Here is a 72,089-nt window from a genome sequence, read left to right as displayed (position 1 = left end):
ATTGTAAATGTAAAAAATGCTTGTAGCATTCGAAAATATTAAATTTATTCATAAATAATAAATTTTTAAATGGTAGAAGAACTATGTGATTTTCACTAAAATTTTGTAATAGAAATTTTCAATCAAGTAGACAACAAAAAACTTAGGCCTATGTGGTATAGTTAAATGTTTTTGCATACATATTTAGTTTAATTTATTTGTTTAGTATGTTACTTGTAAATTTTTTCAAGGAAATCAAACAATTATAATATATAAAGAATTAAAAATTAGAAATGATCTATTACAAATAAAAAATGATATATTTAAATGTACGACCCCGTTTACAAATAAAGAATTAAAAAGTAAAGAATTAAATGATATATTACAAATAAAGAATTAAAAAATGATCTATCACAATATGTAAGTATTACATAGTCTTCATCGACCAAGTCGCACCGGACATGTTCACCCGTCATAACCTATCTGCTGGCACTCACTGCAACGAGCGGTCAAACGCCTATCTGATATATCCATCTCATTCGGAATATGAGACATAGATGTACAACCCCGTTTTACTTCTCGCAGACGAAGTACATTAGGCATTAAGATCCACTGCGGATCATCCCAATAATCTTAATGCGGTATTGGGTTGAATTTAGTGTCCCAAACCCTCATGTGTACAGGAAACCTATATACTAGATCAACGTACTCGAATGGATTGTCACCATATTCAAACATTACAGCGAGCATATAGGAACATGGATAGTGTCTTATCTCATATTTCCCACAAGTGCACGTGGGTTGATTCATCCGCACAATTTGTGTATTGCGACCTTGTCCATGGCGAAAAGATGTTTGCACCTCAAATACGCAGCAGGGCCTATCAGACAATATTGATACAAACTAATCAAGTTCACATTTTTAGGTGTACTTAACTTCACAACATAATAAGAACAATTTAGTTTACATTACAAACTAACCTGTCATACGATATTAACTTGAAAGTATTTCCCCTTGCAATGCCATCCTCAATAGTTTCTTGCATCTCTCTAAGGTAATGGAACTCATTTCTTACATTTATTTCAACTTGGGCTCCCATCTCGTCAAAATATTTTATGAGCCGCCGAAATGTAAATTCAACCATAGCTGAGATAGGTAAGTTCATTGCACCTTTCAAGACGCTATTGAAGCACTCTGCATCATTGTTGGTCAATACCCCCCACCGATATCCACCGTCATACGCAAAGGCCCACTCTATAGGATTCATCTTGTGAACCCAATCGATGGCATCTTGGTTAATAGCTTGTATCTATTCTAAGTAACCATTACACTTTCGTCGTTGATGAGCACTCTCTACTTTCCATAGAAGTTGTTTCAGCTCCTTATTTTTGAACCTAGTGTTAAAGTTACTACAAACATGTCGAAGGCAATGCCGATGATATCCAATAAATTGGAGCGAGGGATTCAGCCAATGCCGCCTCACAACGGCTAAAATACTCTCAGCTCAATCAGATATCAAAGTCACTCCCTGTCGGTCCATGACAATATGTTCCTTGATATTTGAAATGAAGAACGACCAAGACTCCAAACTCTCCCTGTCGATAACAGCGAATGTAAGCGGTAATACTTTGCCATTGGCAGTGACAATCGTTGCTACAAGCAACACACCAGTGTATTTCCCGTATAAGAATGTACCATTTATGGTTATAAGAGGCCTACAATAGCTGAATCCATCGATGATGGGTTTGAAAGACCAAAAAACAAAGTAGAAGACGGGCATAATGGTTGTACCTCCGGTATATCTATACTTCCATTGCACGATGGTGCCAGGATTAGATGTTTGTAATGCATGCATGAATTTAGGCAACAGCCTATATGATTCATCCCAATCCCCGAATACCATTTTAATTGCCTTTGCCCTTGCATGCCACGCCTTCTTGTATGATATACTATAGTTCATGGTCTTTTTGATATCTTCGATGACATTCTTAATTAGCATATCAGGTTCATTCTGCATACGACAATACCTATGGGACAGATTATTTTGGTGTGAACACTATAAACAAACAAATATGTATATATATGTATACATTTATTTTGTATACTCACTGCAACTTGTCCCAAAAGATGAGAAGCAATATAACTGGAGCTAATATTAGTGTGGTCCCTGTTCATTCGTGGGTATAAACAATGGTGAGGACCCCTATACTGCTTTATTTCAAAAAGACCATGTTTCCTACTAAGAGATGCACGCAACCACCATCTGCAATCGTGCTTGCAAGCACACACCCAAACGTCTTGCTTGGAGGATACGACTCTCGATTATTTGTTGCATGGTACAATTTCACAGCATGTACGAGTTGCTTCTTATCAACGAAAACCATCCCTTTGTCCAACTCTAGATTTTCAGCGTTCCAGATTCGGTTACGGGGAACGACATTGTAGTTACTAATGTCAAAATCACCACCCATGTGAATGTTTTCATAGAAAGGGATTTCAGGTCTAGGGTGGAATGGGGGCATTGTCAAGGTCAACGGGAGCGTCAGCATCATTTTCTTCATCATCATCATCTGATCCGCCCAATAAATTTTCTTCATCACACATTTCATTCTCATCATTGTCTAGGGTGACATTAGGACTGTACATGTCACTGTCAGCAAACTGCACATAATTCACCGTTTCAGCCATATTACCAGTAACTTCAACTGGAGTGGTATGATGGTTGTAAGTGGGCACATCTTCTGTGTTATTGTGAAATTCAGTCTCATATCCACCACGTGAACTTGATTCTACACCATGGCCCTCAAATGTCTGTTGTGTGTAGCTAACTGCATAACATTCATCTGATTCATACATAGGAGACTGAAACGCTGTCGTGTTAATCCCATATGTCAGCAATGTAGTGAATGGGCGAGAATCCATCTGTGTCATATTTGGGACATTGTGTACAACCTCTTTATCAATGTACACTTCCAAACAATTTGGTGGTTGGAAACTTCCACCGATACTTAATACGGTGTTCAACGCCTCATCGTCATTGATCGGTAATATTTTGTATTTGTTGGTTGCTTGCCACTGGCGATAAGGATATCTACATTTGAAGATCAATCAGACAGTTTCCCCGTAACTTGCCACCTTGGACATAAACATCTCTTCCAAATTGCTAAGCGTGGTGCCAAGTTGCACCCCATATATCCCTTTCAGCTCAGCATCATATGACACACCTTCATCGGGATCCCGAATTATGTTTCCCCCCCAGTAGAAGATAATTGGAACAGTTGCCATATACTTGCTTCAATGAAACAATAAACATTAAAATATCAACAATATACATATATCGAATTTTACTTCTAAAATAATTGTATGAATTTTAAATCATTCAATTACAATTACTTGTGAGGCAATAACTTTATTTAAGTAATCAGTAATTGTAATCCAACAATTATTATTCATTTTTTAATTAAAATATGAGTTAAAATAAACCTTATGTTTTGGATTTTTTAGCTTTTTAAGAAAAAAGCTTACAACACATAAAGAATGTTGGTTTGTTCGGACATAACTGTCTATGGAACTCCTGTGATCTGCTTTTTCCATTATTTATTACGATTAACATCATGCTCTTGTGCACGGTAAATGTAAATTTTTCTTTTTCCATGTTTCTTCTTCTTTGTTTTGATAATATTTCAGTGTTGATTTGATTTTTGTAAACTAACCTGCTTTTATTTTTGTGTTCGTTATTTGAATTTGTTTAGGCGGACACTTGGTGAAAGGAAGTTGTGGGAGTCAAAAGACAATTTATATTTTCCTATAAGTGACATTTATATCATAAGTGACATTTTCCTATAAAAATCAGCTCTCTCATTTTTGTCAATTTATATTTTCCAAAGTAGAAGGAACTGTAGAGGTGAAACATTACTTTAATTTATATTTTGTCACATTTTTATTTGTGTCTCAATTTGTTTATTAGTTATTTTCTCATTTTTTTCTCACTTATTTTTATTCGTATAAAACAACAGCTGGGATTTCATCTCTACGTGGAGTTTTTATTTACTTCCTATGTGGAGACTCTTATCTTTTCTGCGTGAAGGTTCTTTGTTGTCATTGCTCTCTTGTCTTAATTCATAAAAAACATTAAAATAACTCTACTTCTTGTCTTAATTCTTTGTTGTCATTGGTCTTTTTTTATTCTCATTCTTTTTGAGGTTGGATATGCTTTGTTCATATGATCCTTTTTGAAATTCATACACATGTATAGATGTCCTATACAAAAATGTTTATTGAATTAGTGGCCAAAAAGAAATTTTGAATCACATAGCAGCAATAACTTCAGATTTTGAATAAGTCTAAAAATACAAAAATGGTTATAGAACTGTACACAAAATGTATATAGATAGATAAAATTTTTCAAAATAGTAACAAACTCTATAAACTTTTATGCGTATATATGTATTTGTATTCAATTTTATGATCAATTTTGTTTGTTTATAACAGAACTACAAGATTTTTAGCTAGTGACCCATTTTGATTTACAAGATCTGTAAAGGGACAATTCCAAAGATTACAGTCATGGCAGAGTTTAGAGGAAGATCAGATATATGCATGCGTGCATGCCTATTATTCAGTATCTAGAGACGGTGTGTTTGGTTTGTGTTTGTAGAGTAGTTTTTGAGATAAAAAGTACGAAAACTTATTTGGTTTGCCTTCTTTCAGAAATGGTTGTGGAAAATTGTTTTGGAGAGAGAGTTATACAAAAAGTGATTGATTTAATGTATATAAGAGAGAGAGTTATTTTGGAAAGTAGGTAACCAAACAAAATTTTGAGATTTTTTTTGAAAAATTTTGTTTGATTTGATTACTCTTGAAAATTTGTTTGTAGAGAAATTTTCCCAAATTTTTTTATGAAAAACAAACCAAACAAGCCTATTATTTCTATGATTTGAATCCATAACACTCGAATTATAATAGATTTATTTTATTTTATATTATTATCAGCATAATAAAACAACCTTACCATTGCGGCAAGGGCCTCCCTCCCTTAATATGATCAATTTTTAAAAGGCATTAAATCAAAATAATTAAATAAATAAATAATAATAATGACTCTACACAACCGTTAATTTAGGCAATGATTTAATTGTACGCATGTATGTGGGACCAATTTTAAAAACACTTATTTTTTTTTCTTTTCATAAATCTTGATCTATTTTTTAGTATTTTGATAAAGTAGACAGATATATCACACATTTAAAAAACACTTCATTCTATCAAGTATTTTTTTTATTTAGTGAGATTCGACAAAATTGGACAAGCCATCTTAAATCATAGTGTAAGTTTTGTATGAAATTATTATTTTTTTTCATTGAGTTGAAATAACTCGATTGATTTGGACAATATAAAATAGAGGTTTCAAACATTGTTCTTAATTTTTTAAAACTGGTGATCCAATTCTTCAGATTTATGGACAATTAAAGATAAGTTAATTTGATTTGCTCAAACTTGTGTCATTAGGGACCTTAATGACAAAGTTATCTCCTATGTAAAATAGTAACCCTCGTCCACTTTTTAGAGGTCATAGAGGCTTTGTTATGAAATTCAAACAAAAAGCTCATTTTGGCTTGTTCTGAAAAGTAAGAAAAAAATTTAATTTGTTTACTCTTTTTTTTTTTCTTAAACATACAAAAAAAAATAGAGAGATAATTTATAATGGCCAAAAAATAGAGAGAAAATTAATGTTGGTGGTTAAATCTATGTAGTAAATTTTGGATAGTTATCCATGTGAATCTATTGGGCCATCCGTAGCAATTATTTAGTATTATGAAACACAGGCTTACCCATCAAAATGCCATTTTTTTTTCCTTCTTACCTAGGAAATTTCTATAGACTATTAATTAGAATGTTTTAAGACTCTTTTGATGCATATATTATAACTAGTGTATGCCCGTGCCTGAAGGCACGGTGCAATTAATAATGACTTTTAATTATATAAATCAAAATAAAATTATTAAAACATAATGTTAAGATTTTCCTTTTCAATAGTGGTGGACAGTCACAAAGCAGAAGTGGCGATGAGTCCCTTTGGTCAATACCCATTTCAAAAACTTTTCAAATTTTCTTAAGTTTTGTGAGGAAATTTTAATTTCTACTATAATGCTATTATATGTATTACAAATTCAGCTCATTAAATTTTTTAAAATTTTTATTAAAAAATTATAAAATTAAATGTTAGTATTGTGTGATGAAATGTCTTTAAATTATTCTAATATCAAAGTTAATATTTTTTTTATAAAAATTATTAATTTTATTGAATGTATATTAAAAATAATACATGATATAGCGGTTTGGTTTGATTTTTTAAATTATTTTTTGATTTTTTTGAAAAAATATAAATAAATTTGACAAAAATAAATTGTTTGGTCTGATTTTCCAAACGGTTGTGGAAGAATGTGGCACCTCCCAAAATTCAGTTTTTTTTGTTGGTTAGCTTGGAGGGGCAGAGTGCAATCCGGTCTAACATACAATTTACAAGTGCTTATGTGCTTATATGCAGACACCTGCAATAAGCTATGTCCTAAAGTATGGATTTAGGTAGTTAACAACTAAGTAAAAACCTTTAGCGAAACCCAAATGAAAATAAATCCTAAGAATTTTTTATAATATTTTGGGTGCCTGACCCCAAAAACAGTGAAATAAACCAAACGAAACTAAACCAAACAAAGCTTTATGTCCCAATCAAGTGGGCTACGATATGTGAATCCTTTTTCATTATTTCGTACTATTAAAAGCTATATGCTCGGTTAAATTAAATAAATTCGTTTAATTTTTTTACTATCACATTCCAAGTCAATTTACGTCTTCCCCTAACATTTCCTTTTAGGGTGATCCTATCACATTCTTCTCTACCATTTCATCTGCTAGTCTTCATTGTACATACCAAACCATCTTAGTTTGTTCTCTCTCAACATATTTTTAATTGGTGCTACTCCTACCATTTAATGTATATTCATTTTTATTTCTCTCTGTCCAAAACTTACCAAACACCTACCTAAGCATCCTCATCTTAACTACACTCATTTCATGAGCTTGTTGTTTCTTAATTGTCCAATATTATGTGAACTGCAAAGTATCATTGGTCTTACAATTGTTTTATAAATTTTTCTTTTCAATTTTGTTAGCATCATTGATCACATAATATGCCAAAGGCACTCCACTTGAACCTACTTTGATTCTATTACAGGTGGGAATTTCTAACACAACATGAATCGTACACGAAGTTAGGGGTTAAGGTTGAACATTTTCAACACAAACACAAATATGACACTATATAACAACATGATAAATAAATAGGGTTATGTCAAACTTGCATAATATGAAATTGACACAGATAACCCATTTAATAGATAATTAGTTACAAATTTTAATGTTATTTTCATTAAAGGGTGCCAGAAATGTTTAAATCTCTTATGTAACCTACACAATTAAATAAAGAAAATACGTAAAATAGTATTTTGAGGTTAATATAGTCATTTTGTCTTTTATTTGAGAGAACATGATCTTTTCATTTATTATTTTGAAGTCAATAAAAATATTTTTTTTTTGAATAAAATAGAGTCAAAATTAAATATTTTTTTTTGAATAATTTCATTTAGTAGAGATTAGTTTCATGAAATTTAACTTAGGAAAAAACGTTAATCTTTCCATACACTTAGTATTTTTAATTACAACGATTTTTTTAGCATGATACGTTAATATGGCACGAATCAGACATGAATCCAAATAACATGACACAATAACACAAAATAATAATAATAATAATATCGTGTTAGTGTTAAGAGAATTTTGACATGAATTTGAGATGACATGACACAACACAAACACGATGCCCACCCTTAGATTCTATGGATCACTTCTCTATTATTTTTACTTCCATTGTTACTAAAGTCACATATTCAATTTAGCTACTAATTTTAAACCCTTTTGACTCAAATGATTATCTCCAAATTTTTAGTGTTAATTCCTCACTTAGTTTCATCCACTAGAACAATATCATTTGCGAACAACGTACACCATGGGACATCATCCTGATTGTGTTTACTTAATTCATCCATGACTATGGAAAATAGGTAAGGACTCAAAGCTTACCTTTGGTATTGGTCCTACAATGATTGAAAATTCACTAGCTTCTCCAACAGGTGAACTAATTGTAGTCACAACCTCATTATACATATTTTTATCACATCAATATACTCCTAGGTTACATTTTTTTTCCCTCTAACACCCACTATATTATATCTCTAAGCAACGTACCGTAAGGTTTTTTTCTAAATCTATAAAAACTATATGAAAACCCCTCTTCTCTTTTCACTTTTTCATTAATCTACTTAGTAAATATATGGTTTCCACAATTGATTGGCCTAGCATAAATCCAAACTAATTAACTAACAATTACCCTCTATCACAATCATTTTATGAGCCATCAACACATCTATAATTGTTGCAATTTTAGATTTTTCCTTTATTTTTATATATAGGTACAAATATATTTTTTCTCCACTCACCATACATTTTCTTAATCATTAGAATCTTATCAAATAATTTTGTTAACCAAGAGCTAAGCATTTTCAATGTCAACAATAAGAATACAATCCAATCCCAATGCTTTACCTAATTTCATCCTCTTCAAATAAATTCCACTTCAAACTCCTTTATTACATGACAAAACTTATACTCTCTAGTTCCATCAATGCTACCATATTTCTCTCCTAAAGTTTCTAAATGTTTTTCATTTAACATTTTCTCAAAATAACATTTTCACCTTTACATAATATCCTCATCCTTCACTAATACCCTCGAATCCTCACTTTTTATACACTTGACTTTTTCAAAATCTTTTGTTTTTCTTCCTCTCAATTCAACAAGGTTTGTAAATATTTTTTCTCTTTTAATAGAGATGATCTAATACTTGGACGATGTTGAAGCAATGTCTTTCCTAGCCTGTCTAAGAGCTCGGCCCAAGTCTGTGAACATTTTGGACAAAGTTCGTGTGGAACTCAACCCGGTCTAAAGAAGTCGGTGTAATTATGTTAAATTTGTAAGATATTATCTTAAGAGATGTGAATGTAATTTATCCGATATGTTTTGATTTACGAATAGAAATATATAATTTATAAAATATATCTAAAACAACAATTATAATATGTATAAGAAATGTATCAAACTCTAAGATTGATTACTTAATTAGTCATTTTATACCTTTTGTTTTATTTAGTCATTGAAATGAGATAGAATGACATAAAAATGGTTATTTTTTAGTCTCCCATCTAGAATCATTATTCCCTTATAATAATAAATGATTATTCCATTTATAATAAATTTTTGTCTTAATAAATCATTAAGACAAATAATAATTTTTAATAATATTAAAAATATATTTCAATTATCAATTCTCATAAACTAGAAGCATCAGCAGTTATATGAATTTCATGATATGAATTTCAATTCTCAATTCTCAATTATATGAATTTCAATTCTCATAATTTTATTCATAATTAAAAAAAATTCCTTTTATTAACAAGAAAAAAATAAAATTTCCAATTCAACAAATATAGGTTGGTTTATTCACAATTCAAAATTCCAAACCCTAATATCAAAAAATATAGACAAGATTCACAATTCACAATGCAAAAAATATAGACACGATTCAAAATTCAAAACCCTAATTTCTGAAACCCTAACCCTAATTTCTGATTTCACAATTCAAAACCCTAACCCTAATTTATGATTTCACATTCAATTGAAAACCCTAGAAAATTTTCACAATTCAAAACCACAACATTTTACCAATTCAAAACCACACATTCACATTTTCACAAACACAATAAACACATAAAATTCAAATGAGACAGAGAGAGACAGATGCCATACCAACGAGAGAGAGCTACCCACGGACGAAGAGAGAGGGTGAGAGCAGAGAGAGAGTCTGAGAGCAAAGGGAGAGCGAGAGCAAGAGTTTGAGAGTAGAGCAGAGGGGAGAGGGAGAAGGAGAGCGAGAGTCGAAAAAAATGTAAGTGTAAAAAACGTGATCGCAAATGAGGGGACTTGGGGGTTTTTATATAAGTTGTAAAAGCGTGGTTGCGAATCACACTTTCATTGAACCACGGATTTTACATTCAACAGTGAAAACATGATTTAAGAAAACAAATATATACAGTGAAAGCGTGGTTTGGAACTACGTTTTCTTCAGAAAACAAAAATTTAATTATAAGCACAATAAAAGCGTGGTTTGAAACCACGTTTTCTGAAGAAAACAAATTTTGCTTAAAAACGTACTTTCTAACCACGTTTTATGTATAAATGAATTTTTGTTAAAAGCGTGGTTTGTAACCACGCTTTCTTAATTAAAAGCGTGGTTTGTAATCACGCTTTTACTATTTTACAAATTTTTCGCGGGAAAGGCCTGGAAACAGTGAAAGCGTGGCTTGTAATAGCGCTTTAGCATAGTTTGGGAATTTCATCCAAACTAGGTCTAGTTTGAAAAATAAATTGCTATTTTGACTTAAATTTGGAAAAACATTCTCCTATTTGGCCTAAGAAGTTTTTTTTTTCCTCAAAAATCTGCTAATAATGTGTACCGTCATGACATAAAAACCTACTTGCAAGTGTAATGTACTATTTAGGACATTTATGAACAGTGCCATGGATAAGACTTGGATATTAAAAACTCTTGCTCAGTGTAAAAAAAACATAAATAAATACAATTCAATTACATAGACTTTTTATATCATATTTCAATATAAACTAATATAAATAAATTAAAACTAATAAACAAAGTCAAAATATTCCAATCTTTTATTATTTTGATAAAATTTTTACTATCATTACTAGTACTAAATGATCATTTCATAAACACACAATACATTTAAAAAGTCATTCTTAAAAAAAATTATTATCAAAAAATGTACAAATAGATAATTTGATTACACTTAAAAAGTATAAAATTTGTTTTAAAAAAATATATATAAATTCAGTACATTTTCATACATTTTTATATTTATTAATTTTTGTATTTCTTTAAAATAGTTTACTTTATATATATATATATATATATATAGATAAGGTGTATCCAAAAATAAAAATTCATTAAAAATAACAGAATCCCACCAACAAAGAAAAAAAAACTCAAAAAATACTTTTAAAAACTAAAGCCTAGTTTGTTGATAGGCTATTTTAGTCAAAAAATAATAATAATAATTAAAATTCACTACAAATTGCCACATCAATCTCTCTACTTTTCTGTGTTTTTGTAAAAATTTAAAAAAACTCTAAAAAAAATCAATTACCAAACGAGTCTTAAAAACAAAGCGAGTGGATGTCTTTTATCTCAGAATTCATTCGGTTTTAGTGATTTGAAGAGAAAATAAATTAAATGTAAAAAATTAAATTTTAATCACTTGTTTGGATGACCAAATAGGAGATAAATGATTACCAAATAGGAGATAAATGGAAAGAAATAGAGAAAAACACGTTTATTTGATAATTTCTTATTTTCAATCTCTTCAAAAGTAGAGAGATTGGAAGAAAAATAAAACCAACCAAATATTATTTTATTATAATATCAAAATTATCATTTTAAATATAGAATAGGCAAAAAAAAAAAAAAAAAAACTAACCCTTATAAAAGATTAATTTAGTAATATAATTTTATATCATTTCATTTCTTTTATATAATTTAACCAAATAAGATAAAATAAATAAATAAATTTAATATCATTATTTTATATTCTCTCTTATCCATCCAACGTGGAAATTCTATTATACACACCACCTTCTACCATATGCACTTTTAAGTTATGCCATTTTTCTCTTTAGTTATGATCAATTTTCTTTTTTAATTATGATATTATTTTAGTTATAACTCACGAGATCTTTGATTATGTTTCGAATGTTGTTTGGTTATATATATATTTTTTTATAATTATGACGATATTTAGTTATATCCCATGTGTTGTTTGATTGTGATTTTTTTATTTATTTATAATTATAACTTAGAAAATAGAAAATTATGTCATTTTCTTCTTTAATTATAAAATATATACGATACATATCAATTTAATTAAAGGATGCATACCATAATGTTTTCCATCCAAACAATTCCTTTTCCCTACTTTTTCATTTTGAGAAGTGTTTGAGTTTGTAAGGTATATATCATATGTACTTGTGTAAATTATCACAAATATACGTAAGTTACATCACATAATTGAGTAAGTTCTTATAAATATACGTAAATTTTTTAAATTTTTATGAGTTAATTTATGTATATTTGTGAAAATTTAATTAATTTTGTAAGATAATTTAAATATATTTGTGAGAATTTAAATAATTATAAATAATAGGTAGTTACACACTTAAAAATTATCCTTTCACTTATCATTTACCCAATCATTTTTTTTTTCCTCTTTCTTTCTAAGTTGCCAAACATTAATCCAAAAGTGTGATGCTGTGGGTGGTGGGAGCGAAAAGCAGCAGACTGATGGAGGAGATTGGTGGTGTGTCCCCGTCCTTGTGTGACTGGCCTCGGAAGGCGACAAGATTGGGGTCATTAATGGTGTGGGTGGTGGGGGCGAAAAGCAGCAGACTGATGCTTTGTCGGTCATTAATGTTGGATTTAAAGGACTGATTACTAGTCCCACATGAGAGAGAAAAGTTAGAGGATAGAGAAGAAAAAATTGATGAGAGATGTCAAAATTTTCGAGTAGGTTGGAGGACACTGTTTGGGTCCGTAGAGTCCGGATTTTATTTTGATGATATGAATTGTTCATTTTGATAAGCGCCTTGTCTATTTCATTCAAAAAAAATTAGATCAATCTAATAGTTATTACTTATTTAATTTATTGTGTCTGGCACTAAAAAAATATATAATTTATTTTTTAAAAATATAATTATTGTATATTTTTGTAATAAAAAATTAAATAAGTTACAATTATCAGATCAATTTAATTTTTTTTTGTAGATAAAATACATAAAGTACTCAATAAATTGAATGATTATCAAAATAGAATCTATTGTGGGCCTCACTTGCCCAAACCTTCATTTGCTTCAAAGATTTTTATGAGAGAGAGGCAAAGGTGGAGACTACTAGCTAAAAGGAGTTTTTGGGCACAATTGTATAATAGAGTCAATCATTACGTCGAGAATTGAGATTGGATGAGTATAGATTTATCGTTAAAGATGTTATAGTTTGAAGTATGGGATTGGATGTATGATTTGGTATAAGAGTTAATCACCATGTCAAATTTTCAATAAAGAACACCTCTCTATTCCAAATCTTTACCTCTAATCCATATGAAAAGCTATTAATTTTACTTTGCTGTCAAATATAAGTTTTTTTTTAGGGAATCAAGTGTCTAATTTAGGTACAGGTTTAGACAAAAATCTCACTCCCTACCCTTGTTATATCTGGTGGTCATGGGTATACTAGAAAAAAGAAAAGAGTCCATATAAGCTGCAACACTGTTGCAGTGTTGTTTCTTTTTATTTTATTTTTGAAAAATAATTCATCCCCTACTTTAGTCCCCAATTTCATCCCAATGATATGGATTAGGAGCTAAATATGAGAGTGAGAGAGAGAGAGAGAGTAGTGTGAGAATGTTTTACATGGATTTTAGCCACGCTATTGAAAGTGGAATTTGGAAGTCCCTACTGAATGTGGCCAAGTCATTCGAGATGAAATTGAAACATCTCTATTATATGTGAAATTGGAGGGTCTCAATTGAATAATGTAGCTGGACTGTTTATTTTTTATATTAGTAATGTTGTTGCATTTTTGTAAGGCAATTGTGATAGAAAGTCTTATACATACATGACTCTCACAATCCCTACTCTCATCTCAACCACTCACAATGTGGGACTTATACATACATGAGTGGATCCCACACACACATCAAAAATCAAAATCAAATTAGAGGTCACGAAACCCCAAAAAAGGGGATCCATACATTTCTCTTTTGCAAGGTCTTGCCCCCAATTTTAAGTTGGAAGTGCATATCCCGTTACCAAAAAGTTAGAGCAGCATGGCCCATGGGGTCCTAAGAGGATGCTTTCAGTACAATATTATGGTAGCAAGGAAAGAGCTTCTAGACAAATGCATGTGAAACCAATAAGTCACCTTCACTATTGTGTATGATTTTCTTCTCCTGTCGGTCACACACAATGTTTTAAAAATCGGATCGGCAAGTGAACCGGAAAAAAGATCGAGTGGACGAGTCATTGGTTCAACTGTTGGGTTGAACGGAAATCGAACCTTAACGTCGTAAATATATTAAAATTATATTTAAATAAAAATATAAGTTATAAAATTATATATTAAATAATTAAATAATCTTAAATATTTCTCCTAATACTTTTTTTACTAAAAAATATAAAAATATATTTTTAAATACTATTAATTTTAATTTTGGAAGAAGAAATCAAATATTCAATGTTCCCTCCATATGATTTTAATTCAAATAATTTGATTGAAAGTAGAACAAAAATTTTCGAGGGATATCAAAATTTTAAGTTTCCCTCCAATAAATTTGATTGAATCTCACATAAATTTCTTGAGTTTTTTGAAAAAAAAAAAAAATTATAAATAGGTAGAGGCTTTCACAATAATTTTAAGCTCTCAATGTGATTTAAGCTCTCAATGGGATTCCTCACAAGAGGAGATCATTGAAAGAGAGTTTCCAATTAAAATTTTCTTATATATATATAAAATAACAAAGAAAGAGAGAAAAGAAAGAAAGAAAGAATAAAAAAAAGAAAAAAAAAACAAAACAAAACAAAAATTCGATTTTATTGACCCGGTGAACCGTCACCGGTTCGGTGGTTCAACCGCCGGTTTTCTCGGTTCTCTCAAAATAATCCGATTTTTCACTCTGAACAGTTTAATGGGTGTATCCGGACCGGAACCCCGACCGGTTGACAGTTCAACCGGTCGAACCGGCCAATCCGGTCCAGTTTTTAAAACCCTAGTCACACACACACACACACACATATATGTATATATTCATATATGTATGAAAAAAAAAAAAAGCAGTAACACAGAGGGTGACTTAGGAGTCGAGTCTCAAGCAATGTTTTAAAAATCGGACTGGTGAGTGAATCGGAATAGAGATCGGGTGGACGGGTCACTGGAATCGAATCGTGATGTCATAATTATTTTATAAATATTTTTATGATTTAAAAATAAATAAAATACATTCATTAAAAAGATTTTATAATTTAAAATATATATATTCATCAAACATATATGTTTATATATATTTTTTATATTAATATTATTTGTAAAAATATTAATTATATATGTGTTTGAGAGAAATTAGTTTGAATACAATTAATATTATATATTTCCTACATACTAATAAGGAACAATGGTGGTAGAATAGAAAATCATGTTCTTTGGAACTCGAGGTGTTGGGTTCAAATCCCTTTAGTATCAACTTTTTTAATATTAGACCAAATATATAGCAAACCGGTCCGGTTCACTTCAACCCAGCCCGGGTCAACCGGTTTAACCGCGGTTCCCACCGGTTTTGCTTAAAATGACCTCTTTTCAAGAGGGACCAGGTTAGAAGGTATATCCGGACCGGACCATGGACCGGTCGATGGTTCAACCAATAGAACCGGCCGGTCCAATTTGGTTTTCAAAACATTGGTCCTAAGGTCACTTATAACAAGGCGACTCAATCATGTAACAATAGGTTGCAGACTCCGGTTTTCAAATCATTGGTCCTGAGGTCACTTATAACAAGGCGACTCAATCATGTAGCGATAAGTTGCAGACTCACACACAGACATGATTTGCACTCACACTCCGGGTATGGTTCGCCGAAGCATGGAAAGTTTGTCCTACTAATCATATGTGTTGTCGTCTGGGTGGTTGGCCCCAAGAAGAGTGGAACCTTGAAGCTCAAGATTTATAGCTTACCAAGTTGCCACACCCTTGAGCTATATATGTATGAATGTAGCTTTGCCCATATGCTCAAAGAACTCAAATATATAAAAAGATATGGTGGTAACAGTTAGTGAATATGTCCAAAAGCTACATGGACTTTTATGCTTGTATCATTTATACTAATATGCTATGAAGCAGGTCGAATTGAAGCACAAACCAGACGTATTCCCAATGATGAAAGTAAGAGGCTTTCTATAATTTCAGTTTATTCATTTCTATTTTCCTTCTTCTTTTTTTTTTTTTAAATTTGTAAACATGAAAAAGAACTTAATTACAAGTCATAATTTAAGATGATTAGATTGGTTGAGTCCACTGCATCCTTTGTTTTTGTTTAGTTGTCACCCTTTTTTTAGCTATTCCTATTGACAAAGCTTCTTTCAAGATCAATAATCTAAAGAGTGTTGTATGAGGAAGTGTGCTTTTAAGCAAAGTTTGAAAAATCTACTGAAAAATTGTAATGGCAATTTCAAAAAAGGTTCCAGATATGACTATTTATCTTGTTTAACCAATTTGTCCTTGTTTATTCATGCATGAACTTCATTTTAGGCACAATTTGTAAAAATACTAAGATGTCTAACCACACTTAATAATGCTAATACATAGGCATTTCTCCATGTTATATCACATATCTCTAACTACTTTAAAGGCTAACATGACTTTGATTTCTGCAGTGGAAGCTCTTCGTGAAATTGCTGAACAACTGGGTAAAAAAGGCTGGAATTTCAATTTGAAACATTGTGATGAAAACTTGACCTGGCAAACACCAATAAGGGACTTCTCCCTTACGCATGACTGTACTGTCAATTGCACCTGCCCTTCTGATGATGAATGTCACATCAGTGCCATGTACGTTCCTTTTTATGTTTTTAAATATAAATCTCTACTTATTATTCAACTCCATTTTTGGCTTAAAATGTTATTTATGATTTTTTTATTTTATTTATTTTTAAATTAGGAGGCAATGATGTTTGAATACTAGCTTATGCTCTGTATGTTAAACTTATTAATGTTAGTTGAAAGTCCAAATTCTGTTTTGTATAGATGAAAAAAAGAGCAATGTGCTGAGAAAACCTGGTATTGTTCTGTCACTTCTTATTAACAGGGACGCAAGCGGTTGCCATGAACAGCTATTCATGTATTGCTAATTACTAGGGTTGTTGGGAAAATTAAGGTTGTATTTTGATGTCCCGTAGAAAGGGAATGACTGCCAACAGTACTTATAGTAATTCAAAGTGGAAATCTGATATTTTGAGTATTCAAAGTGACAAGAATAAATGGCAGCCAATCTACAAATGAAATTCAAAATAATGAATATTGTCATGTACTAAAAGAACATAAATATGATCACTTTCAAGATAAATGAGCGAGTTTTCTGTTCTTCATTTAGGTAACCTCATTTTAGTAACAGTTGATTGAACTTTCACTTCTAATACCATAAAATGTTTAGTAGGTGCATTCCAATTCAGTTCAGAAATGTTAATGTCCAAAACACCTGAGGCACCTACACATCTATAATTAGGCATGTAAATCTGCAGGATGTGTGTACTCTAATTACTTGGAGTTTTTCATGTTTTGTGCTTTTAATTATTTGTTGTTATACACTGTTGGTTTTTGAAAAATTGAATTCTGTAATTATTTATTTTCATGGAGATGACTCTTAGGTTATATATTGTATACAAATCTCTAATTCAAGAATGAATAATTGATTGTTTGAAGAATTTCACTACCTTATTTGTGAGTGTTGACATGTAACATTACATACTGGAAAATATGCTAAACCAGAATTTGAATCTAAGTGTTTCTGTTTTCTTGTCACAGAGTTGTTAAAGGGCAGGATCTTTCTGGTGTCCTACCACAATCGTTAGTGAAGTTGACCTACATTAAATACATGTGGGAAGAACTTCCAAGTTTCTTTTTCATGTCTGTTGATTAGTTTTTATGATTCCATTGAGTTCAAAGTGCTATCCATTGTTTACAGAGACTTATCTCGCAACTATCTTAGCGGTCCTCTTCCCTCTGAATGGGCTTCTACCAAGTTGGAGTATATGTGAGCAATATATACACTTCTCTGTCAGACTAGCCAATGCTTTGTGTACATCCTCAGTTTAACGAAGTGAAGTTACTACTGTAGGTCTTTTACTGTGAATCGCTTATCAGGAACAATCCCGAAGTCCTTTGGAAGGATTACCACTCTCAAAAATATGTACACTCTCTCCCTTTCCCTCTCTCTCTCTCTCTCTCTCTCTCTGTGCACATGCACACACACACAAGCACACGTGCATGTGCATATGAATGTGGGAAAAGAACAAGAGCAAAAAAAAACTTTGAAAGAAATTGAATTTTCAGGAGCATAGAAGGCAACATGTTTTATGGAACTATTCCAGCAGAGCTCGGGAATCTGGTCAACTTAGTTTATCTGTCAGTCCTGTTCTATATACTTCATGTTTCTTTATGCAACTCTAGACTTTCAACAAATTGTACAATTTATCAGAAGTTCTTATGTTGACATTGGTTTTTCCCCCTTTGGGCACTATAGCAATCTTAAATCTAACAATCTCACTGGGGAGCTACCTAAGGAATTCAATAATCTGAGAAAATTGAGAGAACTGTAAGTTCAGTAAATTTGTGCAGTATCATAATTGTACATTCATATTGTGCCATATTTTATAGTAGTTTTCAATATTTTGTTTTCGACTTTGGGAACTGCAGTAGGTTAAGCAGTAACAATTTCAATGGAAAGTTGCCCAGTTTCCAGAGTTTGACACAACTTCAAATATTGTAAGCGTTACTTCCTTTAACATTAAGTAACATTTTCAAAGCAAAAAATTTCAAGTGTAATTGTAGACTATTTGATATATATCATGACAGAGAGCTTGAAGCGAGCGGTTTTGAAGGGCCTATACCTTCTAACATTTCTCTCTTGCATAATTTAACTGAACTGTAAGTTCAGCCTGTTCTGGTCATATTTCATGGATTAAATAATTTCAGTTGCATATTTTAAGCCTTTAAATCGAGATAAAATCTTCTAAATGCAATTATTGTTAATGGGATCTTTGAGCAGAAGGATCAGTGACTTGAATGGAGGTGCTTCAAAATTTCCAGCACTAGGAAACATGAAAGCCATGACAAAGTTGTAAGTCCTACCAATGATTGAAAAAATGATCCAAACTATGATAATCTTTTCGGTCACTAGCTCAACTTTACTTGCATGAATCTGGTTTGCTTTGCAGGATGTTAAGGAACTGTAATATATCCGGATCAATCCCAGACAATCTAGTAAATTTGACCTTAAAACAATTGTAAATCCCCCACTCCTTCATTTTTTTGTTTTGTTTTGTTTGTTTGTTTGTTTTTTAAATAAGTGCTTCTTTGTCATAATTCTTTTAATTTGTTCTAGATTTATTTCTTGACAAGGGTAGTATATCGTGGGCTACTTTTAACTTCTTACTTTGAGATGGATATATATATCGCTGCATGAAGTCGATATGAAATACGTGATGCAAACTTTTAGTCTTTTACATATAAGAATACGAATGTAGACTTTCAAGGAAGGGCTATTTATGATTTAGGGGTTTCGGTAGTTTTTCCATCCCCTTTCATGAATTAAGTACGATAGTAGTGTACCCAATATGATCAGTCCCACTACCACTGCCACCCTACCACCACCACAGCACCACCCTACTACCACTGCCATCCTACTACCTCCGGTTACCACTGCTGCCATAACCATAACCACAACCCCACCGCCACCACTGTCCTACTTACTACCACTGCCATCGTATTGTAACCATTTGATTGGTTAGGTGTATTCCCCTTCTTGGTGTTTCGGTTTTGTATTTTTTAGCATCTTCTTGGTGCTTTTGGCAATAAATTTTATTTATCAAAAAAAAAATTCATCAATGAATTTTGTCAGTGCTTCTATTATTTATTCTACTATATTCTTCTTATAATCAACCCCTTAAAGTTTTGTGCTTAGTGAAAATTTTTATTGTTATTTTGTGGCAGGGACCTAAGCTACAACAGGTTGGAAGGAAATATTCAAAAATTGGAAGGCGCCAAGAATTTGCAATACATGTAAGCAGTTACACTTAAGAAAATGGAGTTGTTAATGCGTGTACTAATGGTACATTCATACGTTTGATCCTTAAAATGGAAAATTCGTTGAAAATTGGGGAATTTAGGCCTATTAGTTTGGTACTTCGTTGTATAAGATTTTGACCGAAGTCTTGACTAGGAGATTGAGAGCAGTTTTGGGTGAGGATGTAGATTTATAATGAAATTTGGCTATTTGTTTTGGAGTCATCAGCCTTATAGAGTGCACTAAATACCCATGTCTTCCCATTACTTCATAGATGGATTTTCTCACCAATAATGAAACTTAAACCTTCTGCCTTTTCATTCTGCGTTAACTTATTAAACATTGTCAATCTAAGTAACTGCATCACTATGGTGAAATGATGTTGCTCATTGATTAGGTATCTGACAAGGAACATGCTTACTGGGCCTATTCCAGAGTGGATCAAGAGCAGAAGTAATGACTAGTATGCTATTCACCCTCAATTTTATATAAATATTGTATTGAACTGCTAATCATTATCTGTTTAATTAATTATATAATAATCAAATACATGTATATTCCTGAGCATACATACACTTGAATTGCAGCTGTGGTTGAGAAATACTTAGGAGTCCATAAACTTCATTGTGTCATGTGGTGTTGGATCCGTTCTTCTTCCAGTCATATGCCAATATATGATGCCCGGAATTTATAAATTCTCAAAATTATATTTTATTTTTTCATTATTTTGTTGAGTGATCATTCAAAGTGTAATTTTATGCAGCCTAGATCTTTCATATAACAATTTTATGCAGCCATCTACTTGTACAGAAACCCCGTAAGATCTCTCTATCTCCCCTGCAGCTTCCTTAACTTCCATGCATTTATTTTCATCATTCACATGTTCTTCTTTTTTCTTCCTTCATTAAATTTATTTATTATTTTTATCAAATCAGAAACTTGTTCAGAAGCGTCTCCAGTGGGAAGCACTTGTAAGCTTCTAACTCGTATTTGAAAACTTGCAGTTTGCATTTCAGTGTTCTACTGAATTATGCTGGTATCCTATTCCCCCCACCCCTCCTCTTCTTCTCTCATTTCTTCTGTATTTAATTACTATTTTTCTCTCTACGGGATTAATCCAGGGACTTTGGTTGCTTGAATTCTTGTCCAACAAGTGAGTATGTATTTCTCACAATGAAAACTCACGGTTATAGCTCAGATTTATTTATTTTTCTTCAATCCACCCTTGTTATCAAGGGAAAACATGTGCACACAGTTTTTCCCTTTTTTTTAATTTGTTTTTACCTTTCATATGATCACATATGATGCTTTTTTCAGACGATTTGTATTCATTACATATAAATTGTGGTGGAGGAAAAGCCATCATCAAAAACACTATATACGAAGCAGATGAATACCAAGGAGGCCCAGCAAATTTTGTGCAGGCAGGGCCAAGTTCTATTTGGGGATTTAGTAACACTGGACACTTCTGGGACGCCAGTAGAAATGCAAGCTACTATGTAGCCAAAAATGTATCTGTTCTCACAATGAACTACTCTCAATTGTACACAAGAGATCTCACAAAGAACTACTCTCAAATGTTCACCAGAGCTATCACAATGGACTACTCTCAGTTGTACACAGGAGCTCGCGTCTCTCCTCTGTCTCTTACTTATTATGGGCGTTGCTTAGCAAATGGGAGCTATACAGTGACCCTTCATTTTGCTGAGATTATTTTCAGAGACAATCGATCCTTTCAGAGTCTTGGAAGACGAATATTTGATGTTTATATTCAGGTAGTTAATATCAATTTAATTGCACCTTTTAGAATGCAACAGAAACATATCTGGTTTAATTGGTTTCTTACAGGATGAACTGGTTTGGAAGGATTTTGATATTGCTACTGTTGCACAAGGGGTTGACAAGGCCGTACTTCTAAAATTTAACAACATAGTTGTGAAGAACAAGACTATAGAAATTCGCTTTTATTGGGCAGGCAAAGGGACAACAGCTGTTCCTACAAGTGGAATTTATGGTCCTCTTATATCAGCTATTTCTGTAGAATCTAGTAAGTTATGTTCTGTTTAGGCTTTTCTCGTTTCTTCCTGAATGGTGAAGCACCATCCTCTCTCTCTCTCTCTCTCTCTCTCTCTCTCTCTCAGGCTTGTGTTTGAGGTTCTTTCTGTTGAATTCTGCCCTATACTTGCAGATGATTGAATCAATGATATTGTAAAGTTATTCTGCTTGAGATCTGAAAATTATAGATTAAGAAGAAGCATAATTTACAGATTGAGAATTCTTCTCTTACTAGTTAATTTGTCTGCAAGTTGTCAAATAATTTCTTACTGTAGGAATTTTAAATATTTGATATTTGGTTTGTTGAGGCTATGGACAAAAGGTGTAGACTGTAGTATGCAATCTTTTGATCTATGCTTTACAGATTTTTCTTTGTGTAGATTTCAAGCGTTCTGATCAGAAAAGGAAGATATTCATCGTAGTTGGAGCTTTAGCTTTTGCAATATGCCTTGTATTCATGATTCTCTTTATCCTTTGGTGGAAATGCTTTCCAAGAAGTATTACTTCCAGGGAACAAGGTGGCTTATTTTTACGCCATGTTTTATTATTTATTTATTTATTTATTTTAAATTCCAAAAATGAACTTTTAAATATTTAGGCTATTGTAGGACTATAGAATGTAGGAACAATATATACAGATTGACGTTGTGTGTTTGTTAGGAGATTTGGGAAGGGATTTGGAAAAGGAAAGAGAAAGAGGAAAGGTGTATGAAATTAAGTGAAATATAAGTATATTTATTCACGTTTCACCTACCTTTTCTTTTTCCCTTTTCAATTCCTTTCCAAATTCCCCAACCAACACGGCGTGAGGCTTTTTGGTTGTTTATGAACAATGTCAATAGGCATCCAAATTACCAACAATATGAATTTTATGTTCTTATTCCGAATAGTATGGAGGGATACACGCTATCAATATTGTCATATTAATCCTGTTTTAGGTTGTTTGATAAGTGATAATTGAAACAACATATATCTAAATGACACCAATTACAGAATGAGAATTTTGACTCCTTTATATTTTCCTTTTGTTTTTGTTATATTTAAGTTTCCTTTATAAGCATCACTTAGTAGTTGAAAGTAATTGTTTGAGTAGAGATTGCTAACTATCTATAGGGCAACGAAACAAAATTTTGAACCTTATAAAATGTTGGAATTGTTTGTAGCTGTGAAAGCTTGAAACTTATCTTTTTGGTTGTTCCAACTTTTCTGCAACCAAACTGCGTCAGTTTTTTGCACTGTAATTTCTTGATCTTTTTATTTCAAATGTCACATTTTTAGAATGGGCACCTAAATACTTGGCCAAAAAGCAAAGTCGGTGCTTTGATGATAAGATGATGCAGTTAAATATCTCACTTGTTCTTCTGCAGCTCTAAGAGGATTAGAATCAAAAACTGGTTTATATGCCTTTCGACAAATTAAAGCTGCTACTAACAACTTTGATGACAACAAGAAGATTGGGGAAGGTGGTTTTGGATCTGTTTATAAGGTATATCGCAATCAATTGTAGTTGTTACCTTGTCATAGTCATGTTAGTTTTTTGTTTATGCTATGTATGACATGGAGATGTCAATCCCATGTCGAGGGAGGGTTACTAAAAACAGACGATGTTATTTCCATGCAGGGTGTACTATTAGATGGCACTGTAATTGCAGTTAAGCAACTTTCTTCAAAATCAAAGCAAGGAAATCGTGAATTTGTTAATGAGATTGGCACGATCTTGGGTTTACAGCATCCAAATTTAGTAAGATTGTACGGATGTTGTATTGAAGGGAATCAACTACTCCTGGTATATGAATACATGGAAAATAATAGCCTTGCCCGAGCTTTGTTTGGTAATTTACTTACGGCTTCTAGTAATAACTATTATTAAGTTGGGTCTTCTTTTTCTTTTCTGATCTGTTTTTTCCCCTTCTTGGTTTGATATTTCTTTTTAATTACAAGTCCAGGGGAGTGCCAATTGAAATTGGATTGGCCTACCAGGCTAAGTATTTGTATTGGCATTGCAAGAGGTTTGACATTCCTGCATGAGGAATCAAGACTGAAAATAGTTCATAGGGACATCAAGGCTACCAACGTACTACTTGATGGAAATCTTAACCCTAAGATCTCTGACTTTGGTTTGGCTAAGCTTACTGAAGATGAGAATACCCACATTAGCACCAGGATTGCTGGAACTATGTAAGCTTCCAAATTTTCTCCTTCATTAATGCAGATTGACACTGTCCCATGCTTTCAGAAGTAATTATATCTAAAGATTCCAACTTAGAACTAGCTATAAATCCATTATTACATTTCCTTTCAGCCATAAATCACTACCATATAATAATGTACCACTTCAATGTAGCTTATTTGAGCTACTTATAGCCTTTTTAATTTGAGAATTTGTGCCAAAATGTTTATTGTAACTTCTACTTATAGTTTATGAGGTAGAAATAACTTAAATAAGCTGAAAATTTTGATTATTTGAAGGCTGAGATAAAGGTGCTTTTAACTTTAGTTTTTAATTTTTAGCTTTTAGCTTGAGTGAAGTTGCACCAAACATGCACGTAGCGTTGACTAAAATTACAAAGGTTGAATTGGTTCCCTGAAAGTGTTCAACAGGACGGCCACGTTTTTATTATGCACCTCTGCATCTAGCATTGGGTGGACGTCATGCAATAATTGTCCTAGCTCTACCCTATCTTTTGTTTTATTTCTTCTGGAACAATCATAAACACTTTTTTGATTATGGATCTACTACCAGAAATTCAATGCGTAATCTCCCATTAAATGTTTATTTTGTTTACATAATACATGTACACAATGGAAATGGAATCGGATTATAGAATTAGAAAGTTAGATGAGAGCAATGTGGCCCATCATACAGAAGCCCACACCAAAACTCAACCAGGCAAACCACTTTGATTTTTGCTTGGCTACAAGCCCATGCAAAGTGACTTCGTTTTAGCTATATGGTGATTTTCGCTTCTAGTAATTATAATGTTATGGTTTAGCTATTATACATTTCACTTTTCAATAACTTTTCATCACTACAATGCCTTGCATTGTTAAAAATCTATCTTAATGTTCTTAAGTCAACGAACTAATGAAGTTTTGATCACCTTGCAAATTGTATGAATGCTTGTAAATTGCCAAACAAAGTCATTCACTGTTAGAATTTACCACTTAAAGCTATTGGTTAATGTTGCAACTGTACTAAAAAGCTGATATTTTAAATTATAATTAACAAAATTATGTTTCTTGTGCAGAGGGTATATGGCACCGGAATATGCGTTATGGGGTATTTTAACCCACAAAGCAGATGTTTACAGTTTTGGGGTTGTTGCATTAGAAATTGTCACCGGAAAGAACAATATGAAATATCATCCTTCTGAGAATTATGTTGGTCTGCTTGATTGGGTAAGTGTTTGGTTCTTTAAGGCTTTTGATTAGGTACACATTTTTATAAAAAAAAATCTTGTTTTGGGACCTATCCGTTTGGCTTTATTGGCCAGCCATGACAAGTTAACACAAACTACCTGAATTGGTTGTGTCAAGGAGGATTTGCACTGATTGCCAATTATTGTTTACTAGGATTAAATTTTTTCGGTCATGAATTTGTCTTTATTTAAATGGCAGTGAATTACTCCTATTTAGGATAAATAATATTCCAATAACCTTGGTATCTTTTCTTTTGTTGTTTTGGGATTTATAAGTTCGAGAGGTTCCATCCCAATTGCGACCGCAGTTATTTCTTGATGGGAACTTGATTCCAATTAGTTCTTGCAAGTAAGGGTTATTTTACTGGCTTGTCACTTTTCATATGATCTCTTTCTTCTTCTAATTTCAGGCATTTGTTTTACAACAAAAAGGATGTTTAATGGAGTTGGTGGATCCAAAGTTGGGTTCTAATTTTGACAATGAAGAGGCAATAAGAATGATCAAGGTAGGATTATTATGCACTAATCCATCACCGGCACTTAGGCCTGCCATGTCTGCAGTAGTAAGAATGCTTGAAGGTCATGATTGCATTCAAGGATCAATCATGGATCCAAGTAATTACGGTGATGAATTCAGATTCGAAGCCCTCAGAGATAAGTATGATGCTATGCAACTCCAAAGTTCAAGTAATGATCAGACCCTTGTTGATTCATTGAGCACAACACGAAATGGCTCATCCTCTACGTATGCCCATGATCTTTATCCAATAAATCTGGATTCTCTATAACACAGCCTGCACGAGGATGCATCTTGGCGGCTCTATGATATGTTCTGTAAGGTATTTCATGATTGCCTTCTTTGTTACTCCATTTTCGTACTTTCAGTATGCATTGACTTTTGTTTTCAGATGTATAAGAAGTTCTTTCAATTCAAATTACTATTCAAATATGCCGCCTTCATGTTCTACCTAGTCTCTCCTATTTGGCCCAAAAGGTTTTTTTTTTTTTTTTGCTTTTTTTTTTTTGGGTTTTTAAGGCAAGTTCAAAAATTTGCTAATAATGTGAACTGTCATGACATAAAAACCTAATTTGCAATTGTAATGTACTGTTTAGGACATGTACAAACAGTGCCAAGGATAAGCCTTGTTTATTAAAAACTCTTGCCCAGTGTAAAAAAAAACATAAATAAATATAATTCAACTACATACACTTTTTATATCATATTTCAATATAAATTAATACAAATAAATTAAAGAAAAATTTACTTATAAATCTCATCTTGAAGAAAGGTAATTCGTTTAGTCCTAAGAATTTTTTTGGAAACCGATTAGTCCCATTCATTTTGGAAAAGTAGATTTAATATATTATTTAGAAATTAGGTTTAGGTTATACGGGATTGCGGATGCTGTTGCGCGGGATGCGCAGCAGCATCTGTTGTGCTCGCGAAATGGGCCCATTTCGAGGTCTTTTTTGATAATCTGAACCGTTCACATTTTAGAATACATCAAGTGGAACATACCTACAAAAAATCAAATTAATCGGATATCATTTACCCATTTTTCCACTCACATTTCTATCTACAAAAATAAATAATAATTGTGATTTAAAGTATTAAAATGAATACAAATGTGAGTGGATGAACAGGTAAACGATATTGTAGACGTCCCCGAACGCCCTAGGAGGAACGAGCTCCCGTTCCGTTCGTATTGGGGTTCACTACAGTTCAGAACTCTCAAATTGTCACGGTTCTAAATCTGAACCAAAGAGTCCAAATCCGGCAAATCGTTTTGAGAAAACAGATTTTGAAAGAAGTACCAAACATGGACTGCTTTGCCAGATACAGAGTCGCCACCTAAATATTTTATTTTGGAAAATTTAGGAAACCCTGACTCGTTGCCTAAGGCCACGTGTCCGTCATCACCAAAGTTGCCTCGGCTCGGGAACTTGGGTACGATTGGGGAAGGTCACTTAGTGAGCACCCCCGCTCGCCCGATCAAAGATCGGCCTCTACTAACCATGATATCAAATTTTGAAAACGTTTGTGTGTTCTTATTCCGGTTATTAGCCTAGATTACTATGTGATGCGCACAGCGTACAAGTATAGACTGGATCGCCTGAATTGGAACAAAACATTTCATGTTTGTTTGTTTTGAAAATGGTTTGATGGTGCTACCCGCAAGTAGGCTAAGACGTGGATTTACCACCATCGGGTGGGCTTAGAAAACATGTTTTTGCCACTATCTAGTGGGCTTAAAACACACATTTGATGAATTGTTCCAATCCAAATAACCCAACCTTCACCCACAGGCATTCAGGCAGATATATCACATAAGCAATTAGCCTCACGGTAAGCATGCTATCATGGCAGTCACTCACACGCATGCAAGGATGCTAAAGCATAAAACTTATCGAGTACTCCAAGCCAAAACAAAAGCTAATTAGAAATCCATGCATGATCCTAATTATACTGAAATGCCTAATGCAACACATGCAAGAATGCAACTATAGCAGACTCGGCTATTCTAAACATGACATATGAAATGCTACAGCTAACATATATTCAACTTGGAATTGAAGATACAATGCAGTTAGTATGATGCGCCGAGCCCGGTGCATACAAAACAGATGAATGAATGCAAACATGCTATCATACTATATGCTAATTGGAACATGCCCTAATCTAACCATCATAAGCAGGTAAATAAAAGGGAGAAAGACGTGGGGTTAAAAGACATGCATCACACACGCGCACACTTATTACAATTATGCCCTCGCACAGAGGGTCCGAAAGAATAATACAGTCCCAAATAATACAGTCCGAATAAATAATACAGTCCGAAGATGTACAAAAATCCTAATTAATTACCAAATTAACTAAGAAAACAATAAATTGGCATGCAAGCCAAGGACTGCCTTGACTCCGCCCCGGATGATGAATGATGCATGCTCGAGTTGCCTTGCGCGGAAATCCACGACGATGCCCCGATTAACCTCTGTTTGCAATTTATTCTTGGAATGCGTGCCAAGCTCTGGAAGGCTGCTGATTCTTGATTTGCTGCAACAGAGAGCAAGAAAGGGGCATGGCAATGTATTTTCACAAATGTATGCATGTCTCGATCCTCGTGCCACCAATCACGCATCTCGATGGATGATGGCCGAGGAGTCAAATTGTGCAACTCAATATAGAATGAATGCACATGAAAAACACAACAAGACCTAACTCCATCATGGGCAATCCAGAGTGTCGGTGACAGAGAATTGAGACACGTTCCGTCACTCGAAGTACGAAACGTCTCTCGTTTCTCGTGCTCGGGCTAACTCCTATCCCAAGCACGATGTAATATGCATTACATGCATGAATGCAACTAATATACAACCTAGCATGCACAATGCTATGAGATGGCATACACAATGCACGATGTAACAAGGCATACGCAATGCTCTAACATACAACCTAGCATACGCAATGCTATAAAATGAAATGGCACACTCAATGCACAATGGACTTACACCAACATGAGTGGACCTCAGCCACACTCACATCAGTAGCCATGAGATGAAAAATGAGACACTCGAAATGCGTGCACACATGCACGCAAACCGAGAACCGATCCTAAGGCACAAATGCCACTCTATCAAAGCATGGTAAGGCATGGAACACAATATGAAAACAAGCAAATTTCAGTACCGAAATGTGATGCAAAACAGCCCCGAATCATGGCGATGTGGCACCCGATGCATGAGACGAACCCCGAAACTCAAAACTAGGCATGCGCAATGGCCTATAGCTATACAAAACATGCACTATTTGATCATGAGGCATGAAGACAGATTCAAGGAAGTCCCAAGAAAAGCATGTTTACAGTTTTAAGCAAGGCCAAACAATGAACACAAATGGGGCTAAGCTAGCATGCAAAAATGGCCCCGAAAGAGAGGTAATGAAGCAAGTGGCAGCTTCTGGCCCTGAATGGCTAAGAGCCCTTCAACAAAGTTGAAAAGGGGCTCAAAATGAAGCACTTTACAGTTTACAACCGAGCCCAAAACAGTGCATAAGCAAGCCTAAAATATTATGCAAAATAAGGCCTAAAAAGAGGCTTAAACACAAAGTGTAAAAAGGAAGCCTCAAACAGTAAAAGACCCTTGATCAAACATGAATAGGGGGTCAAAATAAGGCCATTTACAGTTCGGACCAGAGTCCAAAAATGCAAAAACAAGGGGCTAACAAATCATGCGAAAATAAGGCCAAAAGAGGGATATAAAGGCAAGTGGCAAATGGAAGCCTCAAACAGTGATGAGCCCTTCAACAATGTTGAATAAGGGCTCAAAATAATTCACTTTTCAGTTTATGACAGAGCTCAAAACAGTTTACACGTAGGCCAAAAATACTACACAAGAAATAGGCATACAAGAGAGGTAAAGAAGCAAGTGCCAAAAGGAAGCCTCAAACAGTGAGAGGCCCTCAAACAAACATGAAAAATAGCTCAAAAAAATGCTATTTTCAGTTAGGGTCGGAGCCCAAATATGCAAGCATGTATGGCTTAGAAAGGATACAAAAATAAGCTTAAAAGAGAAGAAATGTTGCTCACCCTTGAAGACCAAACTTTAGCAACCTTTTGGCTTGAGAAAAGGTGCCTCCAAAGCTCTGAGAAGGCCCTCCAAGCTGCTGGAATGGAGTGGTGGTGTGGTGTTAGGTGGTGGTGTAGAAATGAGTGTAGGACTTGAGAGGTTTGAAGCTTGGAAGTGTAGAGGGAGAGAGATACAATGTGGGAGCTCAAAGGCAAATTTTTTCCAACCCTTAAACCAGAGCTGGGAGGCTGGTTTTATAGGAAAAAGAGGGGGAGAAAAGGGGGGAAAATGGGGGGGAAATGAATTCAAGTTTCCCTCCAAAAAGTTGGCCCCCCGGACACAAAATCTGGGGGGAAAACAGATGCATATTTAAAATGTACCTGCAGCAAGGAGCAAGGCCGGCTGGTTATTGAGGTTGCAGGTGGCCGGCCGGCTCTCCCCATGGCCGGCCGGCCAAGGGTCAAAAGGCTCAATGAGAATTAATGGTCGGCCATACCAAAAAAGGAGCCTCTCATGTGTGCACAACACAACCATGTAGTCCAAAAACTAGAGAAAGTGAACCAGGAGAGAGAAAAGGCCACTTTTAGGAGGGGTTCAAAAGGGTCAGAAAGAATTACTGGCCGGCCATGTGATATTGGTGGCCTCCTAGGTGTGTACAACACAAATATGTGGTTTAGGGTGAGAAAAAGTGGCCTTAGGGTGGTCAACATTGGCTTGCAAGTGAGAAAAAACGGGCGACGGAGGGCGATGGAGGAATAAAATTGGTTGTCAGAACAATTGCTTGCCTCCCACCCTTCTACAACCTTCCTAACAATGAAACAGAGGTCCTTGCCAAAAATGAACTCAAACCGATGCAAAATGGAGGTTCGGGGGCCGAAACGCGCAGCCCGAGGCCCCGAAAACTGACTATTAGGCACCGGAAGTGATGTTCGACCACGAAGTTGGTTTTTCGAGCCACAGTGTCCCTCAAAAGGGAGCAAATAAGATGCATGCCAAAAACCGGAGTAAACGGAGGTGGTTAAGCGGTCCCGAACCGAGGCACACGGCCAACGGCTCCGAAAAATCGGAAACCGGGCTCCAAACGGAAAAAAAAATGGCCTACGACCATGAAACGTAGCCTACGGCCACTAAGAGATGATCTACGAGACCTCTCCCTCCCTTCGGGAAGAGAAAACAGAGAAAACGGAGCCTGGTTCACAAACTGAGGCAAGACACGAAAGAGCTCGGAAGTCCGAAGGCAAGGCTCGCAGCCGAGACTCTGAAACTTCTGAACGAGTACAATATGCACCATCACCGAGCGCTCAATCGGTGACGTCTGAGTCTTAAGGTCGGTCAAAAATGGGGTGTCTACAGATATATGATTAACTTAATTTTTTGCAAGTATGTTTTACTTGATATATTTTAAAATGTGAACGGTTCAGATTATCAAAATGGGCCCCGAAATGGACCCATTTCGCCACACAGCACATGCTATGCGTAGGGTGCACAGCAACCTCCCCAAATTCTGGTTATACCCTCATTTCTATTATATTTTCTTCTTCTTCTTCTTCTTCTTCTTCTTTTTGGCTACAAAGTTAAGATACACAACTTATGGGAATCAAATTTTGGATAAATTTTTATATGGAAATCTTTTTTTTTTTAATTTAGAATGACTTGAAATGTGAGACTTTTTAAACATTCCAAAAGAAATACAAAATAACTTGAAATATAAGATTTTTCAAACATTTCAAAAAAATGTGAGATTCTTCAAACATTTCAAAAAGAGTACAAACGTATAATTTCAAACTGTAACACTCCAATGTAACACATTAAAAAAATTCCTTAGTATATTTTTTTCAAACGTAATACTCTAATGTAACACATAAAAAAAGTCATTAGTGTAACATTCTAATGTAATATAGAAAAAAACTTCTTAGTGTACTTTTCCTAAACATAACACTCTAATGTAACATTCCCAAAAAAAAAAAAAGATGTGAGATTCTTCAAATTATTCCAAAAGGAGTACAAAAATTCCTTAGTAAAGCTTTGGACAAATATATAATTTCAAACTGTGAGTTTTACGTTTGAGAATAGTACACTAAAGAATTTTTTAGTATTTTTGTGTGTATTACATTGGAGTGTTACATTTGAAATTTAGAAAAAGAACACTAAGATATTTTTTATGTGTTACATTAGAGTGTTATATTGATTGGAGTGATATGTTTAAGAAAAGTACACTAAGAAATTTTTTTTGTGTGTTACATTGGAGTGTTACATTTGGGAAAAGTATACTAAAGAGTTTGTTTTTTACTATTATATTGTTATATTTGAAAAAAGTACACTGAGAATTTTTTAGTGTGTTATATTGGAGTGTTACGTTATTGGAGTATTACATTCTTATTCGTAATGTGAGATTTGTTCCAGGAAGAGGAAAATTCAAAACCTCTATTGTGCGAATTGCCCAAATAAATAATTTCACATTTGGAGAAATCCACTTTCATCCCTCAAAAATAAAATCTAAACGTATAAGTGACTATCTTTTCATATAATTTAATGAAACTTTGAGTTTATAAAAAAATGACTAAACAGTTCACAATATCACATTTTTAAACTTATTGATATTTCATCCTAAAAAAATTTTAAAAATAAAAAAAAAAACTTTTACCCATATTATCGAAATAGGCCAAAGTATATACGCTACACACCAATTTAATTAAAGAATGTGTACATAATCTTTCCCATACAAACAATTCCTTTTCTTTCCTTTTTAACTTATCATTTACCCAATCATTGTTTTTCTTTCTAAGACCATCTCCAACGCTGAACCAAACTTGGCATCAGATTTAAATTTTGGTGAAAAAATCACTTTTTGGTGCTCCAACCGTTTCACCAAATTGATATCAAAATGAGATTTCAACAAAAAAATCATCAAACTGAGAACAATGTACAGATTTTACCAAATTACTGTGCCTGATCGTTGGAAGAGCTGAACCGGTCAACCGGTTCATCAATTCTGCGATGGGTTTGAACTGCGACGGGTTTGAACTATTTGAGCTAGTTGGTTTGAACTGGTTTACTGTGCGCGTGTTGGAGTTGAACCGGTCAACCAGCCAGTTGGCCGGCCGGTTCCGGTCAACCGGTCTGATCAATTCTGCGACAGGTTTGGACTGGTTGATTTGAACTGGTTTGAACAGGTTTGGTTTGAACAGATTTATTTTGAGATAGGTTATTTTGTGGACTTGGAATAATGTGAAGGGGGATATAAATTTAAATTCCCTTAAAAATATAATTGAAATTGTTATCTCATATACATATTTCAGAACTAGCCGTTCCAATAATTTACCATTGGATGGACAGAGTATTTTGAAAATTTACCGTTGATGATGTGTTCTATAAAATATATCTGTTTCGTATATCAAGCTGACAAAGTATTTTATTTTCAGAATAGCATTATATTGTATGCTGTGAATATTGTTTCTTCTGTGTCATTTAGAAATTTTTTTCCCTTGAAACTTTAATTTATATTATCTGATTAAATTATCTGATTCTGAGGTTGAATGTATATCATTCTAATAATTTTCAGTAACTTAGATATTGTATATACTCTATTTTTTCCAAACTATGGAAGATTTTGAAATGTTTGAGGAATCACAAATGTTGGAGCACAACAGTGATATTAATTTTATGTCGGAAACTTCACGAGAGTAAAACACGGAGAACAGTGATAATCATTTTATTTCAGAAACTTCTCGTGGTAAAGCGTTCACAATTATAGAAGATGAAACTTTATGTAGATCTTGGTTAGCAGTCTCTCAAGATCCCATTACTGGTAATAGTCGGACTATGGCTATATTTTGGGAACGGGTACTTGTTTATTTTAATTCACAATTGAGCAGTGAATCAAATCGAAACCGTATTTCTTTGTCTCACCGTTGGTCTGGCATCCAAAAGGCAATTAATAAATTCTGTGGTTTTCTTGAACAAATTCAATTGAGGCAACAAAGTGGAACAATTGAGCCAGACATGGTAAAATTTATTTGTGTTATTAAATATCAAATTTCTTTTCTAAATGTATACTTGTTATTAAAATTTTTGTAATTTTTTTTGTAGTTCGCTGAAGCGAAGCGGATGTATCATGCAATACAGAAAAAACACTTCACATTTGATACATGTTGGGATATTTTGCGCCGAAGTTGTAAGTGGGATGAATTTCGAACACAATCCAAAAGAAGCACGCAACATGCTTATCCATGTTCGAATCCACCAACTAGAGAATCTGATGCATTTCAATCCAACCAGAATAATGCAGTGCACAAATAACCATCTAATACATCAACACGACGAATTGGTACTAAGGCAGCGAAAGAGAAGTTGAAGAATCAAACAACGTACGATAGTAGATTTGATGAAATGGCTGCCAACCAATCCAAAATTGTTGAAGTGTTATAAACTATCTCCGCTAGAACTATTGAGGGAGATGAGCAAAAGGCGATCGACCGTGAGTAGAAAGCTGCAAAGCGTAGAAGAAGGGCCGAAGATAGGGAGGAACAACTAAAACTCCTATCTATGATGAATGAAAGAAAATAACGAAATGAAGATCATAAAATAATGTCAATGGACATGACAATTTTAAATCCTATGCAAAGGGCGTACTACGAAAATCTTCAACGACAGATTTTATTTCGAACAACTAATAGATTGCCTTGAAAGGTTCTATATTACTAGGTTTCATCTATTGGTTTCGTCTATTGGAAAAGGAAACGGAAAAACTGTGTAAAATTATGTGAAATGTCTCACTTGCCTTTTCCATTTCTCTAAAATTAGAAATTAATTAATTTGTTCTAGGTTTTTGTTTCTTGAGATGGTTGAGTTCTATTCTCTGCTACTACTTTGGATACCATATTGATTGGTAAAAACAAAAAAGCGTAATTCATAACTATTAATCATGACTGAAATTCTTAGAATTCATATGTCAGATAAGGGGCTCATATTTTTATTTTTCTTCTAGAATTCCCTACAACTATCTCAATGGGTTTTGTTCTTCTGTTAAGTAATCAAGTCCAAGGGCTATATCTTGGTATTCTTATAGAAGATTACATTCTCACATACAAGGCTGCAAATCTCATGTCTCATTCTATCCTTGCATTGCAACCAAATGTAGGGATGTCAAATTGTTGTTTGTTTGATTTTTACATGTTTTCTTATGCTAGTGTTCTTGATGCTAGTGTGATGCATATCTTCTTGATGCTAGGGCAACACTGATTTTTACATTCTCACCTGAATTAGATGATGCATATCTTCTTGATGCTAGTGTTCTCATCAACCTCAGTTTTAACTTTTATATATGCCTTTCTCGATTCTGTTTCATAAACAGTGTTGAAAAGAAAGAAAAATATAAAAGTAGGTTTTAGAATTTCACCCTTCATTCAATCTGCTTCTTATCTTGATCTCAATGAATCTTCTCTGTCTGCTTCTCAAATAAGAATATGTTGTACATGTATATACAGTGTTACAAATAAATACTTACATATAAATACATCATTTCTTCTTTTCTTTGGTTACCATTACACCTTTCAAAAATTTTCATAAAAATTGAAGTAATCAGAAACATTAATAAAATATTAAAGATTATGGCATCAGTGAAGCTCGAAAAGATGGTGCACATGTATTACCAAGGCAATGTAAGTAAAAAACTAATAGAGAATTTTATATCAGATAATATGACAAAACCATTACATTTATAAAAGAAATTGACCCAACAAAAGGTTGTTAAAATAATAAAATACAAAACAATGCAAATACATAATGTCACACAGATCAACAATCATTATCTGGTGGTGGTGGAGGAGGGAAGTAGTGATGGTATATGTCATTTACGCGATGGTCAATCCTATCTATGCGATTGTTTGCTACGTCATGACGTCTTTCAATGTCCAAACGGAACTCACCAAATTGTTCAATTAATGAGTTCTGCGCAGTGGCAAATGTATCAAACTGAGTACCCAACGAATTGACCTGGTTAGCCATTTGATGTTCCCATTAAACGCGTTGATTATAACGTTGTTCTTCCATGGCCAAAAACTCAGTCCAATATTGAGGTTGTTCAGTTGATGGCATCACATTGGCAGGAGGATCTTCTGGAGCATCATTGGTGAGACTTCATCTTCTGAATCTTCTGCAGCATTAACACTTCCCATTAAATTGGAGGCTGCACCAGCACGGGTCACTGTATACTGATTAATGGGTGAACGGATTTTGATCTCCATTTCATTTACAAGGTGAACCCTAAAATGTTTGAAAATTTTTGTCAAGAGTGCCCCAAACTGTAATGACCGGCCTGTAAATTGAGCTTGATTTGCAAACATCATTTCTTTCATAATTATGTAACACAAATCTAACTTATGGCCAACTTCAAAACAGTATAACAAATAGGCATTAAAATATGGGACCGCATCATGATGCCCTTTTTTCGGAGTGACATTTTCTACAATCCACCGGTGGAGAATCCGAAGATAAGGTTTTAAATGTCTTGCTTGTAGACTAGTTCCAATAAATATGTTCTGATATATAGTAGTATATACATCAGTAGCAATACCAACAATATTAACTAACTCAGCCTCACTCTGAATATGGATATTTTCATCACCTACCTCAACTCCAATAATGCTTGCCAACGTAGGAACATCAAACTGTATACCATTTCCTTTCACATATGACAAAAGAGTAAAATTTCCATCTTCTTCCTGAGTACCTCTTAGGTGAACATAAAAAAGAGATACTAGCTGTGGATATACCTTTTGGGGTAAATTAATTAAATTTAGCCATCCCATTGCTTCAAGTTTACTAACTAATAGTGCATTATATTGAGGTGGCAGATTTACCCTCCTCCCTGTTACAATAGGTCGGCTAGAGAAGTTTGGAAAGGCTAGTTCATGACTTTGACTGAGAAAATCATCAGTAGGATATGACTGATTTTGAGGCTACTGTTCTTCGCGTCGTGGAGGGTTGGAACTTTCACCAACTTGTGGTCTCACTCTTTTAGTTCTAGGCATGATGTCAATATCTGTTGAATTTTAATGAAAATGTGTTACTTATGAAAGCTGAATTACAGTTGGCTTGTTGTAGTTCTGGTGTTATGCTGAATATAAATATGCAGTGTTTTTGCTATTATACAGTAATTAACATAAACACTGCATTTTAAAATGTTTAATGAAAACATGAACTTAGAATTCAAATGTAGGGATGTATTTTTAATAAAGCATGCACACTGAAAGTTGAACAACATACTGAATGTAGTATAAAGCATGCAGACTAAAATTCAGTACATATTAAAATGAATGTAGTTCATGTTTTAATAAAACATGCACCCTAAAAATTCAGTACTCTAGTTCATGTTTTAATAAACTACATTCATTTTAAAAACATGAAAGTAACATCAAGTAAAAATCATGTTCTTGTGTTCTGTATGCCAAAGTTGAACAAATATGTGGCATGCACACTGAAAGGCAAAAAAAAAAATAATAATAATAATAATAATAATAATAATTGAAAAGGCCGGTTGACCCGTGCGAAGCAGCTTACTCTTTTGTTGCTGCCTTGTTGTTCTGTTTTGATGCTGCCTTGTTGTTCCTGCTGATGTTGCCTTCTTGTTCTGTTTTGATGCTGCCTTGTTGTTCCTGCTGATGTTGGCTTTGTTGATTCAGATGGTTTGCCTTGCTGATTATGTGGATTCACACTTACAATATAGTGAATATGCAAAGTTTGAGAATATAATTTGGTTAAGCCGAATTTGAAGGTGATGGTGGAGGGGATACAGTGAATGCAGATTATAGAGGTAATCTGTGGGTAGAGGTCTTCAGTGAAAACATGTGAATTTGGTGATGGCAATCTTGAGCTGATATAAAGGGTAAATTATTGAGGTAGGTGGTCGAGGGAATTAATACTCAACTAAATTTACAGAATAATTTTAATGACTAAATGAATACTCAACTAAATTGGTATGTAAAATGAGGCATGTAGGTGGAATGAATTCAATGAATGGTAGGTGGTGTGTAAAATGAATAGTAGGTGGTTGAAATGTATGCCACATCTGTAGTATGCCATGAATGTAGGTTGAATGCATTTCAACGGAGGCAATAATTGAATGGCAACATTAACATCAGTAAATGAATGAATGGCACAAATAATGCATGGCACAAATAATGCACGGCACAAATAATGCACAAATAATGCATGGCACAAATAAGAGGTTACAAATTAATGAATGACACAAATAATGCATAAATTTGTATACACATCAATAAATTTGTATATGCACAAATAATGCATGGCATCAATAAATGAATGACACAAATAATGCATACTAATAAATTCGTATACTGATTAAAATAATGTGGAACATCAATAAATATGAATTGTGAAGAAATTTATGTGGTATTATCATTTGTAACTGATTAAGACATGTTCATATAAATATGTAGAAAATATCATTTGTGGTATTATCATTACTAAATTGAACACAGAATACTGAATTGCATAAATTTAAGACATTATTATTAAATTATCATTTCAGACATCATTATTAAATATGCATAAATGGAAGTGGCATTATCATTTGTGGCACATCAATACTCAATTGAACACAGAATTTAAGACATTATTATTAAATTTATGTGGTATTGTCATTTGTAACCTCTTAAGACATGATTATTATCATTTGTAATTCTCATAAATGGAACAGAGAACAATTCTGAATATTAAAGATTGGATCATCACAATAGCACATCTAATCACATAACTTCTGAACTACTTGGTTAATATAGTGCGTTATAATGAAGATTACACATAAGACAACCTTCCATTCCAAAACTATAAACAAAATTACATGTTTGATGTGGTGAATCTAGTTTTCACCATGAAGATGCCACATATGTTCTATTAAATCATTACGGAGGGCATGATATGCATTCTTATCTCTAATACCTAAATGACGGGACAAAAATGATTGGAAGTCATTGGTAGGAGTAGAGGAAAGTTGCACTGGTGTGTTGGTTGATGAAATTTCATAATCAAAATCAAAGTGCTCCTCCCTCTCATCTTCGACAAACATATTATGTAATATAATGCAACTCTTCATTATATTGGCAAGCATTTTCAGATCCCAAAAACGTACAGCACCACCTATAATTGCGAATCGAGTGTGACAACCCTCACCACTGATTAGTGCTTGTAACGCCCTCAAAATAATACATAAAACCCATTATTTTAGACATGCAATGATATAAGAGAAATCAACACCTTTCTATTCATCAGAGTAGTTCTTACAACAATATTAGATGCTAACAACAAAAGGTAAATGCCCTACGGGCTTACGGCTTTCCAAGTCAAGACTTGGTTACAAAACGAAGAGTACTAACTCTATACAAAATAAGCCCTTGGCTTGATATACATGTAATACAAACAAAATAATCAAAAAGAGTCTTCAACTCCCATAACCATCCAAGCTATGTCCTTGGAGGTGGCATGCTACCTGTACCTGAAAATAATGTCCTATATAGGGTGAGCCAACGCCCAGAAGAGATATACTAAACACAATATGAGCAGTAACTAAGACATTGGCAATTGATAAATGTTTGACTCACATAAACCAAAATATATACCACTTTCATTACATGACCACAGTGTACATATCTCATTTCATTTTTCCATTTCTTATCAAATTCACAATTCACAACAACGGCTCAGAACCTGGCCAACAATTTACATGAGGTAATGACTCATATTAAACATTTCCCGTTTCACAATAGATAAGCATATAAGCCATATCAACATTTCAACAGATAAGCATATGAGCTGTATCCACACTTCAACAGATAAGTATATAAGCTATATCAACACTTCCATAGATAAGCATATGAGCTATATCAACACATTAACTGATAAGCATATGAGCTGTATCAATGGAGTCCATCCCCTATCTCCTCCCAAACAACATCCGGTTTAGAGGTCCATCCCCTATCTTCCCCTAAACCGTGGAGTACATCCCCTGTCTCCTCCCATACAACACATCGTATATATACATAGGTCATATACAATCAATCAATACATAAATTCAATGTATTCTATCAACCGTCATACTCTATGACATATTCAATTGATTAGTTTTCGTTTACCTGATCATCGTGCATTGTCTACAACAATCAAGACTACCCTCTACCGGTAGCCCAAAGCAATTATTTCTAAACAGATAATAAAAGCATCAACAGATAAAATATCCATATTTCCAAAAGAGCGATTAATAAATCCAACTTCACTAATCCACCTCATAATGAGCCAATTTCATCATATTCAACTCAATTCCATATTTTCTCAACAAATGTCATTAATTACACTAATGACCCAAATATACCCAAACATAGCATAATTCCCCTTATTCTCAATATTGACTCCAAGAGTCCAAATATTACCAACAACATCAACATACTCATTTTGAAACCCAAATACATGTTTATGGTCCAAAATTATCAAAACCCTCTTTTCAAAAATATACATTTGAAACCCTAGTTTCCAAAACTCAAAACCATTTATACAAAAACTCAATATCTAGGTCAAAACCCATAAGAGTGAGTAGGAATCCCTACCTCAAATTCGGAGCCCAAGGGAAGGAGATGAAGAAAACCAAAATGCTCCAAATTCCACGATCCACGGATCAAAACGAAGCTCTCGACGATCAACACAACTTTTACAAAGGCCAAAGGAAAGGGAAGCACTCTAACTAGATCAAACCCTAGAGAGAAGGGAGTTTCTAGAGAGAGAGGCTCTCAAAATTGGTTTTGGGAAAGTAAGAGAGAGAGAGTGAATGTAAAAAGTGATTCAAAAATGCCTAACTGCCTTCTGATATATGACATTCCCGCTCGAGCGGAGAACACAACGCTCGAGCGTCAAGAACAAAAAATTAGGTCTGCTCGAGCGCAAGAAGGTCCGCTCGAGCGCCAAGACACAAGAATAAAGTACATCCGCTCAAGCGCGAAAACCAGTCCGTTCGAGCGTAGATTTTCCCCTCCCAGAACTTACACCAAAAATGTATTACCCGCTCGAACGCCAATAAGCCCACTCGAGCGCAGGAAACCCGCTCGAGCCTAGAAATCACACCTGCAGAAGTTTTGCAGAGCGCGAAAAAACTGAAAGTGTGCAATCTCCGTTCGAGCGCTAGATGACCCGCTCGAGCGGAACGACCAAAAACCTGGCAACAAGATTTAAGACTAAGGTTCAACCCAACTGCTCGAAACATGCCCAACACATCCTAAAACTCAAACACAAGGAATTAAAGGATGACAACAAGGTATACAACCACCAACTCTACGGAACCAAAGTCCGGAATACAACAAATACGGAAAGGGAAAACCGGGATCGCTATAGTGCTAATCCATGATTAAGCATGTTAATTGACTGACTAACTGAATTACTAAATTGATTGATTGATTGTGCTAGTTTGAATGCAATTCTATCTGTTGACTGTTAAATTATATGTTCATGTTTTATGCTTTAAATTACAAATTGAAGGCCTTATCGACGGCCGAATCTGAAATTAATTGATGTTATGTGCTAATTAGATTTTATGGGATTTTATGGTATAATTACTTGAATTTGGATTTGGTATGATTTAATTAGATTAAAATAAGTTAAATTACACAAGTTGCCTTATTTACCATATTGCCATGTTAGTGGACCATTTAGGCAATACATGTTGAGCCTTATTACATGCAAACACAACATTTCTTTAGCCCATTCTTGTGATCATAGCCGACTAGAGAGAGAGAGAGATAGGAGAGAGCTTGTTTCCATCTCAAATTGGCTTAGAGACTTGGAGAATTGGTAGAAGATTTGCAAAATTGAGCTTCTAGGCTTGGAATTGGAGACCTAAGGTAGAGAATTCAACCTCTCTTTGATGTATTTGTGTGTTGTCTTGCATGATCCACGAGAAATTAGAGATTCTAGCTAAGAGTTGGTTCACAATATTGAATTGTAGCATATATCATGCATGCATGTCTACATTGTTGCATTTTGAGGTTGATTACATGGAATTTGGTACATGCATGTTCATATTATTGTTATAGTCCATGTTTTCATCTTGTTTTTGGAAGTTGAGGCTCATTTGAGCAAGTAATTGAAGCTTTGAATTGGTTTAAACTCATGCATGTCATGTTTAAGTTATGTCCATGAAAATTGGTTTGGAATTGGATTTAATTGAACTACCTTTGGGCTTTGATTTCTCAAATTGATCTTTGAAACATGTTATATTATGAGTTTTGAAGTGTTTTTCAGAAAATTAGCCCAAAAGGATAGAATTTGGTACATTGAAATTTGTTTTTGAGCTTGAGGTTCAAATCTGGAAATTCCAGATTTTGGACTCACGCTCGAGTGGAGTGACTGGCGCTCGAGCGTAAAATCCGTGCATCCAGTACTTTACACTATTTTACAGTCCACTCGAGCGGGGTATTGGACGCTCGAGCGAGGACTTGTGTCACACGCTTGAGCGGGTATCGAGCGCCCAATCGAGCGTGATTTTCACACATCCAGTACTTTTGGCATGTTTTACAGTCCGCTCGAGCGGGGTAACTTGCGCTCAAGCGGAGTATTTTGTTTGCCTGTATGCTCGAGCGGGACCTCTGTTTTCTGAAAATTCTGAAAATGTTTTTAAAGTGCATCTTTGTATCCTCATTCCATCCTAGGCATTCCTAGGCCTAGTTTAAGGCATCTTAATGAGGATATTGATGTAGAACCACACCGAGTCAAGATAGGGATTAAGTTATTATTTTTCCCAACTGTGTAGCTTAGTGTGTTTTCACTCTGTAACTGTGTAGGGTTGGCATCCGAGGACGCGTACTAGCTTACCTGTAGCCCAGAACTTTGTGAGTAACAATGTTGTAAAGATATGTTCAAAGATGAATATTTTCTAAATATTTAACTGAACTGCTTTCTGAATTGATACTGTTAACTGAATGAATGTATGTCATCTATTCTGAACTGTATTGTGGCATCCATAGCAATCACTGTTACTGCGACTGTTACAGAGATCTCTGTCAGTTCCTATCTTGGAACTTCTGTTTACTGTTATGATGGCCATCATTGACTGTTCGGTCTTTCAAGACCTACTGTTTGCTGTACTGTTCTGCTATTGGATGTACCACATATGACTGTTATGACTGAATGACTGATATACTGAATCAATCGACTGTTTTCTATACTGGAAGGACATTCATTCTTAACCTCTTTACGCATTATGTTATTCACTGGGCTTTAGCTCACTGCTCATATATATATGTAGGTGTACAGGCACCGGACCGTTGCTAGAAGCGTCAGGGTAAACTCCAATTTTGTTAAGCCAACCACCATGCCTCACAGCGAGGTTCCAAGTCCTTCAAGCCAGGGATTTTGGGGTGTTTTAGTTTTCCCCCTTTTTGTATCTGTTTTGTAGTTACTGTATAGACTGAATGATGTTGTACTGTACTGTTCGAATAGGGATTAAGTCCCTGTCCTGAATGATTTTATATATTGTGCATACTATTTTGGTACTGATTGTATATATATATACGAAAAGTCTTTTTGCATACAGACTGTCACAGCTCATTGGACATCTTTTAATTACTATTTTGACTTCCGCCAGCCCCTGTACTCTGTATTACTGTATTACTGTTAAGCAAGCCTTCGGTAATCTCGGATTACTGGCCGGTTACAGTGCTAAACCCATAGGGGCGGGTTTGGGTCGTGACATCGAGATTGAAGGACTCCAAATGCCCGCTCTACATCTTTCCTGGCAGACTCTTGCATCATTGCAAAATGTTGTCTCTTTGCTCCTTGGGGAGAAGAAATTGTTTGAACCAGTGTTGCCCATTGAGGGTATATACCATCAGTAAGGTAATAACCCATATCGTAACTATGTCCATTAATAGTGTAATGGATAGGGGGAGCTTTACCTTGCGTAAGATCAGAAAATAAAGGCGATCGGTCCAACACATTCAAGTCATTGTGTGAGCCAGGCATTCCAAAAAAAGCATGCCAAATCCATAAGTCATAAGAAGCTACTACTTCAAGAATAATGGTTGGCTTTTTTTGATGGCCTACGTATTGACCTTGCCATGCTTTTGGACAATTTTTCTACTCCCAATGCATGCAATCTAAACTTCCCAACATACCCGGAAACTCTCGAACCTCCCCAATAACAAGTAATCTAGCAATGTCAGTTGGTGTCGGAGATCTCAAATATTCTACTCCAAAGATTTCAATCACTGAATTACAAAATTATTACAAACTTTGAATTGCAGTGTTTTTCCCAAAACGTATGTAATCATCAACTGCATCTGCTGCGACACCATATGACAAAATTCTCATCGCTAAAGTCATTTTTTGTAGGAGAGATAATCCAACTACATGAGTTGCATCTTGTTTTTGAACAAAATATGAATTGTGTGCTGGATTGCATTCAAAATTCGCAGATACAAAGGACGACACATTCGAAAACGTCTCCGAAATATTGTAAATAAATACACTGGATTTACAGCAAAATAATCTGCAAACAATCTGTCATGACCCTGCCTTCTATCTCTACGTATATACTTATGGCCTACAACAGAACCACCTATTTTCTTTGAACTATCACTTGACTTAATAATCTGAAGCATACAACTATTATTCTGCTCATAAGCCCCTAAAAGTGTGACCATACATTCATCATCAGACTCATCATCAGAGGAGGAGGAAGAAGACGAGGATGAAAATGAAGTCAATATCGTAGATTTGAAGGTATTCATTATGCTCTGTTTTGTTTAAGCTATGATCGTATCAGTTGTGTGGAGTTGTCTAGCATATGAATAATGTGTTTATATGAGATTTTAGAAGCAAATCATTGTTAGAGGTAAACCAAAACGACATATATGTAATGGAGGGAAAAAGAAATAGGAAAAGAATTAGGAACAGAAATGGAGGAAAACCAAAAAAAAATACAAAAAAATTAATTTTCTTACCGGTCGACCAACCGGTCACCCCTTCCCCAGTTCACATAGATCAGTTCACATAGGTGGGTTCAAACAGTTCAAAAAGGTAAAAATATATATATATATATATATATATATATTTACCCTTACCGGTCGACCCACGGGTTTTGATGGACCGTTGGAGCAACTGATATCAAATTGAGAAAATGAGCCATTTTTTACTCAAATTTGATGAAAAAAATGCTGAACCATTGGAGATGCTCTAAGTTGCCAAACATTAATCCGAAAGTGTGATGGTGATGTGGTTGGTGGGAGCGAAAAGCAGCGGACTAATGCGGACTAATGGAGGAGATTAGTGACGTGTCGCATGACTTTCCTCGGAAGGCGACAAGATTAGGGTTTTCAAATGTTGTGATGCTTTGTCGGCGGATTTAAAGGTCCGATTACTAGTCCTATATGAGAGAGAAAAGTTAGGATAGAGAAGGAAAAATTGATAAGAAATGTCAAAATTTTCGAGGAAAATATCTAAATTTTATATCATTTCTATAATTTGCTATGGAAGATAATATGCATTTATAAAAAAGTTTTCAAAAAATTAAAAAAATTATTTTTCATATTTTTTTATTTTTACTGTATTTTTCTAATATTTTAAGTTTTTTTTTATAAAAAAAAAAATTAGATACACAAGTATAATATTTGGGGCAAAACACCAATAAATCCCAAATTTTAATTTGTTAAACCATTTGGTCCTACCTTTTATTTTGTAGACTGATAAGTGCTACTTGAATGTCAATTACGTATATACCCATTTATTTAACACGTAATTTTTTTTTATGGAAGGCAAATGTAAGTTTTTACTGATGTTGTAATGACAAAATTACCCAAAAAGCTTACTATAGGTTTTTTTATGATTTCCCTCATTTCCGAACATCAGCAATGTCAACTACATCATCAACATTAACTACATCATCAACATCAGCAAACATCAACTACATCATCAACATCATCACCATCAGCAACATCAACTACATCATCAACATCATTAAACATCATATAAAATCAACAACATCATCAAAACATCATCAACATCAACAACATCAACTACAACATCAAACATCAACTACATCGTGAACATCATCAAAATCTTCCAACATCAACTGCATCATCAACATCATCAAACATTAGCAACATCATCAAACATCAACTACATCATGAACATCATCAAATATCATCTAACATCAATTACATCAACAACATCATCAAACATCATCAAAAAATCATCAACATCAACTACATCATCAAACATCATGAAACATCAGGCAAGCAAAAGAGGTGACCACAAAGAGTAACAATTGGATCTTGGGCTAAGTCAAAGCATATATTGCATTTGAAATTACCAGCACCATTGTTGATACCATTGCTTAAGTTATGTGGCATGTGTGTTGTGGACGATGCTATGATGCGAACAATGAATAATTCCTCCACCACCACCATCTCTCAAAACCCTAACAGACTTCAACACACTCGCGAACTCATCTCTCTGCAAATGTGAAGCCGCAATGAATCTAAGCATCTTTGATCTCAATGTTTTGAGAGCTAGGGTTTTGTCTTGCCACTTCACGATCCTCAGCCCCTTCTCGCACAGATCTAAAGCTTTGTTCATCAATTTCAACCCTCCGTTCACACCACAAACCTCATTCTTCAACAGCACAATTTTTCCAAACCGTTCTCGATCACGCGATGTTCAAACCTAGTAGGGGTTTTCGCTCTTCGCTGTCTATTACAACCCCAATATCGATCCTAGAGGTGAGATCTGTGGCTTTCTCGAAGCAAGTGTTGGCGAGATTGAAATTTCGAAGATCGTGCCAGATGAGGCCGGTTTTGTAGAAGAACGAAGCGAACTTGAATGCCAGTGACGGAGCTGCCATCAATGGAGAGATTGGGAGACCTGCAAAATGAAATCAAAAGGGGTAAAAATGTAAACTCCGTATACAATATATCAAAAATATATATCATGTCAAAAATAAAAAGGACTAAATGGTTTAAAGAAAAACACTCAGGACTAATTAGAGCAACATTTATCAAAATAGGATTTATGAGTAATTTTTCCTAATATTTGTGATTTTTTTAAAAAAAATCACTAAATATCAAAATATAGAAAAATACGAAAATTTAGTACATTTTTGTGTTCTTTTGTATTTTGATTTTTTAAAATATTTTTATACAAATATTTTATTTTTGATACATTTAAGTGAGGTCCATATAAAAATGTAAAAAAATTACTTAAAATTTTAAAAGTATTCATTAAATTTGCATCCCGTTTAATTTAAAAGGACTATTATAATAGCTAATATAATGTTATGATTTATGAGTTAATTTAAAACCTAGTCCTTTTAGCTATTATAAATTTTAAAAATATTAACTCATAAATTCCATTTGAAAAAATGTTAGTCCATTTAGTCCTACATGTTTTTTTTATAAACCAATTAGTCCTTTTTATTTATAGTATGTATTATTGATTTGATTTAGTAATATTAGAGTTTACTTGTTTGCCCTTATTTTATATTTGATTTTGATAGTTTTTTGGGATTTGGGTGTATGTATGGTTTAACATTTTCATTTTTTTTAAAATTTCGTAGAGTGATTGTGGGGATTGTTGATGTTACCTACTTAGTGTTAGTCTAAAATGATTACATAAATTTTAATTGATAAAAAATAGTGGGCTTCATATCCACAAAGCGTATTAACCTACTAAAAAGTGTAATACTTCAATATAACATTCAAAAGTAACACTCCAATGTAACACTAAAAAAAAATCTTAGTGCAATACGTTAATGTAACACATAAAAAAATTCATTACTGTACTTTTTTCAAACGTAACACTCCAATATAACATTTCAAAAGAACTCCTTAGCGTAACACTCTAGTGTAACACATAAAAAAACTCCTTAGTGTATTTTTTCTAAACATAACACTGTAATATAACACTCCAAAAATATTTCTTAGTAAGTTTTAGGCAAATATATAATTTCAAACTGTGAGTGTTATGTTTGAAAAAAGTATACTAAGAAGTTTTTTTTTTAGTATTTTTGTATGTTATATTGGAGTATGTTACATTGAAGTGCTACATTTGGGATTACACTGATTGGAGTGTTACGTTTGGAAAAAGTACACTAAGAATTTTTTTTTATTTTTTTTTTCTGTGTTACATTAAAGCGTTATGTTTGGGAAAAGTACACCAAAGTTTTTTTTTTTTTTGAGTGTTACGTTATTACGTTTAGGAAAAGTACACCAATGAATTTTTTAGTGTGTTACATTGAAGTGTTATGTTATTGGAATGTTACATTAAAATGTTAGGTTTTTGTTCGTAAAGTGTAATTTGTTGTAGAATGAGGGAAAATCCAAAACTTCTATAGTGCAAATTGTCTAAATGTGTAATTTTACATTTTGAGAAACCCACGTTTATCCCTAAAAAATTAAACCCAAACATGTAAATGACTACCCTTTTATATAATTTCCAATTTAATGAAATCTTTAGGTTCATTAGAAAAAAGAGAGGACTAAATAGTTCACAAGATCATATTTTGGGATTTATTAGTACTTCACCCAAACAAAAAACTCAATTTATAAAAAATTGAATCTAAAAAATTAAAACCAAACATAGTGATTGTTGTGAAATTTTAGCTTTGACCCAAATAATAGCACAACAGTTGCTCTAATGATCTGAAAGCCTTCTTCTATGCATAGTCAATACCATGTTGTAACCCATTTAATGCAATATTGAAGATGCATATGTTGGAATAATCTTATGTGTAAATAAAATAAATTGAAACTAAATCAAACAAAATAAAATAAATAACTTACAGAATTTATTTTATCGAACCAAATGAAAAAATAAAAAATCAAGTTAAGTGTGTGACACTCTGTCCTTAAGACAGATTCGCCCTGCTACAGTGCTTACGGTTATGTGGAGTCTATCTCCCAAGATACAATGATCTTCACAAATTTGTAGTAGCACTCCAAACAAATTTGTCCGACGAACTAGAACATTGTGTTCTATACTCTCTTTAAAAATTCCTAAAACTAATATGAAGAATTTATGCAAATAGAGCAGGAAAAATAAGGAGAACATAATTTTTCTAAATGATATTCAGACTGATTTCAGATCCCCAAGACTGCTGGAAATGGTATGAATTTATAAGCAATCCAAACTGACCCAAACATGTGCTAAAATGAAGTGAACATGTGAAACTGTTTTGAACAAATATGATTCAAAATTCAAACAGATCTGCAACTGCAACAGTTATAAAATTGTCCAGAACTGCTGGCAGTTTTATTTTCCGATCTATTTGAAACTCAGCAGTAATAAACCTGTCTAGAAAACTGAACAAGTATGAAAGCTGTCGAATAGATGCAGTTCAGAATTTTGAACAGATCTGGTCACAGTTGAACCTGTGAACTGCAGTTTGAATCTGTTCAAATCTGCCTGGGCAGATTTGAATCTGTCTACATTCCAACAGATCCGAAAAACTGTTTGAACGATTTGATCTGTTTGAAAAATTGGACTGAAGATGTAACAAATGGACAGAAAAATTAAATTCATAAATGAATTAATTTCGATAAGAATTTTGGAAAAAAGTTCAAATAAATTTTCTCCAAAAAATTAATATTAGAATCGACCCGACCCATAACCCACACCCACGCTCGGCTCGGCTCGACCAATCGGACGGTGGCAGCGGTGCACATGTGGTGGTTTTGTCTAAGATTCACTTTGTCCATAACTCCTCCCTTCTACAAACTTGGGGTGCCCCTTGGGGCCCAACCCAAGTGTTGTAATCTAGAGCTTATATATTCAACAAAGCTCTCTTAAAGTTTCAATGTGGGACAACCCATTTCAAGGAAACCCACATTTAATTCTTTAAATGCACATTCCACGAACCCGAAAACGACGTCAAGTTCCCATTCACTCATAAATGGTTTTGACGAACCGTCTTCACCGTGTGACTTGCTATACGACAATGAACACATCACCTTTTCGGACCCATCCCAAAAGATGTTTGGGGCCCACTCAATTTTGGGTTCAAAGTTGGCCCAAAATAAGCCTTATAAACCAAATTTTCTAACAATCCCCCACATAAATGGAATTTGACGGAGCGAAAATACAACAACATGATCTAATTACAAAGAGTACAGAAATTGGAAATATTCTGCAAAGGATATGTAGCTTTTGACTTTGAACCTTCCCTTGTGAGACACTATCGGATTTACTAGCTGACCAGTGAACATGATGTCTTGAACTGTTCAGCCGTTTGTGTAAACCAAGACAATAGAACTCACACAGTATATCCCAGATACAGTTTAGTTCTCACTATTGTGTTCATTTTGGCCCTGAACAACCTAGTCTTTCATGAGTGCTCTAGAGAATTGTAGCCCTTCACAAATCTCATAGAACCGGCCTAGTTCACACTCACATAGGTGATTCTTATGAAGAGTATCCTGCTATACTCCATTAGGTATACCTAGCTATAAGAATCATTAAAATTTTACTTAACCTAAAATGCTGCAGACATCATTATTTCATCATAGAAATGGGTAGAAGTTAGACTCCCCAGTGATCCTTCTGAGTCATACACAACTCGGTTGTCCCTTTGAACCTAGATCTTGGGATCTCCAGTCAACTAGGTTGGGTTGTCGTTGTGATAACTCTTATTTAATAGGTTTTAGTCACATTCCTCTCGATGAATTCTCAACTAACTCTCTTGCTAACCCTTTGGTTCGTATGGTGTGTAACCATGCTCACCATGATATATGTATAATACCCCCCCTCAAACTTAAATAGGTTTGAAGATAGAAACCTATTGGAGGTTGAAACAAAGGGAGTGATAAAGTGGAGCGGAACGGCTCAACACAGAATGGAGATGTTAAAAAAAATGGTAGAAAGGTTTTTTTGTGATAATGGAAAAAGGGATGATGCTCACCAACTGAGTTGTATAAAAATGAAATATTGATAGAAAAAGAAAGATAGAAAAAATAAAAGAAAAGAAAATGAAGGTAGCGGGACAGGAATCTGGAAAAGCTCACCAACTGAGTGTTAAAATAATGAAATCTCGAGAGAGAAAAGGGATGATGGGTTCTGAGTGTTTTGTTTTGTTTTTTTTCTTTTCTTTTTTTTTGAATGGAAAAGGAAGATAAAATAAGAGTGCTGCTATTAGCAACTACCAAAATTCTTTGGACCCCCCATTTCTTTGGACGCCAATCCTAAACCTTAAATTTTAATAATATTTTTTTGGACACCCCACTTATTACCAAATCTACCCATATTCATAATATTTTCACAATGATATACACACTCACCTAATTTTTCATCCCTCTCCTTCCCTGACTCACTCAATCTTTAGAGTTTGGAGCTTTGGTCCAGTATAGAATTCTTGGACCCTAACCCTCCATCACTCTCGTCGTCATCTCGGCCGTCAACGGAGCATTCCAACGACTCTCATCTTCTCTGAACGCTCTCCGTATCGCCAAATCAATAACCTCTCTCATCCTCTCATCATCATCTTCTTCGTTGCTTTTTGTATCTTCATCATTGCTGAGATCGATCAAAGATACTCCAATTTCTACGGGATTTGCATAACCGTTTGTAAGATGAGAAAAAACCTCGTCTGAATCACCATCAGTATTCTGAATGTAGCCCAAAACAATTTTTCACTACTGTGTAGCCGAAAAAATGTATTTTGTTCAGAACTGTTTTGTCAAACAATAATGATCCTATCAGCACTGTATGTCCAAACAAAATCTGTTCATCACTGTGTAACTTGAATCCATTACAATTCACAACTTAAAATAATATGAATTAAATCCATTCAAAATACATAACTTAAATCCATTCCAATTCACTCTTTTCCATTCTAAGTTAGTTTAACAAAGAAAATTACATAACTGACTATCTGCATTAATGTTCGGAACCTACGTATTGAACGAAAGGACTATGTTCAGTACTATATTACCGAACATAATTCTAACAGTCAGCAAACCAGTACCAAACAGCTCGAATGAAACAAGAACGATCGAAAATGACCGAGAATGTTAATACAAGACAAATAAACTTACCAATGGAACGCCGGTCTCACTAAAACTATTGTCCTCGTCCTCCATTACTTTACACAGTGAAATAAGTGATGAAGTATACGTTATACTTGAAGCAAAACTTTCAAGTTCAATAGCGTTGATGATGGTGATAAAGATGACACATTCAGGATTTAAGATGATTATGAAAAATAATAGATTTAAGGTTTATGTTAGTTGGTTATGAAAAGTAATAGGTTTAGGATTTACAAACATGGAATACGTATAGTTGGAGTTAGAGGTGGGGTGGGGGTGGGGGTGGGTGTCTAATATTATAGAGTATTAGTTCTTATTGATAGGTGAGTGTTCCATTTAATAATGTCTGTTAATGTAATTTCACTTTAGGATATAATTGTAATAAAAAAAATTATAAAATGGGGGGTTCAAAGAATTTTGACAGGTGCTAATAGCAACACTCTAAAATAAAATAAATAAAGTTAGGGGTAGTGGGATCAGACTGCTGGTTCCTGAAGTTGTGGGTTAAAAATAATAATGATATGGAGGTGAAAAAGGAAATAATGTGGAGAACATGTGACGGGAGGTTAGGAATGGAAACGGGCCGAGGCGGGGCTAGGGATCACCCTCCCCGTCCCCGAAACTATAAAAATCCCATCCCCGGCGAGGAACCCATCCCTCCCCCCACCCCCGCCCCCAACGGGGATTGAGTTTCCCCGACCCCGGAAAATCCCCGTACTCATCATCAACAACATCATCCAAAAAAAAAAAATTTTATCAACAAAAACATCAACAGCAGTAACATCATAAACAAATAAATAAATACTTCATCAACAACATCATCAAGGCAGCAACATCATCAACAAAAAAAAAAATAGAGACAAATCTGCGTGGTAGAGAGAAGAAAGTCACCCACAGACCCGTCACTGTAGTGTAGGATAGCACGATAGCACCATAGATCCTCAGCGCACGATAGCACCTTCCAGTGTGGGATCCCTAACCTGAATGGATCGTGACTTGACACCTCTGTCGACAGTGGCGGCAGAGAGAAGAAATCGACGGTGGCGGAGGAGGGACGAAATCGATGGTGGCGGAAGAGGGATCTTCTCAGATCTGCCGTGGCAGAGAGAGGGGGAGGCGAGAGGCGACGGAGCCGACGGAGGAGGAGGCCGCGAGAGGCGCCGGAGGAGGCGACGGTGAAGACCGTGAGGGTGAGAGTGAGACAGACAGATCATCAGAGAGTGAGGGTCAGGGTGAGGGTCAGGGTGAGAGTGATGAGAGACATATCAGATTTATGTGAGGGTGAGACCGTAAGGGTGAGAGTGATGAGAGACATATCAGATTGAGAGAGAGAGAAGACGGCTCAGCTCTGTGTTGTGTTTGTGTTGAGTGTGTGTGAGAGTTCAAACAAAACCCTACACAGTGTTATATATAAGCAGGGGCAAAAGAGTAATTTCACATCAGGGGGCAACCGGGCCAGGGATCGGGGCCGGGGCCGGGTCCGGGGCTGAAACATGTATCCCCGTCCCCCGCCCGAATATCATAGGGGATTTAATTTTTAATACCATCCCCAGTCCGTCGGGGGTATTTTTCGAGGAATAACCGCTCAATTCGGGATCAGGGGATCAGGTCCCCGTCGGGCCGGGTTCTGATTGCCATCTCTACGAGAGGTTATGGGATAAAGAGAATAAAAAATTATAAGAAATAAATAAAAGAAAAAGAAGAAAAAAGTAGATCCATCTGCCTCCATTTTCACCATCACCGTAATTACTTGGACACTATATGTTGATATAGTTTATCCCAGTGAATGGAGCGAACTAGTCCAAGCTCCTCAAGCCCAAGCCCAGATGATCGAGCCCACCGGATAACCTGCAAACAAGTTCAACGGGAAACGGGGTAGTCCCCCAGTGAACCCTCCGACAAGCAAGTTAGTATATGGGGAGAGATTAAAGATAGAAAGCTTAACCTTTTTCTTGTCTTCAACGTTCGCTTATATCCTTTGGCAATCATTTCGCTGTCCCTTCTGACCTGCTCTCCTCGCCGAAAGCCTATGTTGTAGCTTACCTTGCTCAGGGTAAAAGGGTCATGTTCCGGCGGAGAGGTGTTGTCGTAATAAATGTTGTGATGGGCTGCATTAATGGTGATGTGCAGTGGCAATAACTTTACAGATCTTTGTCTGCTGATGTGGCTCGTCCTTCTCTTGCCGTGTGTCTGAATGTCATTGGCTCTTTATGCCATGTTGGACTCCAGCTGTCCTGGACCTCACCAACTGGGTTATGCACTAGGCTCCAAGTGGTGGGCATGGATTGTCCATAGGTGATTCATGGCCTCTATGGACTTATACATGTCAGTAGTCCCCCATTCCCGAGTGCAGCTTTAGTCCAACGAAGGGCATATTAATGACGTAGATGAGCGTGTTCGGGATTGGCAGGATGGAGGTCGACCGGAAGGGGTGATCGAGGGGGGTGAACCGACCAGGAGGTGGTCCGACTGCGCAGGGCGACCGAGTGGAAGGGCCGATCACGGAGAGGACCGACTGCAAGGTTGGCCGAGTGGGATGGTCGACACCAAGGAGGGCCGACTGCGAAGGGGGGGCCGACTGCGGTGGTTGGCCGAGCGGAAGGGCCGACCGTGAGGAGGGCCGACCGCGATGTTGGCCGAGTGGGCTGGTCGACAGCAAGGAGGGCCGACTGCAGTGGTTGGCCGAGCGGGAGGGCCGACCGCAGCATTTGGTCGAGCAGGAGGGCTAACCGCGGTGTTGGCCGAGTGGTATGGTCGACAGCAAGGAGGGCCGACCGCGAAGGATGAGGTAGAGGGGCGTGGGGCTCGAGACGCGGCGTGTCACGTGGTGAGTTGAAGTGGAAAAGACAGGGTAAGGGGAGGAGACAGTGGATCGTGGTCGTACACGTGGCAACATCTCGTAAGGGGGAAAGATTAGGCGTTGGATCAGAAATGAAATGGTAAGTCATTATGGGTGTTGAAGAGACAATTTTGGCGGATGATTTTGAAAAGTTTTCAAACTGGCGAAAATTAATTGGGATCCTTGAAATACGGGCAAACCGAGGGCTTTTGGCATTATTCGATTCACCTATTTGTTTACGAAAAATCAAAATATTCCAAGTGTGAATTCCTTTGTTGCTCACAATACACCTCTACAACACTTTTTCAATTTCCTTGTGCCTGCCGCCGAAGCGATTCACAAACATACCACAGAAATGGCCCAAGAAGGAAATGCAATTGTCAGGGTGGACCCACGTGGAGATGATGATGCAGTGGAGCTAGCGGTGCAGTATAGGACAGAGAGGGTGGGGGAGTCGGTGGTACGATCCCATGGTTCCACCATGATAGCAGCTCCAAAGCCAATCAGCCAGGCAGAACCAGATCATTGGCACACGAAGGCTGACAAATCCATGATTACTACGGTGGAGTTGGAGGCTATTCGCGAAAAATACCAGATCCCTGGGGAAGTGGAGTTATTGTTGCCGACATCAATGAAAAGGCCGTCTGACGCCAGGCTAGGAGAGTTTTCCCTTTATGAGGAAGCTCTGAAGGGTGGGCTGAGGTTGCCACTGCCGCAAGTGGTAGTGGATGTGCTCAACCGTCTGGAGGTAGCACCGGGGCAGCTAATGCCCAATGCATGAAAGATCCTGCTGGCCTGTGCAAGTGCGTGACCGAAGGCGAATGGAGAGGAGGCCATGACAATAGATGAATTCTTTGCATGTTATAAGGCCTCGGGGCAACAGGAGATGTGGGTCACTCTGCAGGCAGCAGTGGGGAAAGGGTTGGTAGCGAGGCTGCCGTCGTCGATCAAGGGGTGGCGACCACGATGGTTCTACGTGTCTGCCAATGGGGGGCTTGGAGTGCGCACCATTTGGAAAGTACCCATCAGGTCTGTGGAGCCGAAACTGGGAGCAGCCGCGGAGGGGAGGGTGAAGAGCGTGAAGGAGTGGAGGGAGAAAGAATGGGCCAAATGGGACGAGCTCGTTCAGCCGTCTGCATTGTTTGAGGCAGGGTTGGGTCCAAAGCCAAGTAGTGGGGACCTTGACCAAACGGAGTTGGAGGCGAGGAGAAGGGCTCAAGAGGCGGAAGATTAGGCCATCCTTGCTAAAGCCCAAAAATTCAAAGAGTCCCAGGCCGACCGACCACCAAAACCGGTTGTGAGGGAGAGGATTCGACCTCGCCCCAAACCCTTGGGAGAGAAAAACTTAGGCGATTTTGTGCCACGGCCGCCCCCAACAGACCCTTTGAATGAGAGGTCTTGGAAGGAGATGGAGGTGTTGGGCGTTGGGAAGAAGAAAAAGAGGGTGAGGCGGAGTGAGGGAGTGCCTGCCCAGAAGGAGGAGGGAGACAAGTGTAAAGGAAACCAGTGCTGCCAAGGGGGCTGAGGGGGGAGAAGTGGAGGGGACCCCAGGAAGAGTAGGTGGCCCAGAAACGGTGGATGTTGCTTCAGAGGGCATGGAGGTGGTTCCAATGGTGGCGGCGATCGTCGCAGGGGTCGCGAGGGCCGCCCCTAAAGGGCAAGGAGAAGATAGGGCAAGCGGCCCTGGCTCAAGAAGAGAAGAGCAGCCCTAGGGGGACCCTACACCCCAATGAGGGGGATTTAGTCTGACCACAGCGATCTACCACGCTCGGCGGTGGCTGGGCGACTGGAGGGAGAAGAAGGCCCAGCTAGGGCAGGGGCAGACTGCCTGGTGGGGATCGTAGAAGAGGCAGCCCTGCGCTCGGCATCCAGATTCAACGAGGCTGAACTGCTGAGGGGGTTATGCTCCGCCCAAATGAAGGTAACCACCTTAGCAGGGGCTCTGTTGAGGAAAGCGGGGGCTGCCAAACTCAAGGCAGATGAGACCAAGGCCCAGCTTGCGACGTTGGAGAGGGAGAGGGCGAGTTAGAAAGCTGCCCATGCTGATCTGCAAGCAGTTATGGTGGAGCTGGAGAGCACACGCTGCCAGGTTGTGTCGCTCGAGTTCCAACTTGCTGGCGAGCAGAAGAAGTTGAAGGAGGCCTAAAGAGCCTACGCCGTCGCAGTCGAGCGACATGAAGAGGCCATGAGCAGTAATGAAAAGATGGTCAGGCAAAAAGATGAGGCCGATGGCAAAGTGGGCGATCTCCAGAAGGAACTGGAGGGCGAGCGCGCCAAGGCAGTAGAGGAGAAGGGGAGGCTTCAGAAGGAGTTGGAAACAGAGAGAGCGCAGGCGACGGCGGAGAAGGAGAGCCTGAAGAAAGAATTGGAGGCGGAAAAGGCAAAGGCTATGTCGGAAAGGGCGACCCTGCAGAAAGAGCTGGACGAAGAGAGGGCGAAGGCAGCCTCTGAAAAGGTGGCTTATCCCGATCTGTGCGTCGCAGCAGTGGAGCAATTCAAAGGGTCTGCCGAATTTCAGATAGCGGTTGATGCCGCGGTCGCGAGCAGCCTGACTAGGCAAGAATCTGGGGGGGCGGGCCCATCGAGAACGACTGCTGGAGGCAGAACTGAAGCAGAAGTTATTGAGAGCTTCCAGCAGTCAGACTTTTATAAGCACGAAATGGCTGAGTACTGGGACAGTGGCTGGAAGACGTTCAAACCTAGAGCTGAAGAGCTGCTCCCAGACTTAGACCTTAGTAGCGATTGGCGAAGACGATGTGGCCTAAACCCCCCTAGATGAGGGCATTGAAGAAGAAGACCTCCTCTCCAGTGAGGAGAAGTAACTGGGGAGGAAGGAGAAAGAGACTGTGCACCGACATTGTTTTTGCTGTTGTTTTTTTTTTTTTTTGAATTGCTGTAATGAACTTTTGTATAAAGTTGTGGATAAATAAAATTTCATTTGTGTTGTGCATTTCACTATTTTTGCTTGTGCGTCTGAAGTTGAACTTGTAATAAAAACTCAATGCAGAGTAAACGTGTAATAAAAACTCAATGCAGGGTGAAGGTGAGCTTGTAATAAAAACTCAATGCAGAGTAAACGTGTAATAAAAACTCAATGCAGAGTGAAGGTGAACTTGTAATAAAAACTCAATGCAGAGTAAACGTGTAATAAAAACTCAATGCAGAGTGAAGGTGAACTTGTAATAAAAACTCAATGCAGAGTAAACGTGTAATAAAAACTCAATGCAGAGTGAAGGTGAAATTTAAAATGTAGTAAAATTACAAGTTTGCGTTTGCCACACTGCTCAAGTAGGTTAGTGGTTTACGGAGTGAGGCTTGGTTTGTGAGTGTGATTGAGAAAAGCATAACCTGACTTGTGTTAGAACGGTTTTGGAATTCGATTGAGCAAAGAGTGGTCTAGAGATTTGGAGCTAGAATTGTGACTAAGTGTGTCTACTAATTCCACAAGCATGGAATTTGCATGGGTGGTCTTGACCGAGTCCTGCATGCGTGCTCATTTGGGGCAAGACATTGCAGGTAACTGAGTCTGACTCTGAGACTGTGGCGCTCGGTCTGGCAGAGGATGTTAGCGCTCGGTCTGGCCGAGGCTTTTAATGCTCGGTCTGGCTGAGGCTTTTAATGCTCGATCTGGCTGAGGCTTTTTAGGCAGGCCGAGTAATTCATGTTTGGTCTGGCAGAGGCTATTAGTGCTCGGTCGGGCCGAGGCTTTTTCGTGCTCAATCTGGCTGAGGCTTTTAGTGCTCGGTCTGGTTGAGGTTTTTGGTGCTCAGTCTGGCTGAGGCTTTTAGTGCTCGGTCTGGCTGAGGCTTTTTAGGCAGGCCAAGTACTTCATGTTCAGTCTGGCAGAGGCTGTTAGTTCTCGGTCTGGCCGAGGCTTTTTCATGCTTAGTCTGGCTGAGGCTTTTAGTGCTCAGTCTGGCTGAGGTTTTTGGTGCTCAGTCTGACTGAGGCTTTTAGTGCTCGGTCTGGCTGAGGCTTTTTAGGCAGGCTGAGTACTTCATGTTCGATCTGGCAGAAGCTGTTAGTGCTCGGTCTAGCCGAGGCTTTTTCGTGCTCAGTCTGGCTGAGACTTTTAGTGCTCAGTCTGGTTAAGGCTTTTAGTGCTCAGTCTGGCTGAGGTTTTTGGTGCTCAGTCTGGCTGAGGCTTTTAGTGCTCGGTCTAGCTAAGGCTTTTTAGGCAGGCCGAGTACTTCATGTTTGGTCTGGTAGAGGCTGTTAGTGCTCAGTCTGGCCGAGGCTTTTTCGTGCTCAGTTTGGCCGAGGCTTTTAGTGCTCTGTCTGGCTGAGGCTTTTAGTGCTCTGTCTGGCTGAGGCTGCTGATGGTCGGTCTGGCTGAGACTTGTAATAAGTGCTGCAAATGAGAATGTTATTTGAGACAACACATAGATAGCCAAGGTATAGATTTGTTGTCATGATCAGTGTAATTCAGTCGATACAAGTTGACATTATGTAACAAAACAAAAAGAAAATACAACAACTGAGCAATACAACAGTAGGGACTTATTGAAAGTAGCGCTTCAGGTGTTCAGCGTTCCAAGGGTGGGGGAGATCTCGACCTTCCATGTCCTGAAGTCGGTAGGTGCCCGGACGTGGTCGGGCCTTCACAACGTAAGGTCCTTCCCATTTGGGTGCCAGTTTGCCCTCGGTCGGATTTTTGGTGGTAAGGGTTTCTTCTCTCAAGACAAGATCCCCTACAACGAACTCCCTTGGTCGGACTTTGCGGTTGTAGTGTGTTCTCATTTTCTGTTGGTATGAAGCCAGTCGAACAACAGTGGTTTCTCTGAGTTCTTCAATTAGGTCCAGGTCTGCCCGATGGAGCTCTTCCGTTAGTGTTGGATCCGGATGTAAAACTCTAGGGGTAGGCAGACCGACTTCTACCGGAATAACCGCCTCAGCGCCGTATGTTAAGCGAAAAGGAGTTTCTCCAATGGGAGTCCGTGCTGTAGTTCGGTAAGCCCAAAGTACATTTGGTAGTTTCTCGGCCCAAAGCCCCTTGGCAGCTTCTAGCTTGGTTTTGATGATTTTCAGAAGAGAACTGTTGGTGACCTCAACTTGGCCATTGGCTTGGGGATGTCCGGGGGAAGAAAAACATGGTTGAATTTGGAGGTCCGCACAGAACTTCCTGTACTTGGCGTTGTCGAATTGTTTGCCGTTGTCCGAAACAATGGCCTGGGGAATGCCAAATCTGCAAACGATCGACTGCCAAATGAACTTGGTTGTGTTCCACTCGGTAATGGTGGCAAGAGGTTCTGCCTCTACCCACTTAGTAAAATAATCAATGGCGACAATGGCAAATTTGGTCTGGTCTCGGCTGGTGGGTAAGGGGCCAACTAGGTCCATCCCCCACTTGGCGAACGGGTAGGGGCTGCAAAGTGTGATCAATTTAGTAGGAGGGGCACGGGGGATACTGGCAAAACGCTGACACTTATCACATTTGAGCACGAAGTCAGCTGCATCTTGGTTGAGAGTAGGCCAGAAATATCCAGTGCGAAGTATCTTGTGGGCCAGGGACCTGCCGCCCGAGTGATTGCCGCAGATACCCACGTGAATTTCTTGCATCACATTAGTTGTTTGAGTCGGATTGAGGCACCGCAGATAAGGGCGTGAGAAACCACGTTTGTATAAAATGTCGCTGACGATGATGTAATTGGACGACCGGGCCCTGACTTTGGCGGCTTGCTGTTGGTCGTCTGGAAGTTCCCCCATTGTCAGGAATAGAAAGATGTCCGATGCCCAAGGGATGGGCTCATTTCGGAGGAATTGTATTTCATGGTGGTCGGGGAAAATGGAGGGGTGGAATAGGTATTCGAGGCGGACACCACTGCTGAGGTCGGACTGGTCTGCGGAAGCCAACTGGGCCATCTCATCTGCCTTAGAGTTCTCCATCCGAGGAATGTGCTTGATGTGGAAGGTATTGAAGAGGCGAACAAGGAGAAGTGCAAGATCCCTGTAAGCCCGCATTGTGTCCTCCTTCGCATCAAATTCTCCCGTGATCTGTCCGACGATGAGCTGGGAGTCACTGAGCACTTGGATGTGGCTGACACCAATGTCCCTGGCTAGGCGAAGGCCTACTATCAGTGCCTCATATTCGGCCTCATTGTTACTGGCCTCAAACAAGAAACGGAGTGCACATTTGAAATAACCACCCTCGGGAGCAGTGAGGATGAGGCCCTCCCCACTACCTTGCCTGCGGGATGATCCGTCGACGTTGAGGGTCCAAGAGTGAGGGTCTTCTGGCTCGATGGGAGCTAGTGGGGGTGGAAAGGCAATGGTTGGGGTGGGATTAGTGAATTCCAGGATGAAGTCGGCTATAGCCTGCCCCTTAATTACTGTTCGGGATCGGTAAGAGATGTCAAACTGGTTGAGTTCCACCGACCACTGCATGAGTCTGCCAGAAAGTTCTGGTTGCTGCATGATCTTCTTCAAGGGTTGGTCGGTGAGGACCACTATGGAATGGGCTTGGAAGTAAGGACAGAGTCGTCTAGAGGCGGTGACCAAGGCCAAGGACAATTTTTCTAACAGTGGGTAGTTCTGTTCCGCTCCCCTGAGGGCCCGACTGATGTAGTAGACCAGTTGTTGGACAGAGCCGTCTTCCCTGATAAGTGCAACACTGACAGCGGTGTTTGATACGGCTAAGTAGAGGAAGAGGGGTTTGCCCATGATTGCCTGTGAAATGAGGGGAGGGTTGGCCATGCACTGTTTCAACTGTTGAAAAGCCTCTTCGGATTCAGATGTCCATTCAAAAGTTTGCCGAAGAACTTTGAAGAATGGTAGGCACTTATCTGTTGCGCGAGAAATGAAACGATTGAGGGCTGCAACTCGGCCAGTGAGTCTTTGGACCTCCTTAACCATTTTGGGTGACTGTATCTCGACCAAGGCCTTGATCTTTTCAGGGTTAGCTTCAATGCCCCGCTGACTGACCATAAAACCCAGAAACTTTCCGAATCCTACGCCGAAGGCGCACTTCTCTGGGTTGAGCTTCATTTGGTACTTGCGTAAGGTGGCGAAGGTCTCCCGCAGGTCGATCAGATAATCAGTGGAGAGTTTGCTCTTGACTAGCATGTCGTCGACATATACTTCCATAGTCTGACCTATTTGGTGATGGAAGGCGGTATTGATCAACCGTTGGTAGGTGGCCCCAGCGTTCTTCAATCTGAATGGCATTACTCGGTAATGGTAGGTACCTCGGTCGGTGATGAAGGATGTATGTTCCCGATCGGACGGGTGCATCGGGATTTGGTTGTAGCCAGAGAAAGCATCCATGAAGCTGAGCATTTGATGACCAGCCGTGGTGTCGACCAGCAGATCTATGCGGGGAAGAGGATAGCTGTCTTTGGGGCAAGCTTGGTTCAGGTCAGAGTAATCGACACAGAGTCGCCATTTGCCATTGTTCTTGCGAGCGAGGACCACGTCTGACAACCATTTAGGGTAGTCGACATTTTTGATAAATTGGGCCTCAAGGAGCTTGTCGACCTCTACGGCTATAAGAGTATTGCGCTCCGGATGAAAGATGCGCTGCTTCTAGCGATAAGGTCGGAAATGAGGTTCAATGCTGAGGCGATGAGTTATGAAAGAAGGGTCAATGCCTGGCATATCTGAATGAGTCCAGGCAAATACATCATTGTGCTCGGTCAGAAGGGCGGTAAGGTCGGACTTAGCTTGGGGGATAGTTGGCTGCCGATCTTAGCAGTTTTCATTGGGTTGGTGGGATCGATGGGAATCTCAACGAGCTCCTCCATCGGTTCGCCTCTGACCAGCTCGTCCTCATCTCGGGCGTCAAGTCCTTCAATGATCATGGCCTCCTTCAGCTTGACTTCCTTGAGTGAGGCGACATAACATTCCCTGGCTATGGTCTGCTCTCCCCGTACTGTCCCGACGCCCTGGTCGATGGGAAACTTTATGGCGAGGTGGTAGGTTGAAGTGATAGCTTGGAAAGCGTTGAGGGCGGTGCGACCAAGGATGATGGTGTAGGCAGAGGGACAGTCAACCACAAGGAAAGTGAGTAACTTGGTACTCTGCCATGCATATTCGCCGATGGTGATGGGGAGATCGATGGAGCTGATGGAGGTCACGCGGTCACCAGTGAAACCGACCAAAGGGGTTTGGAGGGGAGACAGACTTTCCTCTCCAATTTTGAGCTGGCAGAAGCAGCTGAGGAATATATTGTCTGAAGAACTACCGTTGTCGATGAGAACCCGTCTGACCTTATAGTTGGAGAGAAGGGCAGATATAACGAGAGGGTCATCATGAGGATAACGGATGCCAGTACAGTCGGCGTCCGTAAAGGTGATGGGCTCTGTCCCCTACTTGGGCTTTTTGGGGGGTCGGTCTACCGTGTCCACTGCTCTGTCCGAGCCTTGCCTTATCTTTCTAAGCTCTGCCCTCTGAGCGAAGCGGGATGGTCCGCCACAAGCAAGGCCACCGGAAATGACTTGGATTTCACCAACTGGCGGAGGGGGATTACCTGGGGGCCGAGGCTGTTGTGGGGGGCGGTCATGACCTTGGTTAGGTTGGGCTGGCTGCCAGGGTGGGGTACGCCGACGGTTGTTTCTGAGGGGCTCGGTTCTTTGTCTCTGTTGTGGGCGGGTGTCCGTGAACCGGCTGAGACGCCCTTGACGAATGAGGGTCTCGACCTGATCCTTGACGTTGATGCAGTCATCAGTGTTGTGGCCATGGTCCTGGTGGAAACGACAATATTTAGACTGGTCTTTCCGGTTGGAAGGGGTCCGTGAGGGTAGGGGCCATTTGAGGGGGTAATCCTGTTGGATCTGGTGGAGGACTTGTTCCATGGGAGAATTAAGGGGCGTGTACCGCTCGAACCGACTGGGCGGTTGGGCCGGTGCCGACCAGTCAGTGCGAGGAGGTCGGTCGGTATATTGGGGTGTTTGGCTGTTATACTGGGTGTTTCTAGGTTCCGAGTCTTTTCTCTTTTCTCTGGGGGTCGGGTTTTTGGATATTGGATCCTGCCAAGCGGCTAGTGAATCTTCGGTATTCATGTATTTCTGGGCTTTGGATAATAGGGCTGCCATGGAGGTCGGGGGGTTTTTGGAGAGGGAGAAGAGGAAATCGGACGATCGTAGCCCGGCCATGAAAGCCGTGAGGATGACCTTATCGTTATTCTCTGCTACTTGTAGGGCTTCAGTGTTGAAGCGAGTAACGAAGCTGCGCAGCGACTCCCCCTCAGTCTGACGGATGTTGAGGAGTTGGGTTGCAGGGCGGCGTTGGCGCTAGGCTCCAATGAAATGGCTGAGGAAGGAGTCGCTGAGATGCTGGAAAGTGGAGACAGAGTCCGCTGGTAACTGATTGAACCACAGTCGAGCTGACCCCTTCAGTGTCACGGGGAAAGCTCGACACATGATCTCGTCAGGGAAGGCATGGAGGATCATGAGGGTTCGGTAGGTCTCCAGATGGTCGACTGGGTCCGTCGTACCGTCAAAGGAGTCAATGGTGGGCATTTTGAACTTGGCAGGCAAAGGTTTGTCCCAGATGGAGGCAACAAATGGTGAATTTGCCGTGGTAGAGGGTTTATGCTGAATGTTCTACATGACCTCTTGGAGTTGGAGCTTCATTGCTCGGAGCTTAGCGTCCCAGAGGGGAACGTGGTCACAATGGTCAGTAAATGGAGGCTGGACACTGCTGGCCTCCCCTTTAGGGGCTGGTGCTACGACCGATGGGTGTGGGGGTGGTGGTGGTGGATTTATATGTGGGTGGGGAGGTTGCAAACCTTCCAAGTTGGGTGGATGGAGTTATGGGGCAGTATGGCTCGGGGCTCTTTCTTGGTTGGGGGGAATATCTGGAGGTGGTGGAGGAGGCATCGGAAGGTTTCTTTGGAGTAAAGCATTTATCAAGGCCTGGTTTTGCTCGGCCATGCAGTTAATGCTGTTGGTAAGCTCGATAAAATACTGTGGTGGGTTATTTGGATTGAGGAGGTCGGCCTGATGGTCGGCAGCATTATTGTGAGAAGCCATGGATCTAGTCGTGACCATGCACTTTGACGGGTAGGAAAAAAAGGTTGTTGGAACGGGGTCTCTGGTGACAGTGAACACAACTGGCGCGAGGAGCAAAACGTTCCCACAGATGGCGCCAACTGTTGATACAGTTTATCCCAGTGAATGGAGCGAACTGGTCCAAGCTCCTCAAGCCCAAGCCCAGATGATCGAGCCCACCGGATAACCTGCAAACAAGTTCAACGGGGAACGAGGTAGTCCCCCAGTGAACCCTCCGACGAACAAGTTAGGAAGAGAAATAGAGTATATGGGGAGAGATTAGAGATAGAAAGCTTAACCTTTTTCTTGTATTCAACGTTCGCTTATATCCTTTGGCAATCATTTCACTGTCTCTTCTGACTTGCTCTCCTCGTCGAAAGCCTATGCTGTAGCTTACCTTGCTCAGGGTAAGGGGGTCCTGTTCCGGCGGAGAGGTGTTGTCGTAATAAATGCTGTGATGGGCTGCATTAATGGTGATGTGCAGTGGCAATAACTTTGCAAATCTTTGTCTGCTGATGTGGCTCGTCCTTCTCTTGCCGTGTGTCTGAATGTCATTGGCTCTTTATGCCATGTTGGACTCCAGCTGTCCTAGACCTCACCAGCTGGGTTATACATTGGGCTCCAAGTGATGGGCTTAGATTGTCCATAGGTGATTCGTGGCCTCTATGGACTTATACATGTCACTATACATTACAATTTGCAATTGTAATGAACTGTTTAGGACATTTACAAACAGTGCTATGATAAGATTTGTTTATTAAAAACTCTTGCTCAGTGTAAAAAAAAAAAAAAAAACATAAATAAATACAATTCAACTACATACATTTTTTATATCATATTTCAGTATAAACTAATACAAATAAATTAAAACTAATCACCAAAGTCAAAATATCCCAATCTTTTATTACTTTGATAAAATTTTTACTATCATTACCAATACTAAACCATCATTCCACAAACACACAATACATTTAAAAAGTTATTAGAAAAAAATTTTATTATCAAAACAATGTACAAATAGATAATTTGATTATACTTAAAAAAGTATAAAATTTCTTTGAAAAAAATATAAATTCAGTGCATTTTCATACATTTTTATATTTATTAATTTTTGGTATTTCTTTGAAATATTTTACTTTATATATATTTAGATAAGATGTATCTAAAAATAAAAAATTCATTAAAAATAACAGAATACGACCAACAAAGAAAAAAAAATCAAAAAATACATTTAAAAACTAAAGCCTAGTTTGTTAATAGGCTATTTTAATAAAAAAAAAATTAAAATGTCACTACAAATTGTCACATTCATTTCTTTACTTTTCTATATGTGTTTTTGTTAAAAATTAAAAAAACTCTAAAAAAAAAAATCAATTACCAAACCAGCCCTAAAAACAAAACGAGTGAATTTCTTTTCTTTCAATATGCATTGACTTCTGTTTTCAGATGTATGAGAAATTCTTTCAATTCAAATTACTTTTCAAATATGCAGCCTCATGTTCTACCTAGTCTCTCCTATTTGGCTTAAGGTTTGTTTTCACTTTGGTTTTTAAGGCATGTTCAAAAATTTGCTAATAATGTGTACGGTCATGACATAAAAACCTACCTTGCAATTGTAATGTATTGTTTAGGACATTTACGAACAGTGCCATGTATAAGACTTGTTTATTAAAAACTCTTGCTCAGTGTAAAAAAAAACATAAATAAATATAATTCAACTACATACACTTTTTATATATTTCAATATAAATTAATACAAATAAATTAAAGAAAAATTTACTTATAAATCTCATCTTGAAGAAAGGTGGTCCGTTTAGTCTTAAGAATTTTTTTGTAAACCAATTAGTCCCACTGATTTTGAAAAGGTAGATTTAATATATTATTTAGAAATTAGGTTTATGTTATACGGGATTAGGGATGCTACTGCGCGGAGTGTGCAGCAGCATTTGTTGTGCAGTGAAATGGACCCATTTCGGAGCTCATTTTGATAATCCTAACAGTTCACATTTTTGAATACATCAAGTAGAACATGCCTGCAAAAAATCAAGTTAATCGGATATCGTTTACCCATTCATCCACTCACATTTCTATCTGTTGGATCAATCTACTGTGTAAATAAAATAAATTGAAATAAAGCCAAACAAATAAATAAATAACGTACCGTATTTATTTATCGAACTGAATTAAAAATTCAAAGACCAAGTCGAGTGTGTGACACTCTGTCCTTAAGACAGATTCGCCCCGTTACGGTGCTTACGGTTGAGTGGCGTCTATCTCCCAAGATACAATGATCTTCACAAACTTGTAGTAGCACGGCGAACCAAACCTTGTGTTCTATACTCTCTTAATATTTATTCCTAAAACTAGAATGAAGAATAAACGTACTAGAGTAAAATCTGGACAGCAAAAACAAAAATGCAGACTTCAAATTTTTTCATTCTACGAACTGCTGGAAAATTGATTTATATATAGGCACGAAAGGTGACCAAAAATATGTCCGAACAGGTGCAAAGACAGCCGAACAGATGTGACAAAATTATGAACAGGTTTAGTTCAAATTTTGAACAAAACTACAACCTGTTATAATGCAAACAATTCCGGACCGTTGCACAACCAACACCAATTATTCAAACTTTGAAAAGTGAACCGCAATGGACCAAGTCAACCTGATGGAACTTTAATTTTTTTTAAACTATTGAAATATATATATATATATATATTCAATATATATATCTATATATATAACTATTTGAATAGTTTAATCATTTTTAGGAAACCACTTAAGGAAACCAAAAAATAAATTTAGAATTAAATTAAATTCCTACAATAATTTTTATTGAAAAAATTCAAAAGAATTTTATCTAAAAAAATTGATGTTAGACTCGAAAACGACGTCAACTTCCCATTCACTCATAAATGGTTTTGACGTTTCGTCTTCACCGTGTGACTTGCCACGCGGCAAGGAACACTTCACCTTTTCGAACCCACCCCAACTAACGTTTGGGACCTACTCAAATTTTGGGCTCAAAGACAGCCAAAAATATGCCTATATAAAACCATTTTTCCAACAATCCCCCACATGAATGGAATTTGACGGAGAGAAAATGCAACAACATGATCTAAATTCAGAGAGTACAGAGATTGGAAATATTCTGCAAAGGATAGGTAGCTTTTGGCTTTGAACCTTCCCTTGTGAGACACTATCGGATTTACTAGCTAACTAGTGAACATGATGTCTTGAACTGTTCAGCCGTTTGTGTAAACCAAGACAATAGAACTCACACAGTATATCCCCAGACACAGTTTAGTTCTCACTATTGTGTTCATTTTGGCCCTGAACAACCTGATCTTTCATGAGTGCTCTAGAGAATTGTAACCGTTCGCAAATCTCATAGAACCGGCCTTGTTAACACTCACATAGGTGATTCTTATGAAGAATATCCTGCCATACTCCACTAGGTTTACCTAGTTATAAGAATCATTAAAATTTTACTTAACCTCAAACGCTGTAGACATCACTATTTCATCAAAGAAATGGGTAGGAGTTAGACTCCCCAGTGATCTTTCTAAGTCAGTCACAACTCGGTTGTCCCTTTGAACCTAGATCTTGGGATCTCCAGTCAACTAGGTTGGGTTGCCGTTGTGGTAACTCTTATTTAATAGGCTTAAGTCCCATTCCCCTCGATGAATTCTCAACTAACTCTCTTGCTAACCCTTTGGTTAGTGGATCTGCTATGTTGTCTTTAGACTTAACATATTCTATGGAAATAATTCCATTAGAGAGTAGTTGTCTCACGGTGTTATGTCGACGACGAATGTGTCGTAACTTATCGTTATACATATGACTCTGTGCTCTACCTATTGCTGATTGACTATCACAATCTATGCATATAGCAGGCACCAATTTTTGCCAAATTGGAATATCTTCAAGGAAATAGCGAAGTCATTCTGCCTCTTCCCCTGCTTTGTCTAAATCTATGAATTCTAATTCCATAGTAGACCTAGCAATACAAGTCTGTTTGGAAGATTTCCAAGATACAGCCGCCCCACCAAGAGTAAAGACATACCCACTGGTGGACTTCGAGTCTCTAGTATCCGATATCCAATTTGCATCACAGTATCCTTCAAGTACTGCTGGATATCTAGTATAGTTAAGCCCAATGTTACGAGTAAATCGGAGATATCTAAGAACCCTTATAATTGCTTTCCAGTGTTCTACTCCCGGATTACTCGTATATCTACTTAATTTACTTACTGCATAAGTTATATCTGAGCGAGTGCAATTCATCAAGTACATTAAGCTTCCAATAATTTGGGCATACTCTAATTGAGAAATACTTTCCTTTACATTCTTAGAAAGATACAAATTAACATCTACAAGTGTTCTAGCAAGATGATCATCATCTTTGCTGAATTTGTCAAGTATTTTCTCAATGTAATGAGATTGTGACAAAGCATATCCTTCTGATGTTTTGGTAATTTTCATACCAAGTATTACATCAGCAATGCCCATGTCCTTCATGTCAAAATGTTTATTCAACATTTTCTTGGTAGTTTTAATCATGTCATTATTACTACCAATGATGAGCATATCATCTACATAAAGGCATACAATGACATAACCTTTATCTGTGTTTTTAATATAAACACATTTGTCACACTCATTAATTTTAAATCCATTTGGCATCATTGCCTTGTCAAATTTCTCATGCCATTGCTTTGGCGCTTGTTTCAAACCATATAATGATTTAACCAATTTACACACTTTCTTTTCTTTCCCTGGAACAGAAAAACCTTCTGGTTGTTCTATGTAAATTTCTTCATTTAACTCACCATTTAAGAAAGCGGCTTTAACATCCATTTGATGAATTTCTAGATTGTATAGCGATGCAATGGCAATTAGCATTCTAATAGATGTTATTCTAGTAACCGGTGAGTATGTGTCAAAGTAATCTAAATCTTCTTTTTGTCTAAAACCTTTGACTACAAGTCTTGCCTTGTATTTGTCTATTGATCCATCTGCTTTCAATTTTCTTTTGAAAATCCACTTGTACCCAAGAGAGTTACAACCTGGTGGCAAATCCACCAATTCCCAAGTGTGATTTTGCAAGATGGATTCAACTTCACTGTTGACAGCTTCTTTCCATAAAGGAGCTTCAGGACTGGACATAGCCTCTTTAAAAGTTAAAGGCTCATTTTCTAACAAAAATGTTAGAAAATCTGGACCAAAAGATTTTGAGGTTCTAATACGTTTACTACGCCTAGGTTCTTCTTCCTCATTTTGGTCTAACTCTTGTTCTTGATCATGTTCTTAATCCTGACTAGTAATGGCATCATGAGATCTTTTATTGTTACTAGTCTCTTGTCCAATCTTCTTTGGAAATACATGTTCAAAAAATGATGCATTCCGAGACTCAATAATAGTATTTACATGCATTTTGGTATGTTCTGATTTATGAATCAAAAACCGATATGCACTACTATTCTTAGCATAACCAATGAAAATGCAATCAATGGTCTTAGGACCTATCTTAATCTTTTTAGGACTAGGAATAGCCACTTTAGCCAAACACCTGCACACTTTTAAGTATTTGTAGGATGATACTCTTCCATGCCACAATTCATAAGGTGTTTGATTCACTTTCTTTCGGGGTACTTTATTGAGTATATAATTAGCAGAAAGTATTGCTTCCCCCCACAAGTTCTGAGGTAATCCAAAACTTATTAACATGGCATTCATCATTTCTTTTAAAGTCCTATTTTTCCTTTCAGCAATTCCATTTTGTTGAGGTGAGTAAGGGGCGGTGGTTTGATGAATTACTCCATGTTCTTTACAAAACTCACCAAAAGGTGATTCATATTCATCACCTCTATCACTTCTAAGTTTCTTGATTTTCTTACCAAGTTGATTTTCAACTTCATTCTTATATTGAATAAAAGTTTCCAAAGCTTCATCCTTGGTTCGAATTAAATAAACATAACTATATCTAGTATAGTCATCAATAAAAGTGATAAAATACTTTTTCCCACCTCTAGTTTGAATTGATTTAAAATCACAAATGTCACTATGAATTAATTTAAGTGGTTCCGTACTTCTTTCAATTGAATGAAAATAAGTTTTAGATAATTTTGCCTCAACGCAAATTTCACATTTATGATTTGAATCAATGTTAAATTTAGGTAAACATTCCATATTAATTAATCTACGCAAAGATCCATAATTAACATATCCTAGTCTACCATGCCATAAATTTAAAGACTCAAGCAAGTAAGAAGAAGATGTAGTATTATTAATAACTGAGGGTACAACGGTCATTACATTTAACTTGAAAAGGCCATCAGACATGTAACATTTTCCTACATACATCCCATTCTTAGTAAGTACAAATTTATCACTCTCAAATACTAGCCTAAACCCATTCTTACTCAACAAAGATCCGGAAACAAGATTCTTACGAATGTCTGGTATATGCAGCACATTGTTAAGAGTGAGTTCCTTTCCAGATGTCATCTTGAGTACAATCTTTCCTTGTCCTTCAACTTTGGAAGTTGAGGAGTTGCCCATAAAAAGTTGTTCACCATTGTCCACTGAAGAATAAGATGTGAACATCTTTTTGTAGGCACAAATATGACGAGTAGCACCAATGTCCACCCACCATTCTTTAGGATTTCTGACAATATTTGCCTCGGAAACAACTGCAGAAAGATTGATGTCATCGACACCATTGAAAATATTGTCCACTTCGGTCATATGGGCTTGAGCAGCCTTCTTGCTTGTTCTCCTTTTGCTTTTGCCTTTGCCTTTGCTACGACAATCTTTGACCCAATGTTCCTCTTTGTCACAGATGTAACATTTGCCATTAAACTTGTACTTTTTATTTCTACCCCCCCCCCCCCTTTTAGAGCCTTGTGATGAACTTTCTCCAGAAGACTTTCGTTTCTCGGTTTTTGAAACATGTTCCACCACATTTGCCTTAGACTCCATAAGATGCTTACTAGCCCGCTTTTCAGAATTGCGGTTGTCCTCCTCAATCCTTAAACCCACAATTAACTCGTCCATAGAAATTTCTTTGCGCTTGTGTTTGAGGTAGTTCTTGAATTCC

At 37.1% G+C, this 72,089-nt stretch overlaps 1 protein-coding gene across 6 annotated transcripts; it reads left to right on the top strand.

Moving 5' to 3' along the window:
* The first annotated feature begins 15,965 nt into the window (after nt 1-15,965).
* Nucleotides 15,966-47,615, top strand: LOC114306480 (putative LRR receptor-like serine/threonine-protein kinase At1g07650). 6 transcript variants are annotated; one of them, XR_014339530.1, is made up of 26 exons: nt 15,966-16,150; nt 16,642-16,816; nt 17,789-17,860; nt 17,949-18,017; nt 18,102-18,173; nt 18,317-18,388; nt 18,507-18,578; nt 18,680-18,748; nt 18,839-18,910; nt 19,032-19,103; nt 19,201-19,269; nt 19,976-20,044; nt 20,446-20,511; nt 20,812-20,865; nt 20,984-21,019; nt 21,170-21,201; nt 21,366-21,823; nt 21,897-22,095; nt 22,484-22,621; nt 23,471-23,589; nt 23,725-23,935; nt 24,050-24,281; nt 25,352-25,502; nt 25,933-26,361; nt 33,810-34,093; nt 34,178-34,909. XR_014339530.1 is itself a non-coding variant. In XM_082886504.1 (24 exons), the coding sequence occupies exons 1-24, from the start codon at nt 16,072-16,074 to the stop codon at nt 26,308-26,310; spliced, it is 3,036 nt and encodes a 1,011-aa protein (XP_082742630.1). In that variant the 5' UTR covers nt 15,966-16,071; the 3' UTR covers nt 26,311-26,471. The 6 variants fall into 6 exon arrangements, 1 of the variants encoding a protein (XP_082742630.1); XR_014339533.1 differs by lacking the exons at nt 33,810-34,093; nt 34,178-34,909 and adding an exon at nt 45,995-47,615; XR_014339531.1 differs by lacking the exons at nt 33,810-34,093; nt 34,178-34,909 and adding an exon at nt 45,376-45,799.
* Nucleotides 47,616-72,089: the final 24,474 nt, after the last annotated feature.

The sequence above is a fragment of the Camellia sinensis genome, chromosome 9 (assembly GCF_055761805.1).
Source record: "Camellia sinensis isolate YWXY chromosome 9, ASM5576180v1, whole genome shotgun sequence".
Classification (NCBI taxonomy): domain Eukaryota; kingdom Viridiplantae; phylum Streptophyta; class Magnoliopsida; order Ericales; family Theaceae; genus Camellia; species Camellia sinensis.
The sequence above is the reverse complement of the archived record's forward strand: the minus strand, read 5'-3'. Positions and strand labels throughout refer to the sequence as shown.

What these genes read in the sequence shown, in the direction of transcription:
- LOC114306480 (XM_082886504.1), top strand. Translation starts at nt 16,072, where the DNA reads ATGCTTGTATCATTTATACTAATATGCTATGAAGCAGGTCGAATTGAA. An exon ending in TATTACTTCCAGGGAACAAG is followed by an intron (nt 22,622 to 23,470) that starts GTGGCTTATTTT and finishes GTTCTTCTGCAG; the next exon opens with CTCTAAGAGGATTAGAATCA. An exon ending in GTTTTGGATCTGTTTATAAG is followed by an intron (nt 23,590 to 23,724) that starts GTATATCGCAAT and finishes ATTTCCATGCAG; the next exon opens with GGTGTACTATTAGATGGCAC.